General features: G+C 36.4%; 6 protein-coding genes across 10 annotated transcripts; 2 read left to right on the forward strand and 4 right to left on the reverse strand.

Moving 5' to 3' along the window:
* Positions 1-10,679: 10,679 nt before the first annotated feature.
* On the forward strand, positions 10,680-15,435 carry LOC122049655 (putative respiratory burst oxidase homolog protein H). Of its 2 annotated transcripts, none has more exons than XM_042611016.1 (15): positions 10,680-11,242; positions 11,954-12,116; positions 12,200-12,248; positions 12,332-12,445; positions 12,567-12,986; positions 13,071-13,457; positions 13,554-13,649; positions 13,749-13,864; positions 13,946-14,048; positions 14,135-14,226; positions 14,291-14,447; positions 14,533-14,679; positions 14,757-14,885; positions 14,961-15,039; positions 15,112-15,435. In XM_042611016.1, the coding sequence occupies exons 1-15, from the start codon at positions 10,861-10,863 to the stop codon at positions 15,219-15,221; spliced, it is 2,544 nt and encodes an 847-aa protein (XP_042466950.1). In that variant the 5' UTR covers positions 10,680-10,860; the 3' UTR covers positions 15,222-15,435. The 2 variants fall into 2 exon arrangements, with proteins under 2 accessions (XP_042466950.1, XP_042466959.1); XM_042611025.1 differs by having other exon boundaries at positions 14,297-14,447.
* A 322-nt stretch (positions 15,436-15,757) lies between these two features.
* On the forward strand, positions 15,758-18,855 carry LOC122049672 (actin-2-like). Its single transcript, XM_042611035.1, has 5 exons — positions 15,758-15,895; positions 17,040-17,102; positions 17,214-17,607; positions 17,681-18,294; positions 18,381-18,855. Exons 2-5 carry the CDS (start codon positions 17,043-17,045, stop codon positions 18,444-18,446), a joined length of 1,134 nt encoding a protein of 377 aa, XP_042466969.1. The 5' UTR covers positions 15,758-15,895; positions 17,040-17,042; the 3' UTR covers positions 18,447-18,855.
* Positions 18,856-26,543: 7,688 nt separating this feature from the next.
* Positions 26,544-27,198, reverse strand: LOC122026383 (zinc finger protein ZAT11-like). The gene has a single exon (XM_042585122.1). The coding sequence runs from the start codon at positions 27,018-27,020 to the stop codon at positions 26,544-26,546; it is 477 nt and encodes a 158-aa protein (XP_042441056.1). The 5' UTR covers positions 27,021-27,198.
* Positions 27,199-28,823: 1,625 nt separating this feature from the next.
* LOC122049682 (ras-related protein RABE1c-like) lies at positions 28,824-33,654 on the reverse strand. 2 transcript variants are annotated; one of them, XM_042611046.1, is made up of 10 exons: positions 33,505-33,654; positions 33,248-33,425; positions 30,648-30,720; positions 30,440-30,540; positions 30,291-30,356; positions 30,117-30,214; positions 29,978-30,040; positions 29,792-29,884; positions 29,121-29,267; positions 28,824-29,024 (listed from the first exon to the last, which is right to left on the reverse strand). In XM_042611046.1, exons 2-9 carry the CDS (start codon positions 33,318-33,320, stop codon positions 29,184-29,186), a joined length of 651 nt encoding a protein of 216 aa, XP_042466980.1. In that variant the 5' UTR covers positions 33,321-33,425; positions 33,505-33,654; the 3' UTR covers positions 28,824-29,024; positions 29,121-29,183. The 2 variants fall into 2 exon arrangements, with proteins under 2 accessions (XP_042466980.1, XP_042466985.1); XM_042611051.1 differs by lacking the exon at positions 28,824-29,024 and having other exon boundaries at positions 29,133-29,267; positions 29,792-29,882.
* Positions 33,655-34,411: 757 nt separating this feature from the next.
* On the reverse strand, positions 34,412-44,509 carry LOC122049701 (SEC14-like protein 5). 2 transcript variants are annotated; one of them, XM_042611061.1, is made up of 7 exons: positions 44,339-44,509; positions 41,757-42,219; positions 39,157-39,299; positions 38,814-38,906; positions 38,431-38,687; positions 37,800-38,020; positions 34,412-34,875 (listed from the first exon to the last, which is right to left on the reverse strand). In XM_042611061.1, the coding sequence occupies exons 2-7, from the start codon at positions 42,090-42,092 to the stop codon at positions 34,516-34,518; spliced, it is 1,410 nt and encodes a 469-aa protein (XP_042466995.1). In that variant the 5' UTR covers positions 42,093-42,219; positions 44,339-44,509; the 3' UTR covers positions 34,412-34,515. The 2 variants fall into 2 exon arrangements, with proteins under 2 accessions (XP_042466995.1, XP_042467002.1); XM_042611068.1 differs by having other exon boundaries at positions 41,757-42,227.
* A 1,088-nt stretch (positions 44,510-45,597) lies between these two features.
* Positions 45,598-53,464, reverse strand: LOC122049721 (inositol-pentakisphosphate 2-kinase IPK1-like). 2 transcript variants are annotated; one of them, XM_042611071.1, is made up of 9 exons: positions 53,306-53,464; positions 53,073-53,207; positions 52,757-52,861; positions 52,421-52,624; positions 51,799-51,943; positions 48,043-48,083; positions 47,856-47,966; positions 46,663-47,256; positions 45,598-45,958 (listed from the first exon to the last, which is right to left on the reverse strand). In XM_042611071.1, exons 2-9 carry the CDS (start codon positions 53,088-53,090, stop codon positions 45,806-45,808), a joined length of 1,371 nt encoding a protein of 456 aa, XP_042467005.1. In that variant the 5' UTR covers positions 53,091-53,207; positions 53,306-53,464; the 3' UTR covers positions 45,598-45,805. The 2 variants fall into 2 exon arrangements, with proteins under 2 accessions (XP_042467005.1, XP_042467006.1); XM_042611072.1 differs by having other exon boundaries at positions 53,073-53,429.
* Positions 53,465-70,615: the final 17,151 nt, after the last annotated feature.

A 70,615-nucleotide genomic window follows, 5' to 3' on the forward strand; every position in this document is an offset into this window, starting at 1 on the left:
TTTTCAAAATGTATTTAAAAATTCTTTCAAAAATTATTTAAAATTATTTAAAAATTCTTTTAAAAAATTATTTTAAAAAATCTTTAGAAAATCATTTTTAAAAACTTTTAAAAATTATTTAAAAACTCTTTTAAAAATCATTTTAAAAACTTCTAAAAATTATTTAAAAATTCTTTTAAAAAATATTTTTAAAATCATTTTAAAAAACTTTTAAAAATTATTTAAAAATTCTTTTAAAAATTATTTTAAAACTCTTTTCAAAATCATTTTAAAAATTATTTAAAAAATCATTTTAAAAACTTTTTAAAAAATTATTTTAAAACTCTTTTAAAAATTATTTAAAAATTCTTTTAAAAAATTATTTAAAAATTCTTTTTAAAATTATTTAAAAATTCTTTTAAAAATTATTTAAAAATTATTTTAAATATTCTTTAAAAAATTCTTTTTAAAAACTATTTTTTAAAAAAATATTTTAAAAACTCTTTTAAAAATTATTTTAAAAATTCTTTTAAATATTAGTTTTCACTTTAATAAAATTTTGTTAAATTAAAAAAATAAATTATTTTTATAGATTATTTTAACTTTAAAAATTATTATTTAGACTTCAAACTTATTTTTAACCTTAAACATTATTTGAACTTTAAAATTATTTTTAAACTTAATTTAACTTAACTGAAAATTAAAACTTAATATTGAAATTATAATTAAATTTTAAAAATTTAACTTAAATTTAAAATTAAACTTAAACTTAAATTAACCACTAATATTAATTTAAATCTAAAATCGAAACTGAATTAAACGTATGTTAATTGTCATATTCTTTAAACACTGTTTTAGAAATCCTGTTAGAAATTCCTTAAAATAAAATAATAAAAAAAATTCTTTTAAATTCATTTAAAACTTAACATCTAACTTAAAAACTTAAATCCATGAACTTAAACTTTAAACTTAATTATGTAATTAATAAGTAGAACTTAATTGTTTAAGTCTAACTTTATTTAAGAACTAAAATTGACTTGAATTAAACCATATTTAACTGTGTTTAATAACTTTAACTTCATGCTAACTTCGAACTAAATTAATCCTACTTAAAAGGAAGTAAATAAAAAATAATAATTATAACTAACATTTTCATTGACCAACTCAATCAATTAATACGAAGTTTAAATTCTTTTACTAAGTATTAAATTATTAAATCAAGTAAAAATTAATCAATAAATTATTGATAATGGTTAACTGTTATTGAATTGATAAAATCTTATTTTATTTAACTTTAAACTGAAGCTTAAGCACCTAAATCTAAAATTAATTATTGATTAATCAAACTCAAATAAACAATTATACCAAGGATATAGAGATAATTATGTAAATAATATAAGTATTACTAAATCCCCTAGAACACTTAGGTAGAAAAATGTGTTAGAGCTTTGAAATTCAACACATCCAAACCTTAGCATTATATTAAGAGGGAGAAATAAAATAAGGAGGATTAATAAATTAAGGGAGGAAAATAAATTAAAGGAGTCTCAAATTCAGGGGGAGGTTTATTTTTTTAATTATCTCCTTAAGTGTTATTTTTTTTTAATTTTCTCTTTAAAATCTCTTTAGAAAATTCTACCACAATTTATTTTAAAAAAAATTACTTTGAAAATCTTATATTAAATATTCTTAGAAAATATTTTCAAAAGCTTTATAATGTCAGGTTCAGGGGGAGCAATAATTATTTTCACATCTATTTTTTAAAAAATATTTTTGAAATTAGGTTTTGGAAAATATTCTTCTAAAAATATTTTAGAAATGTGTTTATGAAACCCAACCTTTGTAAAACTAATTTTTATGTTAATTTTTTTTTTAAAACTTGGTTTTGAAAAATATATGTTATAAACTTGGTTTGAAAACTAGTTTTGAAAATCGAATGTTACAAACTTAGTTTTGAAATTATGATTTTTCAAACTCAATGTTGAAAATTAATTTAAGAAAATAGAAACTTAGTTTTTCAAATTAGATTTCATAAACTTAACTTTGAAAAATTAGATTTTGAACATTGAATTTTACCTGATTTTTGAAAATTTTACTTTTGTAAAATTATCTTTATAGAATTTATGTTTGAAAAATGTTTCAAGTTCAAGTTTATTTTGAAAAATTTTGGAACATATAAACTTATGTTTGGAAGTTTGGATTTTTTTTTTTTTTTGTTAACTTTAAACTTATACTTGAAAAATTAGCTTTTATAAATTTATGATTGCAATAATTATCTTTTGAAAATTAATCTGCAAACTTACTACTAAGATATGTTGCTAAATTAGTTATCTTTCTAACTTAGTCATTTTTCAAAACTTAGCTATTTTGGAAAAGTTACTAAAAATTACTCTTTCTAAGTTATCTTTCTTATAACTTAGCTATTTTAAAAAGAATAAGAGATACTTTTTAAAGCAAAATTTCTCATTATTTAACTCCCATCTAATTTGTGTTTGCATTCTTTTTGCAATGTTTTTGTATTTATGATTATTTGATTCATGTTTATGTTTGATGAATGCCAAAGGGGAGGGTTAGGTGGTTAAGTTAGCTAAAACAAGTTGAAAATAAAAACTAACTTAAAAACCTGTTAATGCTTGTTTTACTTGTATTTTACACTAACTTAATCAAGTTGTCATTCCATCAAAAAGGGGGAGATTGTTGGTGCGGTTAGCACTAACGGTCTAACCCAGGTTTTGATGAATAACAAAGTAGGTTAAGTTAGTTTTGTTGTTGATCTAACACTCTGATCGAGTGTGCAGGAGAAGTCAGACAGGTCGACGGGCTGACCGGATGTCTGGTACGAAGCCCAGCTAGGTTGACAGGCCAACCGGATAGCTGGCACGAAGTCCAAATGGGTCGACGGGCTGACCGGACGTTTGGCACGAAGTCCAGCTAGGTCGATGGGCTGACCGGATAGCTGGCACGAAGTCCAGACGGGTCGAAGGGCTGACTATACGTTTGGCAGGTAAGTGGAGGTAAGTCACTGGAGGGGAGTGACTGTGAGGACGCGTTCCCGGGAAGGGAACTTAGGCGCCGATCCGACTTAGAACCATTTCGGAACTCTAAGTCGAGATCTTGACTAGATTCTGGTCTCGGAGAGATGAAATCTAATTACTATTTTTCTTATCTATAAAACTGTGCTAACAATCTGTGTTGCAGGGTATAATTGCCTCGGACTAAAGTTTTTCTTACAGGAAGGAGTCTGTTGGAAAACCTAGGTCCGGGCGCCCGGGAGGTATACTCGGGCGCCCGAAGGCAAATTCTATCATCTTCGCGTAGTCGCCACGTGGAGCCTCCTGGTTGGGTCGGCTACATCATGGTCGAGGCACCCTAAAGGTTGAAGGCGCCCCGAGCCTCCTATATAAGGTGGGTCAAAGGCGGAGCTCTTACAACAACTGACAATCAGATCTTCAGTGCTCCTGCGACGCTGCCAAAAGCTCACCGACAAGTTTCTTTTTCTTTCTGTCTTAGTTTTCATAATTGTCGCATTTTTTTTACTAATAATTCCTATACTTTCGTTGTAATTCTCATTTCGAATTATTAGTGATTGTCCACCGAAAGCACCCTTGTGTGCGAGCCTTGGAGTAGGAGTCGACACAGGCTCCGAACCAAGTAAAAAGAACTTGTGTTAGCCTTGCAATTCTTTTCCTTATTCTTTTTCCGCTGCTTAACTCGCTTCGAAATTTTTGTTATCGATATTCACCCCCCCCCTCTATCGATTGTTCACGGTCCAACAATAGACACCATCTCTATGGACCCCACTGACCAGTGTCGCTCCCGTACGACGATCAAACACCTGAAAATAGGAATCAATGAAAAGAAATGTAATAAGATTAGTAGTACAAAGTGTAGCGACAAAAATCAAATTTTTTGACATAAATGACACAAATAAAACATTGGAGAAAACTAAAGAAAAAGATGAAGTGGAGAAAGAGAAAGAATCGGTGTGTGTAATGGGTAGTCCAGAACCGTCACCAATAATGACGCTATCATTCCCAGAGTAAGACTCATGCAACGAGACAGTAATGAGATCAGTGGTGATATGATGAGAGGCACCAAAATCAACCACCCATTCTAGAGAATCGGACAGAGGTGTAAAATGAATGGCAGTATGCGCAAACGGTGCACTATACACGGGACGTGGAGCACGGGGAGGAGCAGGCAGAAGAAGAGCAAGCATTGAGGCAGTCATATGACCACACTGGCGACCAAAGTGACCTTGGACACCACAAATCTGACAGTGCCCAAGATAACAATTAGGATTAGACACAGTTGGATGTGCAGGAGGACGTGCAGGCAACCCAGGAGTAGACCACCATGATAGTTTGGATATCGATTACGAGAATTTTTTGTTGGAGCCACAAGAGCAGTCATTGGCGTCAAAGATGGAGATGGTGTCGAGACTTTTAACTGGGCTTCATAGCTGAGGAGCTGCTCAAATAGCTCATCAAAGGTAATAGAGACGTCATGAACTTGTAGAGCATGTGAGATATTGCAGTAGTCTTGGCTAGCTAAGACCATTCAGGACATGAATGGAGAGCTCATCAAAGTCAACTTTGACATTCATAAGCACAAGAGCAAATATTTCTTTTGTTGTTCTGCATATAATCAATAATAGATATGTTATATTTTTTAGGGATGGCAAGATTTTGACGATGAGTCATAACCCTGCCACGTAAGCGAGCAACGTAGGTTCTCTCCAATGTCTGCCATGTGTCTCTAGATGAAGTTGATAAAAAAAATAAACTGTATAAGAGTAGGAGACATCAAACCTATAATAGCGTTGAGGAGAAGTTGATCTTGACGGAGCTAGAGAATATGATCAGGATTCGCTTGAGGGAGCGTGACGTCTATAAGCATTATCTACGCAGGGGGGCAGGGACGTGAGCCATTAACAAAACCCAATAAGTCATATCCGAATAGAATAGACGTGAACTGCAAGTGTCAGACAGAGTAATTGGAGGTGGTGAGTTTCAACGGTGCCTAAACATTGACGTTGAGAACCACAAGAGCGGAAGGTGAATCAGGAGTATTTGTGAGAGATAGCCGGCGAGTGATGTCATCGGTGGCAACCATTGTAGAAGATGGTCGATGGGTATTGTGGAGAAAAGAAAAAGAAGGTTGCTTTTAAGCTTAACACTTTAATACCATGTTAACGATAGAATTCACACACTTTATTAATGATAACATGTAGTATATAAATACTATGACAAATGAAAAATAAGAAAACACATAAAATAGGAAAAATATTAATTATAAAAAATAAATAATTATTTTCTAATAATAATTATTTTTTAATAATTAAGAAATAAATAAGTATTTTTTTAATAATAATTATTTTCTAATAATTAGAAAATAAATAAATATGTACTAATAATAATTATTTCATAATAAGAAGCACTCGATAAAAAGCTCGTATGAGTTACGAGTAACCTTAGTATATCTCGTATATAATGGTAATAATGGAGGCTAATTTGAAAGGTTTCATTATTAAAATATTTGATAATATTTTATATATTTTATAAAAATGTAAACTAGATTATGTTTATTCTAAACGAGTGGTCAGCGTACAGCCAACCACCCTTTATGATTTATTTTTTTATTCAAGACACTCATGGTGGTAAAAAGGTGAATACGCTCGCTCCCAGTGCCCCCACCAACCCATCCCAGGGTCAACATGGAGAAGGTAAATCACGGGCGGCTATTAGCTTTTGGAATAGTGACTAGCACATAAGGGAGGTATTTACCTCAACTTTACCGAGAAAGGAGTGCGCTGACATTAAATCTACATTTCTTACTTAAATATGTCTTTGACATTGACTTGTACACTAGAGTTAGATCAGTTAATTTTCATTTTTTTAACATCAAAATCCATTTACGGAGGTCTTGTCATATAATTAATAAATATTGTCTATTTATTGATGGACTTAGAGAACTTTAATTATATTTATTTTAGTTCATATAGATTTTTGGGATTATAAGGAGTTCAAATATATTATCCATTATTTATTTCGACTTCTCGGGATGTTAAAATATAATAAATAAGAATTACCAAAATTTTCTACTGATTTCATATCATGCCCACCTAGGGAATTATATGATTCTATATCAGTTCAAATATACTATCCATGGTGAACTTGATATGAAATCATATCAGGTTTACCATAGAGAATTTTGATCATTCTTGCTTATTACATGTTAACATCCTTGAGAAGTCGAAATAAACAATAGATAGCATATTTAAACTCCTTGCAACCTCAGAAATCCACAGGAACTGAAATGGGTGAAATCAAAACTCTCTAAGTTCGTCAGTGGATTTTGGTCGAAATCCACTAATGAACCTAGAAAGCTCCAATTACACTCATTTCAGTTCTTGTAGATTTCTAGGGTTGTAAGAAGTGAAACAGTGCTATCTATTACTTATTTTGGCTTATCAGGAGTATTAAAATATCATTAGAAGAATCAACGTGCAAAAGAGAGGAAAAGAAAGAGAAGAATCCGCATGCAACTTTGTTATTTACTAAAATTCATTGATTAACCTAGAAAGTTCTGATTGCACTCATTTCAGTTCCTATGGATTTCTAGGGTTGTAAGGAGTTCAAATATGCTATCCATTGTTTATTTCAACTTTTCACGGATATTAAAATATAATAAGTAAGAATCATTAAAAATTCTCTACGGTAGGCCTGATATGAAATCATACCAGGCCAAATGTGGGTTTGATTTCATTTTATATCAAGCCCATGTTGGACCTGATATGATTCCATATCAAGCTCTAGTTCGGCATGATATGATACATATCAGGTCCACTGTAGAGGTTTTTGGTCAATCTTTTTTATTACATTTTAACACCCTTGAGAAATCGAAATAAACAATGGATAACATATTGACTAAAATCTACTAATGGACTTAGAGAGCTCCGATTATACTCATTTCAGTTCCTGTGGTATTTCTAGGATTGTAAGGAGTTCAAATATGCTATATATTGTTTATTTCGACTTCTCAGGGGTGTTAAAATGTAATAAGCAAGAATCATTAAAATTCTCTACGGTGGACCTGATAATTCCATATCAAGCCTAACATGGAGAATTTTGAAGATTCTTTCTTATTACATTTTAACACCTCTGAGAAGTCGAAATAAACAATGGATAAAATATTTGAACTCCTTGTAATTTCAAAAATCCACAAGAACTGAAATACATGCAATTGGAGCTCTCTAGGTCCATCAGTGGATTTCAACCATTTTAGTTCCTGTGGATTTTTGGTGTTGTAAGGAGTTAAATGATGTTATTATATTCATTGCTTATTTTGACTTCTCAGAAGATGTTAAAATATCTTTAGAAGAATCAACTAAAGAATCGATTTCTCAGGAGATTTTTTAAGTTTATGTTATCATGTATGTATAAATGCATGCATAGGAAGAGCACTATAAAGAGAGGAAAGAAAAAAGAGAAGAGGAAAGCGAAGAGATGTTGCATGCATAGGAGAAAAAAAAAAAGAAAAAAATGACAAAGAAATAAAAAGAAAAATAGTCAAATTTAATATTAAAAAAAGTACCATTTGGTAAATAATAAAATATCTTTTGGTAAATTTAAAATTCTAAATATTTTTTTTTTTTGGGTAAATTGCCGACCAATACTTCAAATGAAATCGCGTGGAAATCAAAACTTCACAATTTGGGTTACATTTGATTCGTGGATATCAATGAAATGATTGTCACGTGACGATCCATGGGCCAGTTTTGAAGATAATTAATTTCAGATCAATGAGTAACTGATTATTAACTCGAACTTATCTAAGTTAATAACTATTAAATTATAAATTGTCAACTCACTCTCCTATTCGAGCAAACCAAAATATATTCGAATTATGTTGTCTATGATTGACAGAGAACAATGCAAGAGAACACCACCATGCGAATAAAGAACAAAAATATTTTTTTTGTTTGTTGGATGAATTTTCTTTAATTGACGTGACTTAAGAATCATATGAGTGTTTTTTTATTTTCTTGAGACAGTGCGCTGGTTAATATATGAAGTGATATCATATAAGATTTTAGAATTAAAATTCGATAGGTAGGCGATAAATTAGAAAAAAAATTTCAATCATAATTTTAACTTTGCATGTAGTCCCTATATCTAAAAAACTTTATTTTCATTTCCTGCATATAAAGTTTCATTTGCTTCAACTCCCTCATGCAAATATCATTACCTAATTGCCCTTTAGATTTTTTTTAAGTATAAAAAGTTTAAAAATGAATATAATTCTTCTTAAATTCAGCACTTTAAACTAGAATCCAGTATATTTCTATCAAAATTCAGCACTTTAAATAAGAATCCAATATATTTCTATTAAAATTGATCTCTCATATTTTTTAGGTATAAAAAATCTAAAAATAAGTATAATTTCTTTTAAATTCGACACTTTAAACCAGATTTCAGTATATTTTCTATCAAATTGAACATGACATTTTTTCTAATTAATATAATTCCTTCTAAATTCAGCACAATGCAAAAAAAATCTAGTATATTTTCTATCTAATTGAATATCAATTAAAGAAAATTTAGTATATTTTCTATCTAATTGAGTATCATTTAAAGAAAATCTAATATATTTTTCATCTAATTAAAGTGGAAAAAAAGTCGTGCTCAATTTGATAGAAAATATACTGAATTCTAGTTTAATGTGCTGAATTTAAGAAAAATTATACTCATTTTTGGACTTTTTATATCTGAAAATATCAGGGGCAATTAGGTAAATTAATATCTATTATTTTGGACTAGGGAGTGGAAACAAAGATTTTGGTCAATGGGGACTGCATGCAAAGTTATGTTTATGATTGGGGATTGCATGCAAATTTACCCATATGTAAGAGTATATCTTTTGTCATGTTTTGATCATTTATACTAATAATCAATAATTATCCATAATTTACTTCTTTCGTATTAATTTATTGACGAGGACGTCTTTTGCCACTATGAGCCTTTTGTCAGTATTTTTCGATTTATTCATGTGATTAATAAATTTTTTGATAGGATCAAATTCATCATCTTAATGAGCATGAGATATTGAGATCGAAATTCGATGCGTCTAAGCATGATCTCCTTTATGCCTGTTGTTTCCGGTAAATTCCGGAGTATGCAAACTGATCGTCGAGGCTAGTGTTCGACACTATCTCCGTAAACGATATTGCTCCGCTACGGTGCTTAACGGATTGTTGCAATTCGTTCCCAAGATACAACGACGACAATCGTCTCGGAATCGTAGCACTCCGACTTCCGAGACCAGCGAACCTTCTCGTAGGCTTCTTGGACTCTTGAATGCACAAGATGAGTGAGTGAATACTTGAGGAAGAGAAGATTAAGTTGAGTTATTTGATTCCAATCTGGAGGGTTCTATTTATACAGAAGGAAGAGGCTTTAGGGAGGGGTGTGACCTTTGGGTGGATTAATCTGGGCCGTCCGGACTGAAGAGTTATAACCCTTCACATAGCCCATTTAATCTCATCCATCAGATCTGAGAGTTGTGACCCTCAGATCTATCAGCCATCGGATCTGGATCCATTGATCCGATGCTTCAGATCATGTCTCATCCCAAGCCGTCAGATCGTGACTCATTGTGATCCAATAACTCAACATCATTAATAAGTAAGGAATGCACATCGGAAATTTCCGATGTGGGACTATTTTCCCTTGCATTTCCTTAATGAATAACCAACGTTATTTTGGGCCGACTTTGAACATTAATTTTTCATTCACCCTTAATCGGTTTTGAGCAAATTAATAGTCTAAATCTATCTACGCGAAACGTAGATTTCAATTTTGAAGTCAATTACGACTTTCAACAATTGATGGCTTCCGATTTTTCCTCCTCAAAATCATATTGGTCCATTTAGGCCCCAATATCCAACAATGCCTTGGTTTAAGAATGAGTTGGTTTAAGAATGAGTTAGCGAAGACACTGACAAATGAATCACAATTTTTACCATCCATAAATGGTCAATGTCAATTTAAAAAATATAAAATTATATCTTTGTTTGGCGATCAACTTTAAAGACGAATGGTATCGAAGAAGTGTGCTCTCTCCCTTCTAATCTATCTTTTTTATTTAAAAAAAAACAATTAAGTTGGTGGAATTAGATTCAATCATTCAAACCTACTAAAAGAACTGAAAAAAATAATTTAAAAAAAAAGTACGACGGTTGCGAGTGTATCGTGTTGGGTAGATACACTTACCATGTCGCCAGCAGAGCCTCACCACCAGCCCGACTGGCGAAACTTTTCGTGCCGTAAACGATTTTCATCGCATAATAATAGCACATAATCTAATGATTTGTATGATAGATTACGAATAAGATATCCTTTAAGATTTTTCCAAATCTTTCTGGATTTGGCGAAAAAATTGCAGGCGAATCCAACTAACGCGACCACGTGAGGTGGTTGCGAGTAACAACAACTCACCAGCCATCCATTTAAATATTATTTTCATTAAAAATATTTTTTTTAGTTGTTTATATTTTCTAATCCAATTTAATCAAAGATACTATATGTAATTCATTTTTATATTAAAAAGTTATTTACTAATTCTAACACGATAAAAAATATATATTTTCGGAATAAATTAAAATAAAAAATTACCCATTTAAAAACACTGCTCGTTGGCTATTAATTTCAGCGGCGAGCCGGCGAACGCTCGGGCTCGGCATCCTCAAATTTAACACGATGACGGACGCAACGCCGAGAACTCCGTAGAAAAAGGACCGAGGCAATCCCACCGATTCCACAGCCACCACCACCACCACCAAAACTCTCGCCGGCGACCGTGGGCACGGTTCGCCAGTCCATGGACACCCCGCTCAGCGACCATAAGGCCCATGAGCTCGAGAGCGTCGTCATCGACCAAACAGATCCCGCCACCGAGCCGCTTCCCGACAATGCATCTCGCCGGACCGGGAGTTTCCTCTCCCGACACTCCAGCGCCAAGGTCGGATTCGGGAATTCCTTCCGTATCGGCTCCTCACGCAAGAGCCCCGGCGGCGCCGGGAGGCCGAATCCCCAATCGAAGATGGCTCGGATGACGTCCCGCGCACAGACCGGGATCAGAGGGCTCCAATTCCTCGACAAGACCTCCGGCGGCAGCGGGGGGTGGGAGGCCGTCGAGAAGAGGTTCGAGCAATTAGCCGTCGATGGGAGGCTTCCAAAGGAGAATTTCGGCCGCTGCATCGGTGAGTTCTTCGATCTTTTGTTAGGGATCAAGAATGAAGATCGACAAGCCCTACAGCTAAAGAGGGTTACATTTTTTTTTTTTTACTCGGGTAATCCATACATTTTGAGCTTGTAGATTAGGTAAAATGTCTGCCCTAGGGATTTGTCTTCGCATTCAAGTAAGTTCTCCTGAGGAAGAGGAATTTGACATTTAATTTTCACTCAGGTAAATCATGCATTTCGAGCTTAAGAATTAGACAAAATGTCTTCCTATGAATTTATCTTCGAAGTCAAACAATTCTTTTTTCTTTTTTTTTACATGAAGTACGATTTGGATACTTTAAAGACTCGCAAACAGTGAACTTGAAGATAAATTGAAGGATGAACATATTGTGACCTTTTCCTTTATAGCCTGTTTTGACACTGCAACTAGCAAATGCAAGCCTATACAAATCAAATCATAAAAGATGGCGTCTTTAAGCTAGTTAATTAAACTAGTAATGTGGAGGAATAAGACTTGTATTTTTCTTTTTCTATTTTTCTTTTATCCTGAGCGGTTTGAAGCCCTGTTCAAGAGAAGGCACTTCAATTTTTTTTGAAAACTAACGGATAGAACTTGAATACTCTTCAAAACTTACTTCCTTACATGATTGAGATTTGATGCTTGTAGGTATCAGATATTTCTGATTGTCCTAATTCTCATTATCTTTGTTTCAACTACCAAATGCAAGGCATGGCGGAGTCAAAGGAGTTTGCTGAAGAGATATTTGTTGCTTTAGCAAGGAGAAGAAACTTGGAGCCGCAAAATGGTATAGCCAAAGATGAACTAAAAGAATTTTGGGAAGAAATGACAGATCAAAACTTTGATTCTCGGTTACAAATATTTTTTGACATGTAATCACTGCTTCAGTTTTATGTTCTTACATCATTGATCACTCCAACGTAGTTATGACACGATCTTCTATGTTGATGAATAGGTGTGATAAGAATGGTGATGGAAAGTTATCTGAAGATGAAGTGAAGGAGGTAACTGATCGATATCTTAACATGTTGAAAACTTTGTTTAAATGTTATTTACACTGTGGAATAAATAATATGCCTTATTTTAGATTATTATCCTGAGTGCCTCAGCAAACAAGCTTGTGAAATTGAAACATCATGCAGCAACCTATGCAGCACTTATAATGGAGGAACTCGACCCGGATGGCCTCGGCTATATTGAGGTACAGAGGCATGTTTCCATTTTCAATGAAATATCCGAAATTGGAGAAACTTCTTAACTTATGATGAGCTAATGGCTTCCGATGCATGATTCACTTGAAATGCTTTCAATATTTATCCCAGCTTTGGCAGCTTGAGACATTACTTCAAGGAATGGTTTGCTCACAAGGAAGTGAGAACACAATCAAAAGTTCACATACCCTTGCTAGAACAATGATACCTAAGAGATATAGAAATCCAATAAATAGAGTCATCACCACCACCGTAGATTTCGTTTATGAGAATTGGAAAAGGATATGGGTTCTTTCGTTTTGGTTGCTACTTAATATAGTCCTAGCTTTATGGAAATTTGCCCAGTACAAAAGTAGAGCAGCATTTGAAGTGATGGGTTATTGCGTCTGCATAGCCAAAGCTGCCGCTGAGACACTGAAATTGAATATGGCCTTAATTCTCATCCCTGTTTGTCGCAACACCCTCACAAGGCTCAGATCAACTTGTCTTAGCTCGGTAATTCCATTTGATGACAATATCAACTTCCACAAGGTATCAAACTTTCACCATACTAATCATACCTAAAATATGGATATTTTTTTTATCTATTCATTGTTGCTTGTTTAAAAATTGCAGACCATTGCGCTGGCAATAACTATAGGAACTTCAGTGCACACCCTTGCACATGTAACATGTGATTTTCCTAGGCTAATTACATGTCCAAATTCCAAATTCATGAGCACGCTGGGACCTAATTTCAATTACAAGCAACCCACTTACCTGACTCTGGTAGAAAGTGCTCCAGGTGTCACTGGTATTCTCATGATATTCATCATGGCATTTGCTTTCACTCTAGCAACACATTCTTTCAGGAGGAGTGTGGTGAAGTTGCCATCACCTCTCCACCATTTAGCTGGGTTCAATGCATTTTGGTATGCTCATCATCTTCTGGTTATTGCATACATCCTTCTGATAATCCATTCGTACTTCATTTTCCTAACTAAGGAATGGTACAAGAAGACAGTAAGTCATTTTTTTTTTTCATTGTGCGACAGTCTCCAAGTATATGTTCTGTGTAGATATTTTGGCACTAAGTTTCCTCTATGTATGTGTGCACAGACATGGATGTATCTTGCAGTTCCAGTATCATTTTATGCTTGTGAGAGAATAATTCGTACTGTCCGTGAGAACAGCTATGCTGTCAGCATCGTTAAGGTAACATACTCTACAAGACCTCAAACAATATCCATAACCTAGTCACTAAGCAAGAAGTGCAAAGTTGATGTCTTAGTTTTGCATGTATCTTTCACACAGGCAGCAATATATCCAGGTAATGTTCTTTCAATACATATGAAAAAGCCACTAGGTTTCAAATACAAAAGTGGAATGTACCTATTTGTCAAATGTCCTGACGTCTCAACTTTTGAATGGTATGTGCTTAGCTTCAGAATGAATGAATACGAAGTGATTATCTATTATCTCTGTACTTATCTACGAATTTATCTCGACAGGCATCCATTCTCAATCACCTCTGCACCAGGAGATGATCATTTGAGTGTTCATATCCGAACCTTGGGTGACTGGACAACTGAGCTAAGAAACCTATTTGGAAAGGTTAGTTGATTTAGAAAGCAGCTGTCATTGCTGAAGAAGGCGAATAGTACTTCTGAGAATTATCAAACATATATCTCTTGATACAGGTCTGTGAGGCTCAGGTTACCTCAAAAAAGGCCAATCTAGTTAGACTCGAAACCACAGTTGTAGCAGACGCACAATCCTCCAAAGATACAAGGTGACTCACCACTTAAAAGTAACCTGATACAATGCATGGAGCTTTAATGAGTAACATAATCTAGTTTCAGATTTCCTAAGGTCTACATTGATGGTCCATATGGCGCTCCAGCTCAAAGTTACAAGAAATACGATATTCTTTTGCTCATTGGACTAGGAATTGGTGCAACGCCGTTTATAAGTATTCTGAAGGATCTCCTGAACAATATAAAGAACAACGAAGTAGATGTTAATTGTTATATGCATTTCCTTCCACCAAAGAAATCAAAATCTTATGCGACAATTAACCTGTTTATGGTTCATGCAGGATTTGCAAAGAATGCAAAACCCAGATCCCAGCAACATCAAATCAAATGGCCCAGGAAGAGCTTACTTCTACTGGGTAACAAGGGAACAAGGATCATTTGAATGGTTCAAAGGTGTCATGAATGATGTTGCTGAAAGTGACCACAATGTACTTCAAATCTTGCTTCCTTGGCCTTTTGGTGATACTTCCATTTCGCATAGGACTCTAACCGATTCAATTTACAGAATGCCATAGAAATGCACAACTACTTGACAAGCGTGTATGAAGAAGGCGACGCAAGGTCAACCCTCATTGCAATGGTCCAGTCACTCCAACATGCAAAGAGCGGTGTCGATATCGTCTCAGGAAGCCGGGTAGATGAAGCTTCTCATAATTCTGATAAAAAGAATAAAATTGCACCTTTATAATCTCTTACAAGTTCATGACAGATACGAACGCACTTCGCAAGACCAAACTGGAGGAAAGTTTTCTCTGATTTGGCTAACACTCACAAAGCCGCTAGAATTGGTGAACTATTTTTCAACTTTTATCTGAACTTTTATCTTTGTGGATTTCTATTTCCTAACAGGTGGTATGCAGGTGTTTTTTACTGCGGATCCCCTGCGCTCACAAAACAACTTAGAGATCTATCACAAGAATTCAGCCATACTACCACTACCCGTTTCCACTTCCACAAGGAGAACTTCTAAAGATGAAACAAGATGATACAGATAGGAAAAAACATGTTATTTAGGTAAAAGTCGGGAAATTTAGTGTAGAAATGTTGTACATAAATTTCAGTATTACTTTTTGAATTGTTACATCATACGTATAGAGTAGATACACAACAGATGTAATGGCGAGGAAAAATTGGAGGATCAATCAGCATTATTTTGACAATAAAGTTCTTTTTTTTCTTCTTCATATTTCACTAATATTTTCCTCCAAAGTTCAGTACGAACCGTGAGTATTTAGATGACAATCTGAATGACCTATCACGATATCATGGATTAAATTAAATTGATAAAGAGTTTTTATATAAAAGCATTATATGTATAATAATTTGGATTAAATTAAACTGATTTATTTTAATACGTTTTAAACTGATTTTTAACGGTTACTCTTACAACCTTTTAATTTTTTTTTAAAAAAAATATTTTTGATAATTTTAATAATTAGGAGGGGCATCTTTGTTTTTTCCAACCTTGCCCTCGTGTTTTGAATTTTTTTCTTCTCATTTATTGTATTCACGAGCTATCTGTCCTTATTAAAGTGACGCATCTCTCAGCATTCCACTGTCCTCGCCTCTTTCCATTTCCCCGGTTTTTGGCGTCTCCTATTGCTCCATCTCCTCCCGATTATCTAGTCGCCTTCTTCGATAAAGGTCAGATCCAGTTTCCGCTTCTTCCGATCTCGTTGGTTTATAGATTCTTCTTCTGTTGATCGCCTTTGATTCTTGCTGGATCTGGTGGTTTTGACTCCGGTCGTTTTTGGACTGATCTGACTCATTAGTAGACTAAAAATGATGTTTCACTCTCAAGAAGATGGAGTTTTAGGTTTAATTTTAAATTAGATTGGCTAAGGTATTAGATCCAAGGTTGTTTTTTTCCCTTCATGTTTTGATCTCTTGATCTTCTTTCGGACAGGATTCATAATTTTTCTTGGAAAAAATCAATATTTTTAATGATCTTCTTTATCAGTTTATTGTTGAATCTGTTTTTTTTTTAAAAATTTAGTATAAATCTATTGCTGGTTCAATCAGAAAAGAAATCTGTTTGTTTTCATATTTTACTTTTTTTTTAAAAAAAAAAAAAATCCTTTCTGTTCAATCCTGTTCTTCTTTAGTAGTCAAAGGAGCGGATTCAGTAATTAGTTGTTTGCTAGTGTCAGACTGAAACATAAATCTTGAAGCCAAGAAAGAACTCGATCAATAGTCTAAACAGAGAAAATGGATCATGTCAGCCTTACCGATTCACAATCACATATAATTTTCTTTGTGAAATAATTCTGACTATGCTAAAAAGAGATATCCGGTGAATTAGGTTTGATACTTGTGCTAGTGAAATTAACCGCCAAACGTTATAGTCTTGATTCAGGACTTGTGTTTTTGTGTTGATTGGGCCTAAGGAAAATCTAGCTTCTCTTCTCCCATAAGGTAAATGATAGTTTGGCAGGGAAATATTTATGAGCCAACCTCAAAAAACTAGGTGCTTAGGGGCCTTTTTCCAGGGCAGCGCAATCGTTCTCAATCCTTTTTAGATTGCTCTGATAATTTGACATATTTAGGATTCTTACCCGAAGGACTTATGTAGATATCTCTTACTCCTGAAATATTTAAAATTAACATTTGATAATTCCTTGACTGTGCTATCTAGATTTGAATATAAACGCAAAGGGAGGGCGTGTGCTTTTAAAAATTTGCCGACCTTATTTGACTAAATTCAGGCTTTGTAATTTAGCATTTACATAGAGTATATTGTGATGTGACTGCTGATTTGCTCGTGTGCATTTCTGGATCTGATTCACAGAAAATGGCTGATGCTGAGGATATTCAACCTTTGGTTTGTGACAATGGAACTGGAATGGTCAAGGTCATTCATTTGGCATTAACATTTAATTTTTTCTTTGATATTCAAATTTGTTATTCAGTTCTGGGCATAGCCACCTAAATTTCTTGTGTTTCTGTTGCCTATTTCAAACAGGCTGGATTTGCCGGTGATGATGCACCTCGAGCAGTATTCCCCAGTATTGTTGGGAGACCCCGCCACACTGGTGTGATGGTTGGTATGGGCCAAAAAGATGCTTATGTTGGTGATGAAGCTCAGTCAAAGAGAGGTATACTCACCTTGAAGTATCCAATTGAACATGGAATTGTCAGCAACTGGGATGACATGGAAAAAATTTGGCATCACACTTTCTACAATGAACTCCGTGTCGCTCCTGAGGAACACCCAATACTACTAACTGAAGCCCCTCTTAACCCCAAGGCAAACAGAGAGAAAATGACCCAAATCATGTTTGAGACATTTAATGTGCCTGCAATGTATGTTGCAATTCAGGCAGTTCTATCTCTCTATGCCAGTGGCCGTACTACCGGTTTGTATCGATATGGCTGATTTATTAAAGGATATTAGGTTTGTCAGTGGGCTGATTGGTGTGTTTTTGACAGGTATTGTGCTTGACTCTGGTGATGGTGTCAGCCATACTGTTCCAATTTATGAAGGATATGCACTTCCGCATGCTATTCTTCGGTTGGATCTTGCTGGCCGTGATCTCACAGATTCTCTCATGAAGATCCTTACTGAGAGAGGGTACTCGTTCACCACAACAGCAGAACGGGAAATTGTCAGGGACATAAAGGAGAAACTGGCATACGTCGCCCTTGATTATGAACAAGAATTGGAGGCTGCCAAGACTAGCTCAGCTGTGGAGAAGAGTTATGAACTCCCTGATGGCCAGGTCATAACTATTGGTGCTGAGAGATTTAGGTGCCCAGAGGTTCTATTCCAACCATCATTAATCGGCATGGAGTCTGCTGGAATTCACGAGACCACATACAACTCCATCATGAAGTGTGATGTAGATATCAGGAAAGATTTGTATGGTAATGTGGTGCTTAGCGGTGGATCAACTATGTTCCCAGGCATTGCTGATCGTATGAGCAAAGAGATCACTGCTCTTGCCCCTAGCAGCATGAAAATTAAGGTGGTTGCCCCACCTGAACGTAAGTACAGTGTCTGGATTGGAGGATCCATCCTTGCCTCCCTTAGCACCTTCCAACAGGTACACCCTACTAATATGCAATCTCAATCCTTTTAGAGATATTTTAATACATGACATCTCAATGCTGACATTTGACACTCATGCAGATGTGGATTTCGAAGGGCGAGTACGAGGAGTCTGGTCCAGCAATTGTCCACCGGAAGTGCTTCTAAGAATTCATTTGGTGTTTGCATGTTGCATGGCCACGCTGTAGGTTCTAGTTGTGGCTTGATTGTAGTAGTAGGTTCTCTGAACACTTAGATTTGCTTGTGGTATTCACGGCGGCTTTGATTTTTGGCTAATTAAAGCCTCCTCCCCATTGCTGATGATTAAGCAAAGATATCGTCAGTACCTTCAGTTAGTGTCACCCAGATTTTCGACCCCTATCGGTTCTCTAGACCCCAACATCTGGTAGTTTATGCTTATGTTAGTTTGGTCACAACTTGATGCCCCAGGGCCGGCGGCTATTGCTTCGTTTGTCGACTTTTTTCCTTAGGTCATATGATATGATTTGTTGCTTTGTGGAAATTTGTATGACTATATTTTGAAAGGTTTGCAGTTTGGTTGCCGCATTGACTCGTATTTGCTCAGCAACTTCTTTGCGTAGCTGTCTTATTTTCATATTTTGATGTTCAAGAGTTTCTTATGCAGCCAGGTTTCTCCATCAAGTGTGATTGTTGTTTGGATAACTTACATGCTTAAGTCTCTGAGATTTGTTTTTATTCCACTGACATTTTAATCATAAACTTCGGTAGGAAGTTTCTCATGGACAATAATGGTAGAGGAAATTTTGGTTGCATCCAGCGTGTTGGATTGTAGTTTGGTGAAATATTAGCCATGATTCTTAAAAAAAAAAAAAAAAAAAAAAACCTATCAAGGCACATAATATCGAACCTGGGTGACCAGTTTGATTGCACGGAAATTTTCCACTAACCGTTAGGGTAAATTGGGAAATGCTCACTACAGACGGTTCAGAAGTCCAATATCCTTTGATTGCATCATGATTCTAACCAATTATGTTCATTGCTTAGCCTTGGGCGATCGGCCAGGCTCTACGGAACTTTTCCGCCGGCCACCAAGGTGCACCATGATTCTAAATACAAAAAAATGATAAACTCAATTAGCCTCATTAACTAGCTTAGGGCGATCAACTTGACCCTATGAAAATTTTCCGCTGACCACCAAGTTAAATCAGGAATCACGCGCGGCGGACAACTCAGAAGCCTAGCATCCTTTGGTTGCGCGCGCTCATTTGGAGGAAAAATTCTTGCAAATACATTGATTCAGCGATAAAAGGGGACCCACCATGCATGGGTCAAGGGTGGAGACAACAGTCGACGTGAAAGTCAAAGTTAAGACGGTCAACGCCAAAGAACCAACGAGCCTACCAAAGTTGACCGAGCGAAAGTCGACGCAAACTATTGATCGGACTTGAAGGATGATATCGGCCGAATGGTTCATTTGAGTAAATCGCTTGTCCGGCTAGGGACACTATAGAAAGAACATTAGATGTTCACAACTGACTAAGTGAAGGTTATGCCAAATGGAGTGCCTATCCGGTCAAGCAAGAGACAATCTACTGAACCAAGGTACTACGGAGAAGAGCAGTTGAAATCGACCGGGCAGGGAATCCCAGCCGAGTGGCTTCCTTGCTCGGCCAAACAATGGGGCCTCTCCCATATCTTATAACATCCCTCTAGGAGGTAATGTCATTGAGAGCAAGACATGGTCAACAGGCAAATCGTATGATGAAAGCTTCTACTATCATGTCAGATATTTATATACCCTGTTAAGGTATGGTGTCGATACACTTTTCTGACATGTCTTTTCATAGGATGGTTAGAAAAATATGTCGCATCTTGAGGAGCGTGCACGTCGCCTACTAGAGCACTATATAAAGGGGGTTCATGCACCAGCGGAGGTATATGATATATATTATTTGTGCTCGTGCTCTCACTGTTACTACATTACTCCACCATCTTTCTACCATTCAGGTACTAACTTGAGTGTCGAAGGGTCAACGCCGGAGATCCTTTTCACTACAAAAGAACACTAATTTAGGGACAAAATTCTGGAACGAAAAAAAATTTGTCCCAAAATTGGGACAAATTTAGCGACAAAAATAAACATCGAGCCAAATTACCAACGAAATCTGCAACAAAAATATTTCGTTTCAAGTTCGCAACAGACAAAAATTTTGTTGCTAAATTAGTCTCCAATCTGAGACGAATCTAGGATTCATCCCAAATTTGGGGGTGAATCCTGGATTCGTCCCAAATTTGATAATATTTTAAAACAAAGGAAAAAATAGGAAGGCTTACATATGGACCTAGAGACATCAGAATTTCATGAAACAAGTTTCTATACGTTCATATCATTGTCCTGATCGTAAATATATCATCATCCATAATTTTGGAGTAATACTTTGAGTGATTCAATTTTTTAGTTTGCATTAGGTAAAATTCGGATTAAAAATTCCCAACAATCAATATATTTGGTAAAAAATTTATATGTGGACATAATTATAATTAGGACAACGATACGAACGCATAGAAACTTGTTTCATGAAATTTCGATGTCTCTAGGTCCATATGTAAGCCTTCCGATTTTTATTCTTTTTTTTTTAATTTTTTAAATTTTGGGACGAATCCAGTATTCGTCCCCAAATCTGGGATGAATCCAGTATTCGTCCCCAAATCTGGGATGAATCCTGGATTTGTCCTAGAATTGAAATTATTTTTTTAAAAAAAGGAAAAAAAACACGGAAGGCTTTTATCTGTACCTAAAGACATCGAAATTTCATGAAACAAATTTCTATGCGTTCGTATCATTGTCCTTATTGTAAATATGCCATCATCCATAATTTTGAATTAATATTTTGAGTGATTCAAATTTTTAAATCAAATTAGTCAAAGTAGGATAAAAAATTCCAACAATCAATATATTTGGTCAAAAATATTTATGTGGACATAATTACAATTAGGACAACGATACGAACGCATAGAAGCTTGTTTCATGAAATTCTGATGTCTTTAGGTCCATATGTAAGCCTTCCGATTTTTTTTTTTAAAATTTTGGGACGAATCTTGGATTCGTCCCAGAATTGAAATTATTTTTAAAAAAACACGGAAGGCTTATATCTGGACCTAGAGACATCGAAATTTTATGAAACAAATTTCTATGTGTTTGTATCATTATCCTAATCGTAAATATGCCATCATCTATAATTTTGAATTAATCTTTTGGGTGATTCAAATTTTTAAATCAAATTAGGATAAAAAAAATTCAACAATCAATATATTTGGTCAAAAATATTTATGTGACATAATTACGATTAGGACAACGATACGAACGCATAGAAATTTGTTTCATGAAATTCCGATGTCTCTAAGTCCAGATATAAGCCTTCCGATTATTTTCTTTTTTTTTTTAATTTTTTTAAAATCTGGGACGAATCCAGGATTCGTCTCTAAATCTGGGACGAATCATGGATTCGTCCCAGAATTGAAATTATTTTTAAAAAAAAAAGGAAAAAAAAATATAGAAGGCTTATATCTGGACCTAGAGACATCGAAATTTCATGAAATAAATTTCTATGCGTTCGTATCGTTGTCCTGATCATAAATATATCATCATCCATAATTTTGAATTAATATATTGAGTGCTTCAAATTTTTAAATCAAATTAGGATAAAAAATTTCAACAATCAATATATTTGGTCAAAAATATTTATGTGTACATAATTACGATCAGGACAATGATACGAACGCATAGACACTTGCTTTATGAAATTATGATGTCTCTAGGTAGATATTTTTTAAAACATATATAGTTTACTACTAACTAAAAAGTTATTATGCAACGCATGTTCGTAGATAAGTGATCAAAACCTTAAATATGGACCTAGAGACATCGAAATTTCATGAAACAAGTTTCTATGAGTTCGTATCGTTATCCTGATCTTAAATATGCCATCATCCATAATTTTGAATTAATATTTTGAGTGATTCAAATTTTTAAATCAAATTAGGTCAAATTAGGATAAAAAAATTTCCAACAATCAGTATATTTGGTAAAAAATATTTATGTGACATAATTATGATTAGGGCAACGATACGAATGCATAGAAATTTGTTTCATAAAATTCTGATGTCTCTAGGTCTAGATATAAGCATTCTGATTCATCCCAGAATTGAAATTATTTTTAAAAAAAAGGAAAAAAACATGGAAGGCTTATATCTGGACCTAGAGACATCGGAATTTCATGAAACAAATTTTGTGTTCGTATCGTTGTCCTGATCATACATATACCATCATCCATAATTTTGAATTAATATTTTGAGTGGTTTAAATTTTTAAATCAAATTAAGATAAAAAAATTCCAACAATCAATATATTTGGTCAAAAATATTTATGTGGACATAATTACGATTAGGACAATGATACGAACGCATAGAAACTTATTTTATGAAATTACGATGTCTCTAGGTCCATATGTAAGCCTTCCGATTTTTAATCTTTTTTTTTTAAATTTTGGGGTGAATCCATCTATTCGCCCCAAACTTTGGGACGAATCCTGGATTCGTCCCTAAATCTAGGACGAATCTTGTATTCGTCCCAGAATTGAAATTATCTAAAAAAAGGGAAAAAAAAAAACACGGAAGACTTATATCCAGACCTAGAGACATCGGAATTTTATGAAACAAATTTTTACGTGTTTGTATCATTTTCCTAATCATAAATATGCCATTATCTATATTTTTGAAATAACATTTTGAGTGATTCAAATTTTTAAATCAAATTAGGTCAAATTAGGATAAAAAAATTCCAAAAATCAATATATTTGGTCAAAAATATTTATGTAACATAATTACGATTAGGACAACGATACGAACACATAGAAATTTGTTTAATGAAATTCTGATGTCTCTAGGTCCAAATATAAACCTTCTGATTATTTTTTTTTTTTATTTTTTAAATTTGGGATGAATCCATCTATTCGTCCCAAATTTGGGATGAATCTTGGATTCGTCCCATAATTGAAAGTATTTTTAAAAAAGGAGAAAAAACACCGAAGGCTTATATCTAGACTTAAAGACATCGGAATTTTATGAAATAAATTTCTATGCGTTCGTATGATCATAAATATACCAGCATCCATAATTTTGAATTAATATTTTGAGTGATTAAATTTTTTAAATCAAATTAGGTCAAATTAGGATAAAAAAATTCCAACAATTAATATATTTGGTCAAAAATATTTATGTGGACATAATTACGATCAGGACAATGATACGAATACATAGAAACTTATTTCATGAAATTCTGATGTCTCTAGGTAGATAGTTTTTAAAACATATATAGTTTACTACTAACAAAAAAGTTATTATGCAACGCATGTTCGTAGATAAGTGACCAAAACCTTAAATATGGACCTAGAGACATCGAAATATGACCTGAGACAATTTTTGAATTTTGCATCTAGTCAAGTTAAGTATCATGCGACACCTTCAGTTGACCTCCGCTCAAAGTCAGGTTCCTTCCAATGACGATGATGATGATGGCTATAATGATAACGATGATGGTGGTGATGGTTGTTCATGATTTTAATTATGTACGATGATTATTTGTCTCCTAATTAGTGTTTTCAATATTAATCAATGACTTGTTAACTTCTCTAATTTTTATTTTAATTAATATTATTGATTTGTTTTTAACAGGGTTTGTGAGGCGAAATATATGTCGAAGAAAAAAGTAAGTATTATGTAATCTAATTTTATTGATTTATTTTTTTTTCCAGTTGCATTTGAACAGTTAAATAAGGGTATTATTCTTTTTATAAATTTGTTGAAATTTGCTACTACTACATTATTACTTCACATTCTAAATTATGATTAGAGTTTGCCTAGCAACCAAATAACCTTGAGTACTAAAAATACTAGTATTAACTAATTGATCTTAACTAGTTTGTGTTTTATTCATTTGAGATATTTTCATATGTTAGGAATTTTAATAATACATCCCATGTTATTCATGCCAGGTGGAAATAGGATATTTGTAGCTTTTATTTGATATGGTAAAATAGGTTGTATTATATTTAAGATACTTTTAGTTAGTTTTAAGGTACTTCTTATATTTTAATTTACCGTTGCTATGAAATGGATAGTTGATACCGTTGGTAAATAGGGCCTTTATTTAAATGTTCAAGGAATTTCAGAGTTATGTGTTGTTTCCTGTACCAATCTAAGCACATTGAAGCGATAGTTCGATTAATTACCTTTTGTTTCACTACTCAATATAATTCCGATTAATACTCTTGCCCTCCGCATCTTCTACGTGTGTTTGACATCTTCAAACACAAGAGCTACTGGTTGGATCTGTTTTATGCCTACAATACAAGTTATACAACATCCTCAAGCACCAAGCCTCAAACCAAGTTTGTGATGCCACACTCCTATGCAAGCAAACTAATTATGAGACTATTACATTTTAAGTAATTATCTTCCTGGTTACATATGATCTAGTTTATTTATTTGTTTTTATGTAGAAAAAGAAGGTTTGATGGGGATGAAAGCTTTTGTGGAATAAGAAGATGACTTGATGTATCTTAGTTTGTTTAACTTCTTGGATTGATGGACTTGTATGGAAACTTGTTGGAGTGTTGAACTTGTGAAATATTTTTGAGTATCTTAAAGAACAAAGATCTTGTATGACTTGTTGAGTTTGAGACATTTGAATTTGTTGTGAATAGATGTATGTGAATTAATTAAGATGTAATAATGTTAATTAGGATGTGTTAAATGTATATGAATGTGTTATTTGAATTTGTTGTATATGTATGTATGGATTGAATTGTAGAAATAAGTTGTATCTAGAATTTAGTTTTGTTATTAGGAACGAATTTGGCAACAAAAATGATTTGTTGCCATTCTATCGTCACTGCGCAACAAAATATTTTTCGTTGCAAATTTCGTTCATTAGGGACAAACTTGGCAACAAAAATAATTCGTCACTAAATTCATCCCCAAATTTTGCAAAGTCTACAACAAAAAATTTTTCGTCCCAAAATTGTATGTTTTGTTGCAAATTTGGCGACGGATTTAGCAACGAAAATATAATTCGTTGCTAAATATTGTTGCCAAATTCGTTGCCAATTTTGCAACAAAATTATTATTAGTTGGAAATTATATGCAAAATTAGGGGCAAACTTGGCAACAAAACAAAATTCGACAAAAAATTTCGACCCCAAATTCATTGCTAAGTTTGCAACAAAAAATTATTCGTTCCAAAATTGTATAAAATTTTGCAACGAAATAATTTTTTGTTACAAATTTGGCGATGAATTTGGGGACGAAATTTTTTTTCGTCGCGAATTTCATCTCCAATTTCATTGCCAATTTTGCAACATAAATTCATTCCAAAAGTTGGCATCAACCTGTTTGGGACGAAAATATTTTCGTCCCAAATTTTGTCCCCAAAACTTCTGCAACGATTTTTTTTTTTTGTAAATTCGTCCCAAAATTCATCCCAAAATGCAGTAATTTTTGTAGTGTTTCCTAACCCGACAGTGACATTCTTTGTGTTGCAGATTGAAACAGAGCCTTCACGCCGTCAACCAAGGAGCCCAATCCTCAACTAGCCTTCTTCATCATTTTCAGACAGGATCATACATTATAATGGGGTATCGAACCACGAGTATTTATGTGACAATCTAAATATTTTACTACGACACTATAGCCCGGGGACAGCTATATTCTAAATAAGTAGATTGAAGAGGAGCCTTTAGTGTAAAATTATTGCCGTGATTTTGTGGTCATAGATTGCAGCCATGGAAATAATTCCAAAAAGAAAAATTAATTAAATCTATAATGAACTGAAAAATCAAAGATAACTTGAGGAAAAAGTTAAGTTAGGGTGTGATTTGGTAAACAACCACGATGGTAAACTCTCATAGATATTGAATAGAAATATATTAAGAGATAAATCTATATCTCGTCAAATAAAATGCAAACGCTGAATCTTTTATATCTATATTAACATTAGAATATTATAGACGACCATATTTAGCCGAAATGTAAAATAGGATATTTTTCACATGTTTTAAATCAAAATTTTGAAAGGATCGAATATAGTCTAGAGCATGCAATAAAATGCAAACGTTGTTGGATGGCAGCTACCACAACTATTATTACCGAATTGAAATTGTTGTTAGATACATAGAGATTTTAAAATAGATATTGTGAATCTAATTCATGGAATCTTGTAACTAATTAAACGAACAATTTCAGGAGCTGGCAAGAACTTGGGCTCCTCCGCACCACATCGAACATGTTGACCTCCAAAGGAGCCACCCCAAACTCCTCCACCTCCCTCCTCCTCTCCTCCTTCCTCCACCCACCGGCGACCTTGTGACGGCGCATGTGGCCGCCCAAGGCTTGCCCCATTGTGAACCTCGCCCCGCACACCGTGCATTGGTGGAGCACAACGCCACCCTTCACCGGCCTGGCTGCCTTCCGGCTGACGCCACGCATGTGGCTGGTCCGGTGGCCACCCAACGCTTGGAATGTCGCAAAGCGGAGGTGGCACGTCTTGCACTCGAACATACCGTCGTCGTCATGGGCTGCCTTCTTCCGCTTCCTCTTCAGCTTCGCCTGGTGCACTTGAATACCGTCGTCACCGGAGATCGATAGCTCTAGGTCGAGATTACACTCCGGAATCGTTTCATGATCTCCTGAACTAGGCTTCATCCTTGTAATTTGATTGCAACTGAATTAATAGCCGGAATGGACGACTACATATATTCCGATGCATACGCGGAGTCAATCATCTAAGTCGACGTTGGCGCGTGAGGACAGACACAAGAATAAATTCTTAGGAAGTTTCACGAGATACTTACTGGTTGTAGATAAAGACTACACGTAACGAATCCTGAGTCATGCTATGAAATTTCGACACTAGTTAAATGTCTGAAGAACATAGCGTTGACTGAACGATACTCACGGCTTAGTCGGTTCAAAAAATTCAAATTATTAAAAAACAATAGTGTAATATATTTAAACTCGAGCTTGAGGCATTAGACTTCGTCCAGTCTCCGCGTGTAATCCTGGCGTCATCTTCACCATCGACGATGAGGTCAGCAGCCAAATGGATAAGAGAGTCATCCTTCAAATAATCTAATAAATCAGATTATTGGAAGACAGTTTTGGACTGGGAAACCATTGGGGATAGAACTAGTCATAGTCTACCAACCACAAAAAACTGTTTTGATAGCCACACCGCACATGCTCATGCTTAAAAGGTTGCAGACGTCACAGATATGACATCATTTGTAATCTTATTTTAGTTTTCATAATTGACCCCAAAATAATCTATGGACTCCTATTGTCCGGCAAGCTCTCTGAACCATCCTTCAATCTTCAATCAAGTTTAAACAAAAGGAATTACTCCAGTAAAGATGGAAATAAAAAAAGCAGCTGATCTTACAATTTTCAATCTAATAATCTCCTTGATTCACTTTATTGCATGATCTTACAATCTTATGTTATTAGTTATCATACATACTAACATTATAAATTACTTGATAAATATTTAATTTAAATTAATAAATCTTAATAAATGATCTTTTACCTTGGATTTCAGAGTGAACTAGTGATTTCAACAACAATCACTAAGCTTAAGGATGTGAACTTCCCCAAAAAGTCCACAAAAGACTTTGACCTATCTTCTACTCTCCTCAATGTATATCTCATATTAGATTCTCAATCCTTGGGCTCAATTGCATTCCATAAGGAAAAGTAGCAAGAAAAATCTACTCGTCAACACCTCTACCAATCAAGTTAGAAAATTCATACCGACCTTACTCAGGAAACTAGATTATTTTTTCCTGTAACTTTAGGTTGAAATGAGTTTCAGATCATTTTATCAAGTATTCAATAACTTTAATCTGGTTTTCTATATGATTCGACTAGTACATATTTCCATGTGAAATATTTTTTGTGAGTCCCAATCGAAGCCAACAAAAGGCATCCAATCTCTCACCATTTGCTTGCCTAATCTTCAACCTCTTTAATCAATGCATCACCCTTATTGAGGAAGATTGCAGGTTACAGCACGACCGCAGCTTGAGTTGTTTGAGCGCAAGACTTTCAACTAGCCGTCGCTTCCTTCCAAGCTCTCGGCGGCCACCGGGCAAGCCACAAGAGACCCAAGCTGATCGCAAAGATGATCACAGCAGAGACAAGTCGAGTCTGCCAATGGGCAGACATGGGGAGGCCACATGAGGTGGCACAGTTCAAATGAAATCTCTTTATTATTTTTTCACATTTTTTGTATTTAAAATATATAAAAATTAAAATATAAAAACATATTTGTTGCACACTATTGTATAACATAACATTCTTTGCATAAGGATATCGATTCTTCATTCCTTCTTTTATATATATATAAAAGCAACACCTTTCAAAATCAAGATGCATATGCGTTAGAATATCTATTCTGTTATCTTTCAGAAGCCTAAGCAAAAACAATAATATGACGGCACAACAAACAGCTGCAGAAAGGCAAACAATTTGATATTTCATTTCAAACGTAAATACAGCAGAAGACAATGGACTGAATTAGTAAAATAATATGCTCTTATCCTGTAAAATCTGTGGCAAAGGACAACTTACCTGACAGCCTGGGAAATCATACATACTAAGAACACTGGTTTCAGAAACACAATAGAGCAGGAACTGGAGGTTTGCCATCCCCTAGCACAGATAAACGTGGCATCAGTTCTCCGAGCTAAAATTACAAGCACCTAGACCTCATGTTCCATTATGTTCAGACCATACAAGTCATATTACCTATAACAAGCAAATTAGATCCCAATTTAATCCAATCCATCATCGGTGGCACTTTGATTGATCTCAAGACCCGCAGCATGCTGACTTCTGAGCTGCATTAGCCTCGGTTGCAGACTGGTCTGATTTGTTGACCTTGATTGTCCGATCCTGCAGTCAAACAACTTATCAGGGCAAGGAATAAGAAAACCAAATTCATCCAAGTTGTATCCTTTGGAGGTCAACAAATACATCGAAGTAGAGCTGAATTTTCGTTCTTCTTTTTGGGTTCCAGGATCAGAATGATTGTAAAAGAATTCAATCAAACTCTAATTACTATTAATTTTAAATAAAGAAAAAAATCTGTCTGATCCATCACGCACCAGATTAAGATCTCATCAACTTAAGTTGCGTAAAAAACTAAAAATATCAAAGGAAACCATCAATAGCATTGGCTGTTTAACGTAATCAACATTTATGATCTAAAAATCATTAACCAATCAATGGAAATTAACAATAAATAAATATCATAAAAGAACTCCCGGGCTAATAAAAATAGTTGTTAGACAACTTGGAATTAAATTGTAATTCCTGCAGAAATTAGTCCATTCAAACATCATAATGGAATTGATTGTCTTAATCAAAGCCACCAAGCACCCAATATGAGTAACCTTTTCCTTTAAAAAGAAGCCTACCTCAGATTTGTTATCACTCTCTGCAATTCTCTGTTTGATATCTCTAGCTATTGAAAGGAACACCTCTTCTACATTTAGATTTGTCTTTGCACTCTTGTGATGTAAAAAAAAAACAAGCAATCAAGTTTAGTGCAGATGAATAACAAATAGATAAAAAGCAAAATGATGTGACATATTACTACTTACAGTTTCAAAAAACTTAATCCCATATTCATCAGCAAGTGCTTGTCCCTTTGCAGTCGGTACAGCCTGTGAATTACAGTTAAAAATCATCATTGGTGAAAGCCCTAGATTTGACCAGATCAAGCAGACTAGAAGGGCATACTCGTTTGCTCTCATCCATGTCAGCTTTATTACCAACAAGAATCTTGTTAACGTTATCAGAAGCATGTTGTTCAATGTTCTGGATCCAATTCCTAATGTCTGCATGTTTGGGAAGCATGTATTATGGGAATAACGATGATTAAATTATAAGAACTAAAAAGATGAAAGTGATTACTGTTAAAGGATGACTCATCAGTAACATCATAAACAAGCAGAATGCCCATGGCGCCTCGATAGTATGCTACGATAAAAGTATTGTCACTCCGCCAACGCTTTTTCAAAATTTGCATCTGTAAATCATAGTTCAGAAAACAACTACCATACCAGTTGTTATGGTTCGAAAGCGCTCCTGACCAGCGGTGTCCCAAATTTGTAGTTTAATTCGCTTGCCATCAAGCTCAATAGTTCTGATTTTAAAATCAATACTGTGGAGAAAACATAAAACTTTACTCCAATAACTATTTTCAGAATCTAAAGAAGAAAACAAACAAGAAAAATAAAATAAAATTATATGTTTAGAAATATAACCCACCCAATAGTGGTGATGAAACTTGTTGTGAAGGAACCATCAGAGAAACGCAAAAGGAGGCAACTCTTTCCGACACCTGCACCACATCATTCATCTTCTATCAAAATGAGTTAATACTTGCTTCTAAGTGATTTCTGCTATTGGTATCATTTTCCCATCAACATGTCAGCTGAAAAAAAAAACAAGTGAAAGCAATCCGCATTCAAGGAATTCTTGAAACAACCATTTGAAAGTCGAACAATATGCTGATAGCCCAACAAAATCAACCTAAGGACAAAATTCAGCACCTATGGTTGCATGATCTCCAACCACAAGAGTATTTAGCCATTCATCTTTCTATGCAAGTTCTTTTGAACTTAAGCTGCATATGTTAGTTTTTCTGGTTTGGTATTAGAGTGATAGGGGGATGTTAAATGAAAACAGTTATTTATGACAAACAGATATCTTCATCCAGGGAGAGATACACCAAATAGGAAAGAGAACATTAAGTGGGTCATACAGTAACAAAGATACTTAATTCCAAATACTCAAGCTATTCTTAGAGAGTAACCTTTCCCACACTTGAAACTTTTATTCAGCTCATAATTTTTTATATTGAGAATCATCAAATTCTCACATGGTGCCAAAAGGATACAACTTCACTTAACCAGAGTGTATGCTCACTCCTTTGGATGCACGGACCTACTTAAATGGTTTCAGTTTAATTCAATCTGAGTTTATTTCACTTGCAAAGTATTCAATAGTGTGTTGTTAATTGCTTATTCCACAATTTCTAGCAGCAGCTATTCATATTCTATCTATAGCATCCTCACTCTATGATGTTAATATTTCTAATATGTGATTTCATTCTACTTTGAATTAAAGCAAATTAAGTCATCGCAATGTTTTGGAGTCTAATCGGTGGTTAATTTCAACTAGCCTAATTTCAATAAATAATTTTCTAGACTCATCCAAAAGTGTCGAAATCATGTACTTCTGGGCCTTCTTGATCATTTCTTACAACTATATGTTCAATTATCCTGTTGATGTTTTGAACTTCTCATGCTAAAGTGCCATGTGCAGAAAAAGAGTGTTAAGAAGATATACATACTTTTAAAAAATTAAAAAATAAATAAAAAAAAAGATATACATACTTTTGCTCCTACGTATAAAGGTATTTAATGCAATTATTATTGGGGAACTTCTAATTCATCCCCTTCAATTATATCTCTTCTATTTCTTTTGAAGAAGTATATAGAATGTTGCACTGATCTTCTTGAAAAATGACGTCTTCGATGAATAGCAGTCGGTTTCAATGTGTTTGGTGCTTCATGACTCATTGGATCTCTAGTGAAGAATTAGATCACTTTATTGTCATATTGCACATCCATGGTTCCGATGAAACATGGGCACAATATATAATCTCTTGCTTTATGTTATACTTTAGCAGTAGAGTTAGCTACAATATGTTCTTTGATGCTACTAAACTGCCTCCAATATGATTATAAACTAGCAAATATACCTCCTCTTAACAACAAACAAAGCATACAACATAATGCATCATGATTCAAATGTCCATATCTTAAAAGAGCAAGCTATCTCCTAAACACAGTTAAATGTATTGCAAAGTCCATTCTTAGGTTTCTGCATGAGTTGACTTAGGGCATTGATCGCAAGTTACAATCTTATCTAATAATTGAAAGAATGATGAATTTTCCTACAAATATCTACATGTGTGCACTTAAATGAACTTTATTTCTTGGAAAAGATCAGGAACCTACTCCCTGTGAGATAAAGATATACCTTCAAAATCTCAGGCAAAAAAAAATATATATATTAAAAAGCATAGCATGAAGTATATGGTTGAGGGACAACATGCATATGCAGAATGGAGATACAGATGAGGGTGAATTATGGGGTCCATAATTTTTAAAAGATGACATCAATTGTATCCTGATAATATATACCACCATGTGCCAAATATATGAATTTAGCAGTACTTTAAAAATATATCTAACCAATCGATCTAAGAAATTGATGTAAAAAAATGTATATACCAGGTAGTTATTCCATAAAAGGAATTTTACATATGAATCTAAGCAATATGTGTAACACAAAAACATACCATTTAACAATGCATGTTAGAAGGAAGGTATAAATCACATAAAAGATAATTTACATGTTGACCTAAGCAATAACTAAACTATACTATTTTTTATCTATCTGGCAAAATTGGTCTTAACAAACCACTATTAACTTGGACATGACCTGTAAACTAGGGTCTGATTTAGCTTGCATAATCCTAGTGCAACCATATTCGGGTGCTACATAATCCCTCACTTTGGATTCTAGGTCACAAGTAAATCCAACTCAATCTAGTTTCCACTGGCATGAAGGAACTCATGAAACTCATACATTCCAAGTAACTATCAGCCTAAGAAACCCCGCCAACAGATCCAACCATGCCGGAATCAACAAACCAAAAGTCTATCAAACCGATTTGGGAAAACCTGCCAGTTAACACGGGGAAAAGAGGGGGAAAAAAACAGCCTTGCGGGAAATGACCATCTGAAAGAATACAGGAAATTGAAATCGACTCCACAGGTATCAATGAGAACCCTTACCGCTGTCCCCGATCAGAAGAAGCTTGATGAGGTAATCGTAGTCCGCCCGAGCCCTAGCAGGTGGAGCAGTCATTGTGGCACACAGGTTTAATGCCTCACAGACGATAAGAAAACGATCACGAGCAACGACTATGAATCAATAGAACTGCGATACAGGAACAAGATCCAGCCAAGCAATCTGCTGGAAACAGAGGAAAAATCCCAACCGATCAAGACGAACCCAAATAGCAGAAAAGGAAAATGAAGGAAAAACTTACATGACTCCTCGATTTGTAACAGACGGCCAAGTAGAAGGTTTCAAGATCTCGGCGTTCTCTCTTTCGCTCTCTGGCCATAAGAGGTCTTGCGAGAAAGAGTCAGAAAACCACTGAATCGAACTACATACATACGTCCGATTTCAATTCAGACTCGAATTGTCACCCTCTTTCTCTTTTGTTATGTCCTTACCGTTAATCTACCCGAGTTTTTATTGGAAGGATCAGCGGGACCCGTTCGGATGTGTTCGTGATGCTGCAGTTTCTAAATACCGACGGGTGACTCTAAATTCATCCGCGGTACCACAATGTGCATACGCATGACTTGAAATAGAATGATTCCGCCGTAATCGCCAACGCGTTCTCCCATTTCGATTCTATTGATTTGTCAATTAGCTGTCTGATCGACTCTATACGAATAATTATGTCTGAAGTTTATATCCTCAAACAAGATAATTGAGGGAGTTTATCTACCGATCCAAACACAAATAGTTTTATTGCAATTTGCGACGCATTGCTTTTGGCATAAACGAAAAATGGAATTTGACCCAGATTATGGAAGATTCAGACTTGTACAACTACGTTTCAATCCAAAATGATCAACCACTTGGAATAGTCTTAAAATTGGAGCAAACTTCTCATTTTCAACACAGCACTGATTCCACTTTAACACGTATATCTCACTCCAATTGAAAATTCAAATTGATTAACCACTTAGAGAAGATAAAATATTTATAGGTTAACAACTGTCTTAAAATTTCTAGTTTGAAGTTTGCTCTTTCTCAACAACAGGCAGCATAGATCAAGATTTCACAGCTAAACAAATTCCCATATCCAATATACGGGAATGCTCGCACCGATTTCTTGCAAACAAACAAAAATTCCAGCGGGCAACATAACCGGAGACTGGTGGTTCTTAAACCTCCATCTTCCTCTTAGAAAATTTAACAATAAAAAATATTACATCAGCAGTTTGATTCTAGTATAGATGTGCAAGTACAAAGCTGCAACAGTTCATAGTAGCAGTGATGCACTAGATTCAGGATCATGCATACCAGCCAGAAATGCAACTAAAACACACAGCATGAGCAAGGCTACGATTGCAGCTCTCAGAACAGAGTGGCAAGTATCACTAAAAGCAAATTCAGACAATGGGTAATCATCATCAGCTAGCTCAACTTCTAAAGTATTTGCACTACGTTGACTACTTTCAGCCATTAGCTGAGGAAACCAGCCAGAACGAACTCTCTCGCACTTTGAACAAGTGCAATCACCTCCTAGGAAAGCGGGAATGCTTTGTACGTACTCAGATAAAACCTTCTGGTATGAATCTCCCTCAATGCGTAATTTTTTTCGAGTTGCAGGCTTCAATAACTATAAAACCGAAGCAATGGAAAATAATAAATTATACGAGCATACTGTTAAAAAAATCAGAAATGAAAATTTCAAGTCAAGGAAATTGTCAAATTATTTGAAGCTGAATTACTAGTTCCTGTAATCTATCACGAGGGAACTTGCGAGCTCTTTTTTGTTGGTTGGCAGAGGATGGTTGTATTTTATTATCGTCCCGTATAATCAAAAACCGAAGTCATACAAATGTAAGTACATTATCCATAAAACATCATCAGAATCCAAGCCACCTTGGTAGTAACCAATCCGTAATTCCTTTCAGGCAAACTTGTTTGCTGCTCATCCTTCAGGATAACCTGTTTCCTTCAAGTAACAGGTTAAGAGATTTTTTTCATTGAAACAATGAATTGACCATTCAATATTTTAATGGCGACCAATCATTGATCGGTATGATTTAACATATCTCTTAGTAACACAATAGTTACTTGTTGATTACTCTGTTGATGAGTTTAACTGACTCAACTGCTCATCCAGGATTTAGGGTTTGTTCCAGGAGAATAAATTAGCTGGATAGGAGAGATAAGACCATAGTTTTTGTCCAGAGAGTAAATTGGTTTGTTCCATTATTGATCCAAATGCTTCCATTTTTCCTGTCAAAGAGAATAAAATTGCTTGAGATGAGCCCATTGCTTATATTAATGATACCACATTTTTTTTTTGTTGATCCAATTTGCTTTGAGTCTTAACATATAGTCATACCTACCAAGTTAAACCCAGATAACCTCAACCCTCACCCACCTCCTTGTGAATGGTCGCTGCACTCTCCCACCAAATATCCTTCAAATTGTGAACCTGCAAAACAACTGGCCAGTCTGGCCCTTCCCCTCTGCTCTGTCCCCTCATCCACCTTTTCGAGCCTCTGCACTTATTTCAATCAAGCAGCAGTGTGACAGGAAGCCACCATCACCAAGCAGCGAATCTTTCTCCTTACAGCAACCAGTCCAACAAGTAAAAAGAGCCAAAATCTCATTCTTCTTCCTATGAATTAGGGAGCAGCAGTCCCTTGTGCAACTTTTCCCGAGCCTCAGCTCTTGAGCCATCAAGAGAGAGAGAAACAGTGGTCTTCCTCAGTAGGGATCCTCCCTATTTGTCCAGTGTTGTAACCAACACCTGCCTCCTTCCTATGAGGGCAGTAGGCAAAGACCCCCTGTTTCCCTTCACGAGCAGTGAGTGCTCCATTAACTCTGGTCCATGGAAAAGAACATCAGAGAGCCTTGTGTACCCTTTGCCTTCGTCTAGCAGTTAAACATTCAGCGTCTACCTCACGAGATCTTGGTAACTCAGTTTTTAAGATTTCGTTTTTGATGCATTTCAATTTTCTTATTGTGTTACCCCCGTTTATCTGTTGCTTTAACTTGTCTGGGTATCATTAGTAACTAACATCAGACTATATGACCTTAGAGATGTGGATCCGTGATAGTTAGATGCTGTTTAATTGATCTTTGATTGAAGATCACAAGCTTATAGAGTTTTAGAATGATAACGGAAGCAACCTTTTTGGTTAATAAGAGTGATGCATACCCTTTTATGATATAGCATGAGGTCCCCAATAGTTGACATAGAGGTTTAAGATAGAGCTTAGCAAATCTTACAATAGGCAAACATGAGATATTATGATATATCTGGAGTTACCCTTCTTATTTGTATACTTGTCTATCTTTTGTGTTTGATTACTTTTGGAGGATCTCCTACTCATTTTACTTTACTGACACTCCTATGTTTATATTTGCCTTCAGATCAGCCACAGGCTGATAGGGATGTTGAGTTCGGTTATTAAGCATATTATACAGGAGCAAATATACAAACGCCTAAGTACTGACAAAAAGGAAATGAGAATGCTGGTATATAGGGTTCACTCAAACATAAGCAAATGCACCTAGGGCACCAGACCATAAGTATAATTGGGATTCTAGGTACTACCACTAAACATATATTTATTTATTTATTTCTATTTTTGAGTTTCAGTAAGATCAAAGATAGTGGATATGGAATTGGTTTAAAAGAAAATCAACACTGATAGAGAAGCAAGCATCCGTCAAACCTAGTGATATTGCATCTCATAGTCTACATCAAATTGATTATACTTTTATCAAATGCACCTAGGGCATCAGACCATAAGTATAATTGGGATTCTGTGTGCTACCGCTAAACATATATTTATTTATATATTTTTTTTTCTAATTTTGAGTTTCAGTAAGATCAAAGATAGTGGATATGGAATTGGTTTAAAAGAAAATCAACACCGATAGAGGAAGCAAGCATACGTCAAACCTAGTGATATTGCATCTATAGTCTACGTCAAATTGATTATTTTATGAAATGCACCTAGGGCACCAGACCATAAGTATAATTGGGATTCTGGGTACTACCACTAAACATATACTTAATTATTTTTTCTATTTTTGAGTTTCAGTAAGATCAAAGATAGTGGATATGGAATTGGTTTAAAAGAAAATCAACACAGATAGAGAAGCAAGCAAATGTCAAACCTAATGATATTGCATCTAATCGTCTACATCAAATTGATTAACTTTTATCATGCCATGTTAAATATTTGACTATTAAAAGAAAAAAAGACAGCCTGGTGCATGAAGCTCCTGCCAATATGGGGTCATAGGGAAAGGTCTATTGTACGCAAACTTATCCTGCTTTACAAGAGGCTATTTTTGAGACTTGAACCCGTGACATCTAAGTCACACGGCAACAATTTTACCGTTGCGCCAAAGCTCCCTTTCCTGAAATATTTGACTATTAGAGTCAAGAAATTAGTTATATCTACTAAAAATGACAATTAATTATTTTTTCATTGAGATTCAGGAAACCTAATAAGAAATATTGATCTGCAGAGATACAGACAAGAAGATCTGAAAAGAAGGCCAAAAACTTACTTGAATAATTGTCTGAGCAAGAACTCGAACAACTGGAGGAAGACGTATCACAAATAAAGATCCAAGTCTATTGGGATAGTGATCTTGTACCAGATTTGAGCAGTATCTCATCAATTGCATAGGGAATTTGAATGGAGAGATTCCTTCACAGTCCATTATGACAGTAATAGAACCATCTCCATCCTTGATCAAACGCAGGACCCCATGTTCTATTTGAGAAACTGCAGAATACCCAAATGAAACCACAAGATAACATAGAGCGAGCCAAAAACCTTTACTGCTAAAGATATAACGATTACAAAAATAAACAGCAAATTTTATAGGAGAACATCAAACTTAAGGAAGAGGATTTTTGACATAACTAAGTTTTTCTAATAACAATTAACTTAAAATTTCAAATAATTGAGTCTTTCCTAACCAGGTTTGTTGCACTTGTGATATGAATTTTATGCATTATTCCACATCCATGCGGATTACAGACACAAAAATTGTTTGTTCAATCTGTCCTATTACATAACAGAAAACCTAGATAACAATAAATATATAATTAACAAAATCAGACAATGCAACAAAGAAAGAAATGCAGGATACTTATTACTAGAAAAATAAAAAGAGAGAAATAGATCCATACCCACAGCTTGAGCAAATTGTGGCCTTTCATGAGGCCTTAAACTAGAACATGCAAGTCCAAGACGAATGATAAGGCAAGGACGAAGCATCACATCAAGTTCATGCCAAAAGACCAAATGTGACCACATTTCCAGTTCTTGACAAGAAAGAATATGATAAGTTTCCCTCCAACGAATTGTTTTCTTGAGTGAAGAAAGCAAGCAACACATGTCACCATTTGCTGCATCATAAAACCTTTGAAGCTCATCCATGTTCATCCTATACAATTTATCCATTTACAATAATTAGTGCTTTCATAAAATTGCTGCATGTATGAAAATATACACTTCTGTGAAATAGGTTTAACATAAAATAAGGGAAAAAACTGATGATAAAAAAAATCACCTTTCAGGTAAAGTAATCTGCTTCTTTTCTAGTTCTTCAATGACTTGATGAACCCAATTTCTTGGGTCTTCCTTGATGGATTCACTGCTAATACTATGGAGAATTGTTTTGGCATGTCAAGAGTCTAAATACTCATAGATCAAGCAAAAATAAAATGTTGATCTTTATGATTATATTAGATTAATTGCAAATTTCCATATTGCATTCTTATCTTAATGGGGAAAAATGTTCCAGCACGTCAGAAAAGGCTTCCAAATTAATCACAGTAGAGAATTCTTATAGTAATGATCTTAAGGACTATGAAGTAGTAAGTTAAATAAATATGCATCTTCAGAATGCTCACCTGGCATCAGACTCTAATGATATTCTAGGTAAGTCAGGATTTGGTGGAGGATCATCCCCAGTATGAAGTGCATTCAAATAACCTTCATAATGATCAGAAAAGGTTGTCGCAATTGACAGAACTAATAGTGGTTTTGATATTTTCTGCCAATTTGAATATGCAAAAGCAATAAGCATATCAACGATCAGTGTGTTTTACAAACAAATACAAGCATAGTGCAAACAATAAGACCAAAAATTGAATGTTAAAAAACACCGGGAAAATTACCGTACTACAGAATAAACCTGACCCAAGTTCATATTAAACTTCCAATGTTTCATAGATATCCACTTCAAAATAGTGTTGTATTTGTTTTACAAACAAATACAAGCATAGTGCAAACAACAAGCAACACCAAAAATTGAATGTTAAAAAACACCTGGAAAATTACCTGACTACAGAAGAAACCTGACCCAAAGTTCATACTAAGCTTCCAATGTTTCATAGATATCCACTTCAAAATAGTGTTGTTTTGAGGAAAATGACTTCTCCATTTGAATGTAGAAAACCAATTATCCAGCCGAAAGGCATCATTCTTACTCAAAATATATTATTTTAAATTAAGGCATCTTCATAAACATCTTTTAAATTAAAAATGTGAAGAAGTCGTAAAAATGCCCCTCAATTTTCAGAAATTGAAATAGGGTACATCTAAACCTTTCTAGAAAGGTTCCATGAAAAAAAAACATATATCAACTTTTCCCTTACAACCATGTTTAGTTAAAATACGACATTCACAATGATGTTTTGATAAGTCATTGTTCATGTACCCATATTTTGAACAAAACAGTGTAGATGAAATATGTTTAGCACATTATACCATTGTGTGGATGAAATCCAAACATTTTTTGATTTTCATATAGCCGTAACAGTGAGTTTGCTTAAAAGAGGGTCTTATTGGTGTTTCCAATAAAGATAGGGATCAACTAAAGCATTTCCAATATAGAGTCACATCATGGATTAGCTATAAGTCCTTATCTTTTTATACTAATCGACAAACTCACTCGACACATTCAAAACACAGTACCGTAGGTCATATTGTTTGCAAATAATATTATTTTGGTAGATGAGATACGTGAATGAGTAAATGTTAAACTAAAAGTTTGGTAGGAAACGTGAAAGGTTTTAGGTTTAGTAGAGTAAATACAGAATATATGAAATTTAAGTTTAGAAATATTAGATGTCATGAGATAATTGTTAAGATCTGAGATGATGAATTGTCTGGAATGGAAAGCTATAAGTATTTGGAATTATTTTTACAAAATGATGGAGGGATTGAGAGAGATTTCTTATATAGAATACAACATGATGATTGAAATGGAGGAAGGTATCGGGTGTTTTATGTGATTGTAAAGCACCTTTAAAACTTAAAGGGAAATTCTACAAAATGACAGTTAGACCTACTATGTTATATGATGCTAAATGTTGGGCTATGACTCGAGTACATGAGCAGAAGATGAGGATGTTAAGATGGATGTGTGGACATACGAGGATGAACAAAATAAGAAATGAGAGTATTAGAGAAAGTCGAAGTTACATCTAGTGAGGGAAAACTCCGAGAGATATGTTTAAGATGGTACGGACATGTATGGCCAATAAATGCTCCGTTTAGGAGATGTGAAACTATAGCACATGCGCACATCAAACAAGGAAGATAAAAAAATTTGATTACCAACAATAAAATAAGATAAAATTTATTTAAGTATAGATGATGATATAGTAAGAGATAAAGTCATGTAGCAGAATCCATATAGCAGACCCCACCTAGTGGGATAACGCTTCTTGTTGTTGTTGTAGTAGGGTCTTATCAGTGTGTTTAATAATAGGGAACTTTATAGGGCTTTTGCCCATTAAGATTTAAATAATTTATGTTATCAGTTTCATATGCCAATGATCACAACATATGATATAATAAATAATAATAATTAAATTATCTTATGTGAAAACTAATAATATTTATGAGAAGGATTTAAACAATTTTATTGATAATAATTATAAAAAACAAATATTTTATACTAAAAATAATAGTTAATAATAAGTATAAAGCAATCATAATAAAAGAGAAATAATTATAATATAATAAATTGGTAACAAAGATATCAACAATAATACATTTAAATAATAAATAATAGTTGTTTTATCAAGGATAATAACAAGGTAAGGTTCACTGAGCTAACCGACAATAATCAAATGATAATATATATTTCATAAACTATAATAAAGAAATATTATATTATTAAAATAATTTATACAATAAAAGATTACAATGAAAACAATGAGTGACAAGAGACAAACTAAAAATATAATTTGACCTGTGCGTTTAGTTCATTCCTTTTAATATTACCAATATATAATTTAATTTATGCCAAAGAATACAGAAAAAATAAGTACTTTCTTGAAAATATTTTCCTAGTATTTTATGTGAAACAAACAAAGCCTAGACTACAGAATCTGTAAAATGTTCTTCTCTGTGCCAGTGTAGCTAAGGAGCAGTATCCTTTTCAGATTAAAAAAAAAACAGAGAATCCAGCTTAATGCTCTATGCTAAAATATTAACCAACCTGGACACCTTCAACCATCATCCCAAATGGCTTCCATCGACTGATCCATTTGATTGGAGGAAAGCAAAGTATTTGCAGTGATTGAATAGTCTTCCATATAAACGAACACCTTGCTTTAGCGAATCTACGTACTGCCTCTAATGCAGCAACTTTCAATATGAAAATTGCTACCTTAGCTGTTGGTCCGCTTCGCTGACTAAACGAGTTGTAAGGCACCATATGCTTGAAAGCCTTTGGTAAAATGCTGCCTGGAGTAGACGGAAGTGGAGTTTTTCTATGCATACTTTTGGAAGAAAGGCCGTTTGCTGATTGGGAATTCTTACTTGAATCAGACATGGTAGCCTAAAAGTATAATATATAATGAGAATCAGTAGACAGATGATTCTCCCATTTGGGCTTCAGCGGGTTGCTACCCGGAGTTGATTAATAGGAATACCATATTATCACATCTCCCCCTGTCCCCCTGTTAAACTAAACAAACAATTCATTTCTCCATACCAAATAGTTCAAGGTTAAAAAAATAAATATGAAAGTCAACCTGCAGGAACCAAAATCTAAAAAACACTAAGTGTATACTTACATATGCTAGATCAATGAATTTGAATATAAGCATACAATCATCAGAAATTAAAGAAAAATTATAACTATATATGGTATGTCTATGCATTTTTTAATTCAACTAAAGAAATAGATACAAATACAAAAACTTATATATCCTCACTATCATAAATGACAATTGAAGTAATAAGTATTCTAATTTCCATAAAAGTGGCATTTGTCATATCTCTCTATAGCTTTCTTAGTTTACATCTACCTTGTAATGTCAATCTAATTTGTATAACTATCAGTCAATAAAAATATAGGAAATGTAATAGATTCAGTCAACCACGCCAATAAAATCTTATGGAACCACAACACGATCCAATTGTTGCATGTGAGCTTGCATTGTGGTTAGTGATATTTGATCCATGCAATTACATGGTCGATTACATGGTGGTGGGAGAGGAAGGCGCGAGAGTTGCTAGGATAGACACATATCTCTATCACTTGATTCATTGGCATATTGGCACAGACGCTATATCCCAACATGGAGGAGAGACTCTTCTCTCAATCACTTGATTCATTGGCATATTGACATAGACCCCGTATCCCAACATGAGAGATCAAAGAAGTTATTTTTATTCTTGCATGATTGCATCACTACCATATCTGTCATATTTACCACATGCCATCCCAACTTTTTTTGTCATTTCTCCACTCACACCACAGCCCTCTCTATTTGTTGCAGCTGATTTATCGACAACCCTATTCATTTTTGTCCTTTCATAGCTAGGCTGGGCAAAAAAATCAACATGCCAAACTTAATGCACAATTGAATAGCCAATTTAGAAATCACATCCAAGTCTGGACTTGAGTGAAGCCTGAATGTGTACATGTGTCCTTTCAACCTCTCTCTGCCCTATGTCTCTTCACTATGGCAAGGCAGCATGCTTCTAACCTCACACTTCCATATTTCCAATCTACATCAAGTTGTATCAGAGCACTAAATCATGTTTGGTTAGGGTCAGGTAGAATGGTTTCATTAGCCCATGACTGAGTCTAAATTTTGATTGTCAAGTGCCAGCATTGGGTATTATTGAGTGGAAGGGATGAAATTAAATGGTGGGCAAAGCCTATTAATAGAATGGCTAGCCACTTGGATGTGAATAATCACCACACATAGACAGTGTCTAGCAATGGAACACAAACATGCTGAAGGATGTGCAGGGTCAAAACCAACAATAGAGCCACTGCTGAACGTTTGACAAGCTGCGATATTATTTACTGGATTTAAAGAACCACTATCCAAAAACATTACTCATCTAGACGAGCAAGACCCCAAAATATAGTCACCCCCGAACTCCCAAACTTTTGCATAGTGGGAACAAATGCAACATAGAAGAAAACCAAGTGCCACGTAATAAACTGCTGGAGAAACAAAGAAAAACTAAATCCATTACTTTTCTTCTGAAACAGAGGAGAAAAATGAACGCGTGAGAATGTAGGAGGAACAATTGAACGGGTGGACTTTGGAATCTAGGCCACAAGTAAATCCAACGAAATCTAACTTCCACTGGCGCAAAGTTACTCATGAAACTCATACATTATTAAGAAACCCCGCCAACAGATCCAACCAAACCGGAATCACCAAGCCAGAAGTCTATCAAATCGATTTAGGGAAAGCCTTCCGCAAGGCCTTCCGGGAAATGACCATATCAAAGAATACAGCAAATCGATATCGACTCCACATGAAACGATGAGAACCTTTACCGCTGTCCCTGATCAGAAGAAGCTTGATGACGTAATCGTGGTCAACCAGAGCCCTAACAGGTGGAGCAGTCACCGCGGCAATCACGTTTAATGCCTCACAGATGATAAGAAAAGAAGACCGATCAATCACGGGCAACAACTAAGAAAGTAAGAATCCATTGAACTGCGATACAGGCCAGATCCAACCAAGCTACCGATGGAAACAGAGGAAAAATCCCCACCGATCAAGACGAACCCAAATAGCAGAAAAGGAAAATGAAGAAAAAGCTTACATGATTCCTCGATTTGTAACAGACGGCCAAGCAGAAGGCTTCAAGATCTCGACGAGAACAGGCGCTCTCTCTTTCGCACCCTGGCCGTGAAGGGGACTTGCGATTGGAAGACGACGATTTCGGGGAGAAGCATAAAGCCACCAACTCGAACTATATATATATGTTCGATTCCAATCCATTAGCCGACGATGTACCCGAGTTTTTATTAGAAGGATCAGCGGGACCGTCCGGATGTGTCCGCGATGTCTTAGTTTGTGTATACTAATGGGTGACTCGAAATACATCTGCAATACAGCAAGTTATGTACACGCGTGAGCGACTCGTAATGCATCAGTCAGACAGCAGTTTGTGTACACGCACGAGATATAGCACAATTCCACCGCAATTATTCCAAGTAATTAACTAAGTCTTTGAATTTGATTAATTTAAATATTATTGAACTTTTTAAAATTTTTATATTTTTAAATGTATTTAATTAGTTGATGAGTGTACTGTTATAAATATTCGTCTATTTAAAAAAATATTCATAATTTTAATATTTATTTATTAATAAATATGATTCACAGATCTAAATGCATATCTATTTAAATTTAAATTTAATTAATTAAATAATTTTCTTCCCTAGCCTCATTGATTAGTTAACTGCTGAAAAATAAAACTATTCTCCTTGTTTGTTTACCATTTATTAGTGGAAACAAGAATAAGAATAGTGGATCAAAATAGATTTTTAATATTAGTAGATTTTAAGAAAAAAAAATTTTAACATATATTATTTAATTAGATATTCAGATTGGATATCGATACCTTTATCATCCCTAGCTAAGAACATAAATATGTTTTCTAGAAAATTTATGCCTACAAATTCAACTATTAATAATGTTAACTTATCATGACAGGTAATAGAGAAATACAGGGGAAATAAAAATTCAGTCTTAATTGGCTCTTGAAAAACTCGTGAAAAAATTCGTCCACAACATTATGATTGCCACACTCAAAAAGGAAAAAGGTTTTTCCAAGTATATTTTTTAAAAAGGTAATTATATCAAAATAATAGAATTTGTATCCTGATAAGGTTACCATAACAACTTGGAAGTCTAACAAACAGCCCAATCTATATCATACTAAAAATGCTTACTCGGAAGATTTAAACGAAAAAATGTTCCAGCTTTAACAAAACAATAATGAAAAAGGAATATTGATTGACCCAGAAACATATTATGAAGGATTTAAGACAACTAAAACCGTCTTCAATTAGACCAGGAAGAAAAATCTACATCATACTCTTTATTTGATACGGTAGTAAAGATCCTGCAAATATTTGTCGACTAGATACGACAATTTTCAGTGTCAGAAGTTTTTTTTTTAATAAGAGCCAACGGCAGTGTGCTCAGTTTATGTACAAAAGATTTTCCATTATTAGCATTTTATTCAAGATCTGGAACTCCAAATTTCAGGCTGTCGAAAGATTCAATGCTTTGCAGTTGGAGCTCCATTTCCGGAGCAGCAAACGTTACCTTGAATCTCCTGATTCATTTTGTAAAAGTTCACTATCTTCTGGTCTAATTGGTAGTAATGAATCATCTTCTTTAGAGGTTTCAAATCCAAGTCAATATAGTAAGCCTGCAGCCACGCATAACACGTTAGATACAAAAGCAACCAATTGACTGTGGGATTGAAGGCTACATTATTAGTGTCAATTATAAAAGTAATTCTGCCACAGGATTGAGAAAAAATTTAGCCACAGGATGATTGAGAAAAAATCTATCATGCAATTACAGCACAATTAGTTGTAGTATCACCCATCCAATTCCATTGCAGCTAATATGATATTAAAAACAAAAAAAAAACATAAAACATAAACCACCAAAAAAAAATGGATCAGGGAAACAGAACAATTTAGTAAACAAGAATCGATTGACTGTGTGATGTTCAGCGATGTCAGGCTATATTTAGAAAAGTGATATTGCTCTTCCTAATAAATCTCCTCTTCCTCAATCTTCTTCCTCTCTGTTCCTCTAGGTGCGTAACCATGGGATACAGGGCTTCTAAGCCGCCCGCCACGAGTACTTCGCAATTTACCCCGACGACTAGTGGAAAACTTCCATGAGGCTAGATCGGTCACCCCTGGTTTAGTGTTATCTGGTTCAACATTTTTTTTCCTCTCTGTTACTCAATTTGTAATTCTCCTAATCCTCTCTATAACTATGCCTCTTGTTCTCCACCGCTATCTAAAACTTAAGATGATGATCTAGTAATCTAGGACACAGGAGAATATATAATTAGCCATGCATTTCTTAACAGCGCTAATAAATAATGTTAAGTACCTTGTAATCATAGCTTTGATTTGATGATTTGGAAAAAACAGTATCATGATTAGAGGCACTGTGTCCATCTTCTGAAGGCCTAAAGCTGATCATCAGGCTACAATCTTTAGCAGTAGCAGCTATAAGATAGTCCCCAACAATTTTTAGGCTTTCCTCCCATGGTAGAGAATGCAAGGATGAATATTTATGCAAAACCTCTGCCTTGCTCAAATTTTTGCAGACTGAACAAGGCTGAGAAATAATATTGTAATATAGATGAATTGCCCCTTCTATGTCAAGAATATCCATCTTTTGAGTTGCAAGAAGTCTATGTAAAATCTCAGACCTTAGTAGTATCTCTGCTGTTAACTCTAGCAAGCTAACTAACTGTAAGCCACTGGCAGCAATCAGATCTGCAATTGCATTTTCTGTTTTAGGAGACAGTACAGAATTATTATCTGCGCCACCTCCTAATCCTCCATAGATGAGAGCGCCATTCATAAATATACGGAAATTGTTCTGAGGAGATGTAAACAAAGCAGTAATGGCGAGTAGCATTCTATCCCTTGATCCAGAGAACAGATCAAGTGGATCATATCCACTTACTTGAGAGACCTGCAAAGCAAAGAATTATGAACAGAAATGTACCACCCAAAAATCCAGGCAAATTTGGATGTGGAAAGAAACAATCAATAGCTACCAATCTGAATAACAATATCATCCATGTATATGTTATCGATGAGAGATATTGTGAAATTAAATGGGGAAATCTCTACAAGCGAGAGATAGTTATTGATATCCACTTACAATTTTCTTTGAATTTATTGAAAGTCAAAATTGCTTAGTTGTAAAAAAAAATGGCAACAAAGTGATTCGCTCGCCCCCCGTGCCCTCCACCAGCCCGCCCCAGGATCAACATGAAGGAGGTAAATCACGATAACTGAGAAGGTAGGTGGATGGGGGGTGAGTTATACAGGGTGCAAGGAATTACACCCTCCAACCCTGCGGTTCGACCCCTCAATCTCAAGTGGCAAACCATCACACAGCTACCACCTTAGCTGAGCCAGTGGGGGGCCTTAGCTGTAAAAAACAAGATATTGTTGAGTCTGGTTTTGATTGGTCTTCTACAGTTCTACCAACATATTTGCCAAAACGATGAGTAACTGTCATAAATAGCATCACAGGATGAATGATAAGCCTTCACAGATATGTACCTCTCCTTGATGAAGTTTTAGGAACTGATGCATTTTAAATCTTGTTACATGCTTCTTAATAGAATTGGCTTCTGCAATGTATTCAGAAGATGGTAGGAAACCGCATTTTGGCTGAGCATCCAGAAATCATGTTGTGAAAGAAGGTTAAGAAATTAAATAAAAAGGAGATCTGATAAAAGTTAAGCACCTTTATTTCTACTGCAAAGCAGAAGTCAGATTTAGGAGCACCTGAAATTGTGCTGACAATGTCAAGATCAACAATGCAATTCAGTATAAAGCATATGTATCAAAGAATTACCATGTTTTCATATATATAAGGATGCAAGAAACGAAGCTTCTATATATAAACATGCATTGAGTAGGAATATATAAAAAAGAAATACAATAGAACAAAAGCAAATTAAAGAATGATGAACAAGAAAAAAGTACCAAAATTTTGAAAAAATGAAGATATATATTCAAGGCTAAATGTGATGTTATTGAACAGCCATTCAAGTATGCATTTTCTAAGAAACCTCTTTCAAAGAAAGAGTTAACATATTATTGCCTGAAATCTAAAAATATTTTAAAAAATTCTTCAAGCCGGCTAATCTAAAGGGCAGCCCGTGCACGAAGCTCCCCCAATGCAGGGTCTCAGGGAAGTATCATACCACATTAGGTCTATTGTATAGAGTCTTATCCTGCATTGCAAGAGGGTGTTTCCATGACTCGAATCCGTGACCTCTGGGTTGTTAGGATGTATACTAAAAGCCTAGCTTTTGGTATAAACATTTATCTAGAAATAAGAATCACATTGGTTAAATGTCTACATTTATGATAAATGTAGTTGTTCAATTAATTTATATAACAAACCATTGGAAGGTCGTAGTGTAATTAGGTATTAGTTTATCTTAACTATATAATTACACTAGTAGACTTAGAGTGTATTGAGTAGGACCATTAGAGGTCGTTTCTTTTATATTGACTTTATAAAGGAACAAAGACCTCAGTTATTATGAAAGTGTGTGCTCTTAATCCTAATATAATAACAAGCACATATATTTGATATTTATTTCTTTAATTTATCAATGGGTGAGATTTAGTTCGATAAATCAATAAGCCCGATAAGTTGGGAAATGATATCACTTATAGTGTGTGTTGTTGATTATAGAAGGAAACTGTGTCCTAGTAATCTAGGTTGAGAATGTCCCCAAGAGGAGCTCATAAGGATTATCATGTTAAACCCTACAGGTGGACTTAGTCCGATATGACGATAAGGTTGAGTGGTACTACTCTTGGACTAAGATATTAACTAAATGAGTTGTCAGTAACTCACTTAATTAGTGAACATTCGACATCTTAAACATAGGGAGACTAACACACTCATAATAAGAAGGAGCTCAAAATGTAATTCGGGATTGGTGCGGTAGTTCAATAATAGTTCTTTAGTGGAATGAATTATTATTGATGAAATTAAGTTGTGTGTTCGGGGCGAACACGGGAAGCTTAATTTCATCGGGAGACCAAAACCAATTCCTCCTCTCGGTCCCTATCGTAGCCTCTTGTATATAGAGATTTATACTCACCACATACCCACCTTCTTACCCATCCAATGGGGCCGGCCAAGCTAGCTTGGAACCCAAGCTAGGGCCGGCCAAGACCAAGTGGATGAGCCAAGTTGGTGGTCGGCCAAAGCTTGGGTCCCAAGCTTAGGTGGCCGACCACTAAAATATTAAAAAGAATTTTTATTAAAATTATTTCTTATGTGGATATCATTGTTTTAAAAGAGAGTTTAAAAATTAAAAATTTCCTTTTATAGCTTTCTACAAAAGATTAAGAGAAGAGATTAATCTCTTTCCTTATTTGTAGATTAAAAGGATGGTTTTAATTTTTGTCAAAAACTTTCCTTATTTGTAAATCATCTACATGTTTAAAAGAGAGTTTAAAATTTGAAATCTTTCCTTATTTGTTGATTAAAAGGTGGATTTTAAATTGTAAGAAAACTTTCCTTTTTAACCATGTTCATGATTTAAAAGAGAGTTTAAAAATTAAATATTCTCTTTTATAAGTTTCTACAAGAGATTAAGAAAAGATTTGATATCTTTCCTTATTTGTAGATTAAAAGAGATTTTAATTTTTAGAGATAACTTTCTTTTTATCCACATGTTTAAAAGAAAGATTTTAATTTATAAAATTTCCTTTTTATTAACCAATCATAAAGGGATTAAAATTATTGGAGAAATTTTTATAAATTTCCGGAAACAAATTAGGAAGTTTTAATTCCTGTTTTAATTAAAACTTTCCTTGATTTGGGGCTTGGGGTGGCCGGCCATTGTTATTAAGAAAAGAAAATTATTTTTAATTAAATATTTTTTCTTTTTCATGGCAAAAGAATTAAGGAAGTTTTTTATTAAATTCCCTTATTTGCCAAGACCAAGGATTATAAAAGAGGAGATAGAGGAGGCTTCATGGCTAACGACTCTATTCTATTTTCTCCCTCTTTTCTTCCTTGGTGTGGTTGGCCCTTCTCCTTTTCTCTCTTCCTCTTGTGTGGCCGAAATCCTTTATCTCTTGGAGCTTGGAGGAGGTGGCCGGATCTAGCTTGAGGAAGAAGGAGAGAAAGCTTGCATCCCTTGGAGCTTGGTTGGTGAAAAAAGTTCTTCATCCTTTAGAAGATATGCTTGGCCGAAACTTGAAGGAAGGAAGAAGAAGGTGCCTTAGTGGCTCTCATCTCGGAAGATCATTGCCCACACAATGTTCGAGGTTAGAAGAGGAATACGGTAGAAGATCAAGAGGTCATTAAAAGTTCACAAAGAAAGGTATAACTAGTAATTATTTTCCGCATCATACTAGTTTTATTTCTTTGTAAAAATACCAAATACAAGAGGCATGTGATTCTAGGTTTCGAATTAGTTTTCGATGTTGTGTTCTTTTGTTTTCTATTCGAACTTGTGTTTCGATTGTTCTTTTTGGTTAACCTAGAGTTATTTAAGGAAATTAAATATTAACTTTCCTTAAAAGGCTTTGTCTAGGCGGTGGTGGTTGCTCCCATATCCAAGAAGGTCATGTGTCTCGCCATGCAGTCCTGGAAGCCAATTTTGGAAATTAATATTTAATGGAATTAATAACCTAGGTGATTTGGATCAAACGTGTTAAGTTCCGCAGGAGATCCAAGTCTAAACCTAAAAGAACAAATAAGTTAAACTTAGGATCAAACGTGTAAAACTTAGGATCAAACGTGTAAAGTTCCGCAGGCGATCCAAGTTTAATTTAAAAGAACACATGGTAGCTAGGAAAAGGTTCAGACCTTTGTACAAAATTTTTGTACAGTGGAACCGTTAGGCTTTCCGAGTAGCAACCAACATGGGTCACACGGTAGGCTCCCCTTAAAGCCGACTAATTTAAAGAATTAAAGAAAATCCTAAAATAAGTTTGGAAGTTAGATCGTAGAAAAAAATAAGAAAAAAATCTAATTAGTAGTGACATCCCCAACCAGGATCTAATGAAACCAATCTGATTTTTTTCTTTTTAAAATATAAAAAGTTCCAAAAGAAACCTTGCTGAAGTTTCAACCACCATGACTGGTTAGTCTCAGATTATCTAGGTGTCAACATAAACTTAGCAAAACATAAAATTTGGTTCTTTCATTGACCATTGTTTTCCAACAATAGCATGTCCTAGTTCATTTTCTAGAACAAGTTGATGAAACAAACAAGAAACAAAACATAACAAACTGACCGTGTAGGAGAAAAATAGTTCTAATTTCAGTATGGCATTTGAACGATATGCTTAAAATGTACTTTTCTCCAATTGTCCACACATTTCCATTTACTTACAATGGATTACCTTTAACACAATCTTGAAAAAGCTGTTGTTGTCACTATATCATGGTTTTAAGTGGATATTTTTCAGTGAAAATTTGCATTAAACTTCCTTTTATAGAGACATAGGAATTAGCACTCACCACTGATAATTGAATGATCAGAAATTAGAAGTGCAGATCCACACAGGTTATCAATATTAGAGGCAGCAACACGCCATGTAGGACGCTGACTGTTAATATTCATCTCCACGGCCTCCAAGAATTCCTTAAAAACAGGGATTGGAATCTATGTATAGGAAGAAAACCGAATAGTAAAAGAATGTGAGATAACTATAGTTTACCAATTTGCAATTGAAAAAAAAATAATGAGTAAACTCAGAAAGACTGTTTAACTACAACTTGCAGAAAGCATTAACTGAACTGGCTCCTATAGTTGGTGCACATATGTACAAGACAATATGTTTGAGGTCCCTTGATAACCTCAATGACCAAATCATAGTTTTCAGTAAACAGTATGAGAATAAGGTAAATACCAGAGCCGAATTCACCATTTCATATATTCTATGCCACTATGGGATTTCACCAAAATGAATTGCATTGCTATGCAAGACACAATAATTAAATGACATGGAACTGGAAAAGGAAAGCCTGTAACGTTTAGGGTTTAACTTTAATAGACAACAGGCAACGCCGAAAACTTCATCAACCAGAGATAACCACTGGTTACAAAAAGATAATGAAATGGCTTTTTAAAGTAGTGTACCCCTGGATCTATATGCTTGGAATCCAAATAATTAGTCATGACACATTGGACAAAGGCTCTGGCAGCAGCTTCTTTCGAAGTGGACTTGACAAGTTCACCAACACCTCTCCATATTAGTCTCTCCTCATCAGATAGGACTAAGCATCCATTTTCAGAAAGGTTAATCTGCTTTGCACTTTTCTGGATACGCAATACCTTTCCTACCTGTTTAACAAAGATATGAAATTCATAACCTAACAAGCAGGCCCGTGAAATTAATTAAGCATGAATAAATACTACAAAACCAGCAATATGAAAGAAAGTTAATTATCAAGAACGGATTAGTATAAGTATTACCAAAGAAGGAGAAGAACCAGAATAGCCCAGGACCAGATTGGCAGCTCCTTCTCCTTTGTAGAACCAATCCTTCGCATCACTTTCTCTTAAGATAGCATGTTCTTCCTGCATCGGAAAAATCAGTGAAGAAGGTACCCCAAACGCCCAACATTAAGCTTTATGATCATAAACAGTAAGCAAAATAAATGGAAGGTAACGAATTTCAAGCTTGACGACAATTTGACCAAGAAAAGAAGAAGAAGATGAAAACCAAAATGGCATATTTAACACTTCAGACTTTCTGGGGCATGGATCTGCTAACTTTGTTCATTTTTACCTGCCGGTGATGGCTCATGGCGCAACCAATCGACCTATCAGCGTTTGAGCTCGAGCTGAGAACAAGCGAAGGAACCAGGCAGAGGAGCAAATAGATGCTTTGGGCGGGCGAGACGCATTCCCTGTAGCACAACAGCTAACGCGCGGCGGAGGCAGCCGCGGCGGAGCAAGAGGAGAAGATGATAAGGATCGAAAGAGAAGAGAATGAAAGAATAAAGAGAACCGAATAGATACCCCAATTTGAAGGATTAGGGTACGAGAGAGAAGAGGAATAGATGCACTTCGCCGATCGAATCTTCCATTCGCCGAAACACAAATTAAAAAGCAGAAACACTTGTAAGAAAGGGAGGACGGTGGAGTCGGCCGGTAGTTTAAAAGACTCCTCGGTCGATTTAATCCACTCCACCACATAATTTACTCAAATCAAATTAAGAGAATTTGATTTCTAAAAACAATCAACTCGACTTAGCATAAATTTTGATCTCGAATATCAACATATTTAATTTATAATAGAAGTATAAAGAAATTCTGAAAAAGTATATATGGATAGGTAGATGACGTAGAAATAGGGGTATAATCGAATAGAATCGAATCAAATTAAATTGAATCTAATCGAACAGAGTCAAATAGGAAGAGACTCAAACTCGAGCTTGGTTCATTTTACCTAAGCTTAAGTTTGGCTCGAGTTTAATTCGAACTTTAATTCTTAAACTCGAGCTTGACTCATAAAGAAATAAAATAGTTCGTAACAGCTAAAGCTCATATCGAAAATGGCTCGTTTAAAAGTCAAACGAGGTTAGTTTGAACTCGTCTTGTTTATATATATCTATATATCTCTAAATTGAGTCAGATGGGGTATCGGTGGTGATGGCGAGCACGTTGATGAAGAGAGGGATCCGGGGCCCGAGGGAGAGGATCGCTGGTAGTATCCACGACCCTGCAAGCACCATAAACCAAGCACCCGGAAGCATTAGAGCAAGAACTAAGTAAGAGGTCTCTGGCACTGGCTCTCCGACGCTCAAGTCGGAAGAGAAACCGAGCAGAAAAATGGAGAGATAAACAGTAAACGCTTGCGCGTAAATAAGACTGCTGTAACAACGTGTACCTGGCCAACGGAAAAGACCTCCCTTTTTATACTACCTTTTGTAACCTCTGCAATCATAAGGCATCAAAGAATGTCGCATGTCAGGAGGTATCAGGTGAAAGAAGATGTGTGACGGACTTCCATTGGGTAGACAAAGGTTCCGTAGTTTGTATGTGGCAGAGTATTGGAATATTCCCTAACAAATATCTATTATTCTCTGGCAAGTTGTTGCGATTCACTAACAGCATTGTCCCCTTGGGGGTTCGACCAGCGAAGAGGTTGACCAAGAGTAAGACTGGGATGGTGCCCAAGAAAAATCAGGGGACTGAGCTCTGAAGGTTCGATCGGCTAAGAGGTCGGCTGAGAGTAAGACTGGGATGGTTCCTAGGAGATGTGAGGGAACTGAGCCATGGGGGGCTAACCGACTAAGAGGTCGGTCGGGAGTAAGACTGGATGGTTTGTCTGGACACGAAGTCTTTAACCATGACTGTCATCTCCTCCTGACCTTTGGCTGCCACGTTATCTTGACCATCATCTCTGTCCTAGCAATGGGGTCATCCACTATTTCCCGTATCACAAACCTCCACTTCAAGTATAGTTGAAGAAGGTTCATGTTCAACTGACTAGACTATAGTCTATTCACTGTCTTGTTATTTAGCGGGGTTGGAGATGCTTGTATGTTGTCGATCGGACTGGATAGACTGAAGATGTCTTGAAAGCAAGAAAAGAACCTCGTGATGATGTGCCTCTTCACCTTCTGCTATTGCCATAACTATTGCTCCTTTCTAATAATGGCATACGTTTGTCTGCTTTATGTTCCCTAGATAATATCGTCAACATGCAACTTTCTATGGCAATCCACCTACCCTTTGATCTAATGATTCTAGGAGGAGACTCTTCTCCCGACGAGATCGTATGGTTTGTCTTATGATCACTCTTTTAAAATAGCCCACTTCCCTTGGCTCCTAACATCTACCTCTCCTCCCTGTTGTGCTTCTTCCTTGTCTTTCGATGACCTTGTTATACCTTTGTCTTTCGACGAATCCCTTAAAGTAATGGAGTCAGAATCTCATCCCGAAACCTTGATCAAAGAGATCTAACAGCTACAGCTAGAAGCGCAACATCAAACTCAACTACTCGATGAGAAGGAAGAATCCTTAGTGGAGGTGTTGCAAGCCCTGAATCTCCAGCACTCGAATAGAAGGAACTCGAGGCGCATCTGTTTATTGGCCAGTCCAAAGTCCGAGCCGAACTGGCTATGAAGAAAAAAGTATCTATGGACTTAGCGCAAAGGACTACAAAACTATACGACCTGAAAATAACACATGCTTTCGCGATCTCCCGCATACTAAATAGGCAAAGGCTACGGATCTAACAATACTGTAGCAACAGTAGGACCTGGACCTGTGAGCGATTAAGCTGAGCTCCCTACAAGCCGAATTAGACCAAACTAAATATGAGATGGTGTCTTCCTTGCAGGTCTACAAGGGTGAGTCGAACAAACGTTTAAGGACAGAGCAAGCGACCTATTTCTACTCGAGCTGTAGTTCGGCTACTCGTTTATATCTGGAGTTGGAGGAGCAGTCTAGCATGTTAGGACCCATGTGGCCGACAAAAGGGATGAATTGCCCTGAAGAATAGAAAATAAACCTTTCTCAATCTTTTGAAATAATAAAACACTTGCATAAAAAAATGATAAACTAATTAATAAATGAAAAGAGGCACAACAATTTACTTAGTTTGTAATCAGAAGATTGCTAATCCTAGATTATAAAAAGCTCACTATGAAGATCTCTTTCAGGCGGAGTAGCCTCTTATAACGATGACAGCTCACAAATAAAGTAGTAGAACAATAAATGGATTCGTATACAAGTGACTGTCTGAACTACTGAGGCCAAGGCTCTATTTATAGTATGCTGGTCTAATATATCCATTTGCTGACGTGGCAACTCTAGGTGCCTAGAATGGGTCCGGGCACCTGAGCGTGGATAAAACTTTATCCATAACTTAATGATACGCAACAGATAAAACTTAAGTGGTCCGGGCGCCTAGAACAGCTTCGGGCGCCTGGACCGTATTGACCAGTCACCAAACAGGGTCCATCGAGGAGGCGCCCTGGGCTGTGCCCAGGGGATCCGAGCACTCGAACCAGTCTGTGCAAGTCCAGGCACTCAAACAGTCAACATTTAGTTGACTGTCCGGTTCTCCTCCATTCTGGCTCCGTTTCCTTGGATAATTCGGTCATCTGAAATAGGGCTCACTCGAACTCATTTTCCTGCCTTCTTCTCGAGCAAGCTTCTGCCCTGACTTTTCATCCCTCGAAAATACCGTGCTCTTCCTTCTCGTCCACTAGCGTATTCTTCCGCACCACCTCGTCCCTTAGTGCACCGAGCTCGTGACTCTCTCTCGTGTCGTCCTTCTTGCTAGTTGCGTCTTTCGCTTGACTTCTTGTACTCCTAAGTTCCTGCACACTTAGACACAAGGTATAAAATAATAGGACCTAACTTAACTCGGTTGACCACATCAAAACTACCTCAGGGTACTAACACGGCACCCCCACGTGGAATGACACCTAACGACTGATCCGTTAGGTGTCATCTAAGGGACAGGCACAGGAGAGAGTCGACGGACTCGGTGCATCTGAGGGATGAGATGCTATGGAAGAGTACGCGGGCGGACGAGAAGGAGGTGTGTGACGTTTTCGAGAGACGAGAAACCGGAGCTGAAGGTTGCTCGAAAAGGTCGGAAGACCCGGACTGGAAAAAGTCAACATGGTTGACTTTCTTGGTCCGAGCGCCCGGAATGGACTTTTATCAAGATCATGTTTGACCGCGATCCATTGCGAAAGGGATAAAGTTTTATCCCCTTCCAGGTGCCTGGAGCTCTTCCAGGCGCTTGGACCAAAGCAATAAATATAGCTTTGGTCCAAGAAGCTACATAGAATAAGCATCTTGAGTAACAACACTTGTACGCTTTTAGTTTTCATTTAGCTTCTTCTTTTCTGAGCTTTCACTGCTGTAGAGAGGCTTCTCCGCCTGAAGAAGATATTAGTGTACTCCATTTTCTTGGATAAACAATCTCCCCGGTTATAACCAAGTAAAACTTCAGTGCCTCTGTCTTTCAGTTCATTTCTTATTTTGTTTATGCAAGTGTATTTTAAGTCCGAGAAAGGTTTGTTTTTTTTATATTTGTGCAGGGGCTATTCAACCCCCCTTCTAGACAGCCAACGGTCATAACAAGTGCTATCAGAGCCAGGACGCTTCAGGAGGACTAATCGCCGATCGAAGCACCGAATCAATGGTCGGACCGAGCATATACCCATCGAAATTCGAGGGGGAGTTCGCTAGCTGGAAAAAGAAAATGCAAGTATTTCTTTAAAACAGACTTTGAATTACTTTTAATAATGAAGTTCGGTTTTGTAGCACCCAAAGGTAAGAAAGAATACCAGTGGACGAAGAAGAAGCAGGTCGACTACGTGACAAACGACAAAGAAGAGTTCCATCTGCTGAGCGTCTTTCCGCCACAAGAAGTCAATCGCATCAGCACCTACAATTCAGCAAAGGAGCTTTAGGAGAAGTTCCTTGAGCTACACGAAGGGACGTCCGAAGCCAAGCTCGTAAGACGGGACTTACTTCACAACCAGCTCACCAACCTATGATTTGAAGAAGACAAAACGATTGTGCATCTTCACTCGAGGATTAAGGAGCTCATCACCGGACTTTCGAATCTAGGAGAAAAGGTAAGCAACTGAGATTCGCTAACGTACGATCTTAATGTATTCCCTAGAAATACAAAATGAGCATCACTAGTAGATGCCTTCTATATCTCTAAGGACTTAGAATCTATTACCATCGAAGAATTGTTTTCAACTTTTAAAATACATGAATCGAGATGTGCAGGTACGAAGGAGCCGAAACACAACATCGTTTTCAAGGCAACAAGAGATGAACATGAGTCAAAATCCTCTCTTGACGACGATAAAATGGTAATGATGGTAAGACGTTTTAAAAAGTTATTTAAATCAAGAAAAACTAACCATCCGCAGGGTAGAAAGAAAACGATAATCAGATGCTACCACTGCAATGAAGAATGGCACGTTAAGGACAACTGCCCTAAGTTAAGGAACAAGGATAAGGGCAAAGGAAAGAAGCCTGTCCAAACGAACAAGTACAAGATTTTAAAGGCGATGTGGGACGAAACGCCGTCCAAATCGGAAGTTGAGCCTTTCTCTGGGCTTACGTTGATGGCAAGTCATCAAGATGAACACGAAGAAAGCTCTTCCTAAATTAGCATCGAGAGCATCGATGAAGGGGGAGCGACATAGAAAAAAAAAAGTAGTTCAGGGGGAGCCACGAACAACAAGATCGACAAGGTAAGTTAGGAACGATCTCTTCCTCCCAATAAAATGTTTAAATTCGTTAAATTATTATCTAAAGATTGTTGTAAATTAGAAAAAGAAATTAAAAATTAAAATTAATTCTAGCAAAATCTTGTCCATTAGAAGAATTTGATAAAATAAAATTGGAGAATGGTAATTTACAAAAAAAAATAACATACTTGAAAAATCATGCATGTTCGTTTAATCAAAACAATAAAAGATATAATGTGAACTGGTGTTTTAAATATCACAAAGGACAATTAGGAAAATTCCTCAAAAATACATTCCAAAGAAATTCCTAATTAACCCATTTGGAAGGAATCTATTTTGGGTTCCAAAGTCTTGTCTAACTTGAGCCTGAATTAGACTTAGCGCTTTCAGCGAGAAAATTAAACGTTTAATTTTCTTATGAGGCTTTGTCTAGAAAGTGGTTGTTGCTGCAATAACCAAGAAGGCATAGTGTCTCGCCATAGCCTGGAAGCCAAGTATTGAAATAAAATGTTTAATTGACTAACTGATAAAGCATTTAATTGCAAAATAATGCTTTAATAGTTACTTAAATATTTTACAGTATCCTTAATTTAGAAAAAAATTTCTTTTTAGATTTTTTTTTAAAAGACTTAAAGTTTTTTTTAAGTATCAATTTTAGTTTACATAGATTTCTACAAAATTAGTTTTTGAAAATTTATTTAACTAAGGAAATTATTGATTGTTTTCAAATTTTTTACTTAGAAAATTTTTCTAAAATTATTGTATTATTAGTACTGTCATAATTATTTTCAATATTAATAAAAATTTCAAAATTATTTGAAAATCAGATTTTTATAAAAATTACCCTTAGATTTTATGGTACCCCATTTTTTATGTGATCAAAGGGGAGAAGAGAATAGAATATTAAATCTAGGGGGAGGTAGTTTTAAGATTTTTTTATTTTTTGCACATTATTGTAAAATTTATTATTTTTACTTTATAGTACTTTATGTTGGTTTATCCTAACTTAACTTGAGTTGCTCACATAAAAAAGGGGGAGATTGTTAGTACCCCAAGTTATTTTGATGTGATCAAACAAGTTACGTATCTGTTGTGTCTAACTCTGTGTCTAAGTGTGCAGGAGCTTAGGAGCACAGGAAGTTGAGCAAAAGACACAGCTAGCGAGAAGGACGACACGGGAGAGAGCCGACGGGCTGGGTGCGTCTGAGGGACGAGGTGCTGCGGAAGAGTATGTCGGCGGACGAGAAGGAGGCACGCGGCGTTTCCGAGGGATGAGAAGCCAGAGTGGAAGGTTGCTCGAGAAGGCCGGAAGTTGGGTTCGGGTGAGCCCTATTTCGAATGGACGAATCACCCAAGCATGCGGATCCGAAGTGGAGTCGGAGCGGAAGACCCGGACTGGAAAAAGTCAACATGGTTGACTTTCCTGGTCCGAGCGCCCGGAATGGACTTTTATTCGAATTGTGTTTGACCGCGATTCATTGCGAAGGGGATAAAATTTTATCCCCTTCCAGGCGCATGAAATTCTTCCAGGCGCCCCGACCAAGGCTATAAATATAGCCTTGGTCCAAGAAGCTACATAGAACAAGCATCTTGAGTAACTACACTTGTACACTTTCAGTTTTTGTTTAGCTTCTTCTTTTCTGAGCTTTCACTGCTGTAAAGAGGCTTCTCCGCCTGAAGGAGATATTAGTGTATTCTACTTCCTTAGATTAACAACCTCCCCGGTTGTAACCAAGTAAAACTTCGATGCCTCTGTCTTTCAGTTCATTTCTTATTTTGTTTATGCAAGTGTTCTTTTAAGTCCAAGAAAGGTTTGTTTTTTTTTATTTGTACAGGGGCTATTCAACCCCCTTCTAGCCGGCCAACGATTCTAACACTTGTAAGTGAAGCTAGGTAGTGGAAATTTAGGTAGATCAAAGTTGATCGGGCACCTAATGTTTGGAAGTTCAAGTGGATCACAGAGGATCGGACACTTGGCACGGGGAGAAAAGTCTAAGTGGGTCAAAGGATTGACCGAACACTTGGTAATGAAGTCCCGTAGGTCAAGGTTGACCAGATGCTAGGCATAAGAAAGTCCCAACTGGCCATGATTGATCGGATGTTGGGCAAGAAAACCCTATACTTAAGTCAGGGTTAAACCCAATCTATCAGTTGATCGATTGGGAGTGTTATCGCGAAGAGGGAAGGTGAATCGATCAACTAATCGATTCAATCACAAGAGCACAGTGTGCTCCCCAATCGAATTAGGATACTCCAATCGATCAACCTATCGATTGAGGGTTGGTTTTTTTGTGATGAGACGAGGCAACCAGAATTGATTAGTCAATCGATTCCAGGGTCTTCTGTGAGAGCACATAAGACATCTAGATCGATCAGTTGATCACTCTAACTGCCTCAATCGATCGGATAATCGATTGGGATATGATCGTTGCACAGGTTGCGAGCTTTGGAAGGTTAGGATATGTTGGATCTAGTGTGGCAATCGATTGGGCAGTAAACTTAATCGATTGGAAGCCCTAAATCACTAAGTATAAAGGCGACGGTGAGGTTCAAATGCAACAATGCTTACACAATTCTTCTCCATTACTGTTCGTTAGATTTGGAGCTTGGAAGACAAGTGTTGCTGCACTATCCAAGTGGTCCAGAGGCATCTTTAGGTTACAAGAGATAAAACAAGAAAGGTTCTTCATTGTATTTTTGTACATTTACTTCTTGTTTCAAGTTGTATTCTTATGTAAGCTTATACGAGGTTTTTCCACCTTCGGATTGTTCTGACAAGAAGTGTTTTTTATAGTGGAGAATGTGATCGTGTGTGGATCCTTGGATTAATCACCTCATCTTGAGGTGGATACCAAGTAAATTCTTTGTACTTGCATTGAAGGAGTTCGTTTCGAGTTTTCCGCTACAAATCATCTTCAACGAAATGAGTAACCTATTCACCCCCTCTAACTTTCGGAGTGTCCCAACATATAAAAGCCGGACAAAGCGGTTGTAGAGATAAGGGTCGGATAGGATGACTGTAGAGATAAAAGTGGGCATGGCAGCTATAGAGATAAGAGACATATAGGGCGATTGTAGAGATAAGAGTCAGATAGAGCAACTATAGAGATAAGAGTCAGATAGGGCGACTGTAGAGATGAGAGCCTAACAGAGCGGCTGTAGAGATAACAGTCGGACAGAGCGATTGTAAAGATAAGAGTCAAATAGAGCGACTACAAAGATAAGAGTCGAATAGAGTGGTTGTAAAGATAAGAGTCGGGTAAGGTGGCTGTAAAGATACAAGCCGAGCAGGCGACTGTAGAGATAAGAGATAGATAGAACGACTATAGATATAAGAGCCGGGCGGTTTTTTATCCTGGCCAGGAAGTTATAGGCGCAAGAGTTTTGCTCGCTTATAACTCACACTGGCATGAGAGTTTGGAATCTGATCAGATGATCGTTGAAACGCTAGAATCTTGCTCGCTTATAACTTGCATAGGGGTGAGAGTCTGGAGTCAGACTAGATGGTCGTCGAGATGCGAGAGCCTTACTCTCTTATAACTTGCACAGGGGTAAGAGTCTGGAGTCCGACTAGATGATCATTGAGATGCAAGAGCCTTGCTCACTTATAACTCGCACAGGGACGAGAGTTTGGAGTTCAATCGGATGGTCGTTGGGACACGAGAGTCTTGTTTGCTTATAACTCATACAAGGGTGAGAGTTTGGAGTCCGACCGGATGGTCGTTGGGACACGAGAGCTCTACTCGTTTATAACTAGTACAAGGGCAAGAATTTGGGGTTCAACCAGATGATCGTTGGGACGTGAGAGTCTTGCTCGCTTATAACTTGCACAAGGGCGAGAGACTGGAATATGTTCATTAGATAAAAGTTAATACAGATAGAGAATGTTCCTCAATTACAGTAAGACCGGAGTTAATTTGCGTTCCCTAGGCGATCCAACTTCTAACCTCTAACATTTATACTCAAGCCCCTTTAGGATTTTCTACAGCCTATCCTTATAGGGTATTAGCTTAGTTACATCTCCGACTGGCACTACATGAATTTCTGACCGAGTAGACTATGCGTTTACAGAATATCCCAAACGGTGGCATTTCCCCTATTCTCCTCCTCCTAGATTTTCCTCATTTCCTTTCCTTTATCGCTTGACGGGCTACCCGAATCTTCTTTCCCTTGAGGTGGATTAGCCTATTGGATTAAGATGCTAGGATTGCTGGCCTGCTGTCTCAGAAGTTCAGGAGCGATTTCGAGTGGAGGCAAGCTTAGTTCAGTTGCTCGAGGAGAATCTCGAGCGAACTGGAGACAATTTCCTATGTCATGCATGTGAGACCGGTGATAAGTACAATATCGAGCCTCCTATAGGCCAGATGGTTGACAGGAGCTTGAACGACCCCGACCGATTGCGGCACCCCTACTTCTTGAACCAGCGAAAAATTTAGCCGAGGATCCTTAGGACAAATAAGAGACGATGGTAACCTCCTATTCGCCCAACCAATTAGAGCGGGGGTCATTATCTCGTTCTCCTGAGCAGTTTAAGCTTCCTCCACATTAATGTATTTAATCGCTTTTCTGAACAAAATATCGAAGTCCTTTGTAGTTTTTCAGATAAGGGTTCAAAAGAAGTCTCCCCTAACAGTCCTTAAGAGAAGGCGTTTATTAATATCTTCGAGGTGTCAGACAGAATATCCAGTGCCACTTGGTTGAAGCGCTTAATGTACGCTCTTAAGGGCTCTGTAGCCCCTTTTTGAGTGCAAATAGACTATGATTAATCTTCTGATATCTCCTACTACTGGCGAAATGGTACAGGAAAGTTTTCCTAAATTCCTTAAAACAGGTAATGGATCTAACTAGCAACCTATCGAACCATCTTTGCGTTGAGCTGGAGAGAGTATTCAGAAACATTCAGCATTGTATTACGTCGTTGTATTGATGCAAAAGAGTAGCGTTCTGAAATTTTTGGATGTGATCCTTGTTGGAGTGTATACTGAAAGCCTAAGCTTTTGTAAACATTTGTTTTGAATAAAGAATCACATTTTGTCAAATTATCTACATTTGTTTGTAGTTGTTCAATTAATTTATATTGTAGATAACATAGTATGTGGTGTCACATACAGAAGATGATGTTATCAGTACCTTATAAATTATAAACAGTGGCTCACGACCAAAATGGAAAGGAACAAACCAATAGAAGGTCGTAGTGTAATTAAGTATCAGTTTATCTTGATTGTATAATTACACTAGTACACTCAGAGTGTATTGAGTAGGACCATTTGAGATCGTTTCTTTTATACTGACTTTATAAAGAAACAAAGACCTCAGTTATTATGGAAGTGTGTGCTCTTAATCCTAATGTAATAACAAGCACATATATTTGATATTTATTTATTTAATTTATCAATGGGTGAGATTTAGTTCGTTGAATCAATAAACCCGATAAGTTGGGAAATAGTATCACTTATAGTGTGTGTTGTTGATTATAGAAGGAAACTGTGTCCTAGAGATACTAGGTTGATAATGTCCTCAATGTTGGTGCAATCTTAGGTCAAGGTTGACCTGGTTGACCTGACTCGAGTTGTGTTTTGATGTTTGACGATGTTTGACGAGAAGAGAGTTGTATTCTTGATGTTTGACAAGAATAGGTGTTTGGGAGATTATTGGTGCAACCGTAGGTCAAGGTTGACCTGGTTGACCTGATTCGGGAAAAAGTCCAAGTATGGAGACTTGGCAACGGAAAAGTCCAAGCAGGGAGCTTGGCACTGGAAAAGTCCAAGTATGGAGACTTGGCACTGGAAAAGTCCAAGCAGGGAGCTTGGCGAAAAGTCCAAGTATGGAGACTTGCATCGAAAAGTCCAAGTATGGAGACTTGGCACGGAGAAGTCCAAGCAGGAGCTTAGCAGGGAAAGTCCTAACTGGAATGTTAGGCGGTTGGAAAGTCCCGTGAGTGAAGCCGAGGAAAGTCCTAAGTGGGATGTTAGGCGGTGTGGAAAGTCCTGGTGAGTGAAGCCAGGCGGTGGAAAAGTCCTAACTGGGATGTTAGGCAATGGGAAAGTCCTAATCGGGATGTTAGGCGGTTGGAAAGTCCTGGTGAGAAACGCGGTGAGAAAGTCCTAACGGATGTTAGGCAGTGTGGAAAGTCCTAGTGAGTGAAGCCGGGCAGGAAAAATCCGGATGGATCAAGGGTGATCGGACATCCGTGTGGAGAAGTCTAAGTGGGTCAAAAGGATTGACCGGACAATTAGCGGGAAGTGCTAGCGGTCAAGGGAGTGACCGGATGCTAGAATGATGTACCAACAGTCAAGGTTGACCGAATGTTGGTGTGGAAGCCTTAGGTCTAGGGTCGAAGTTTGGATCGATCCGGTGACCGATCGGTGATCTGCGTTGCCGATCGGCGGTGACCGATCGTAATCGATCGATGGCTCATCGATCGATCGGAGACCGATCGAGGCAACGCAACCTCGCGAGAAGAAAGCCGTGGATCGGTCTGCCGCCCATGGCCTGATCGGTCGGCAAGACCGATCAGATAAGCTCGATCGTGGACCGATCGGGCTCGATCGCGACACCGATCGGTGCGGGGACCGATCGGTGACAAATGTAAGCTTTATGCATTTAGGCCGACGGCCCGATCGATCGGTTCTAGCTGCTACGCAACGGCCAGTTTCTTCACCGCCTTCTTCGCAGTATAAAGGGGTCGAGGGCTGCCGCACGAAGACTTCTTCTTCTTCCTTCCTGTTGTGCTTGAGCTTTGTTGAGCTCCTCCTTGTCGAAGCTTCGCGTGAGCTTCATTCCACGACTGGATCAGCTGCTGCTGAGTTGCTTGTTGCATCTGTCCGTGAAGTTGCTACTTCATCCGGGACCCCAGTCGACGAGAAGGCAAGCTACTGTGTTTACATTCCTGTTGTATTTTGTTCTTGCTATTCTCTTGTACTCTTAGCTTGCTGTTGCAAGTGATTGTGGCGAGGTTTCTCCACCCACAAGGAGTTGATATTAGCCGGTTCTCCGGGGACTCATCCACCGACGGATTGATAGGCTTCGTCCACCTTACGGACACGCCGAGGAGTAGGAGTTTCATCTCCGAACCTCGTTACATCCTTGCGTTGAGGTTTGATTTCTTCTCCTGTTTTCTTTCTACATTTAGTTTCCGCTGCGCTAACCCTAGTTTGTAGAAAGAAACGCGAGCAATTGGGGTCGGCTATTCACACTCCCCTCTCTAGCCGTACGAAGAGATCCTAACAAGTGGTATCAGAGCAAAGGTTTGCTCTTCATCGGATTAACACCCGGGGAGCACGAGCTAGAGGATGGATCTACTCGGAGAAGATGTCACCATTCCACCATTCTACGAATGTCGCGTATTGGAAGGTAAGGATGAAGTACTTTCTTATGACTAACATAATGAATTGGTTTTGTGTACAAGAAGGTTTTACTCCTCCGGTGGATAAGGAAGGAAAACCTCTTGAGAAGAAGGAGTGGACCAGAGAACAAATTCACAAATCCGAAATCAACGAAGAGGTAACGAGAATAATTGAATTTTCATTGCCTACTAACATCTTGTGTAAGATAGGTTACAACAATGCCAAGGAATTATGGGATAACTTGGCCAAGTACCATGAGGAGAGCTCCACTTCAAATCATGAAGAGGAGACAAGTGAGTCATCAAGTAGCTCACATCATGGAGGAGAGGAATTAGAAGTTGAGGGTTACTCAACATCTAAGGACGAAGAGGATGAGAGTTCTTCTTCAAGTTTGGAGCAAGAAGAAGAAGCTTCTACCTCCGAAAGGGATGAAGAAGAGAGCTCGCATCCACCCTCAACCCTAGGTAACTCAATCAATTTAAGTTCAATTAAATTACACATTATGTGCTTTGAGTGTAGGGAACATGGACATTACAAGAGTAAGTGTCCGAAGAGGGTAAGAAAGACTCCACCGGCGCCAAAGGTCAAGGAAGCCGGAGTCCCGAAACGCAAGGGCAAGGAGCACATCGTGTGCTTCCAATGCAAGCAAAGGGGACACTATAGGAGCCATTGTCCGAGGGGGAGGCAACCTCACAAGGGCAAGAGACCGGGCACATCGATAGGGGGAGCTAAGGCAAACCCTAAGGTAACCTCTAAGGCTCATTTTTGCAATTCTAATAAAATGCATGCTAGGAATTTTATTGCACTTGTCGATAATAACAAGCATGATAACCTTAGGAATCAATACATGTGCTTAGGAGCTAAACATGTGAGTCTAGATAAGGATAATTCTAGAAAGGCTAACCCTAGGATCAACCCATCTAAGGCTAAGGATAACCTAGGTAGGAATCCTAAATCAACTAGACATATGCCTAAGAATACCTCAAGGAAGAGTGATAAATCAAAAATTAAGGTATTAGAGAAGGAGAATCAAGTCTTGAAGTCAAGACTTGATACTTTGGAAAAGACTCTTAAGAACATGGAGAAGTCATCCCTAGGGTTTAAGGGTCAAAAACCAATGTCCAAGGACAAGAAAGGTATGGGTCACAAACCTAAGTCCCAAGTGGTCAAGCCCACCTATCATGATGTTCCATTCGATTATGGAACAAAACCTAGGGCTAGGAAGACCACCAAGGTCACAAGGGGAGTCACCCCTAGAGTTGATCTTGATGAGTCCCAAATGACCAAGGCTTCAAAGCCTAGGAGGATCATTAGGAGGGTTGCTAGGGAAGTCATCCCTAGTGAATATTTAGTGAACCCAATGAGCTCACATAGATATTGGGTTCCTAGGAGCATCTTCTCTATCCCATAGATGAGTTAGAGAGTGTCAACTCCAATTAGAAGGGTAGTTAACCCAACTTTGAGGAAATTGACACTCAAGGAGCATTTTCAAGGTTTTGATAACCTTTGAAAATGAAAAAGAATTATTATTTACTCCTTGAAGAGTAAATTGTGCCATATTTGAAAAATATCGATTTTAATCTTATTTGACACAATTTAAGAAAACCTAGAGAAGTACCATAATTGGGATTTTGGTTTTCTCTTAGGGATATATGGGCAATCTAGGGTTAGATTTTAGGTTAGCAAAGTGGTTAAGGATACTTAGATAGGTAATCTAGGTATATTTATTTATGCTAAATCTTGCCATGATTGATTGCCCTCACATGTCATGACATCATGTTTAGTTTTATTATCATTTGAAATGTCATGATAATGCTTAGGCTAGTTTATATGTCATGCTTTATTTAAGTTTTCAAACTTTATGCCATGACATCATGACATTGGCACATGTTTTTACTTATGATATCATTATATGCCATGTCATCATCTCTTGCATTAATAATCAATTGAATTGATTTAAGGATGAAAAACACATTTTGATATTGAGATCAAATTTGTGTTTAGAAAATGCATGAGACCTTAGTCTAAGATACCTAAACCCATATCTCACATCAAAATTGCCATGGATGTGTTTGATACACTTTAGATGTGTGTGAGATATTAGGATCATGAATTAGGATCAAGGTGCATAGTTCTTGTACCTAGATGAGCCTAATTCAAGAAATGGAGGATCATAGGGAAAGCTTGTGTACAAGTCATGTACATTTAGCCCTAAGATTATGGTCCTAAATTAAAAGGTTTAAAATCATTTTGAAATTGATTTGGAAAACCTTGATGAAGTCATCTTAGTGATTGCATTCATCATTGAACATTGTGATACAAAGTTGAGTTAAACTTGAACTATTTTAAAGTTTTTGAACTTTGTATCAAGATTGAAAAATGGAAGTTATTTTCATAGAAAACTATTTTTTCATGATAGTATATGTTATGAGGAATATATCCTCAAAATTTTATAATTTTTCGAATTTTTCTGGAATTTTCTAGGAGTTTCTGAATTTCTCCCGGGGAGGAAAATCAGAAATCTCTGATTTCAGAGTCTGGATCGGTCACCGGACCGATCCAGGGAAGGCCTGATCGGTCTGGTGACCGATCAGTGATGATCCAGAAAGAGGATCGATTTGGGAATCGATCCAAGGGGTTCCTGATCGGTCTGGGGACCGATCAGTGCGTGCTGAATTGCTGAAATTCGACTGGATGTCTGAAATTTCAGTTTTTGGGAGTTGAGTTTCGGATCTCTAAATGATTGAAACTCTCCAAGACATTGTTGGCGCAATGGTCAAGGGGGAGTGTTGGTTGCTACTCGGAAAGCCTATAGGTTCCACTGTACAAAAATTTTGTACAAAGGTCTGAACCTTTTCCTAGCTACCATGTGTTCTTTTAAATTAAATTTTGGATCTCCTGCGGAACTTAACACGTTTGATCCAAAACTTAATCTATTTATTCTTTTAGGTTTTGACTTGGATCTCCTGCGGAACTTAACACGTTCGACCCAAGTCTCCTTAAGTTATTAATTCCATTAAATATCAATTTCCATAAAAGGTTCCCAGTACTGACGTGGCGAGGCACATGGCCTTCTTGGATATGGGAGCAACCACCACCGACTAGACAAAACCTTTAATAGAAAGCTAATATTTAATTTCCTAAAATAACTTTAGGTTAACCAAAGAGAACAATCAAATCACAAGGAAAAGAAAGAAACAAAAGAACACAACTTCGAAAACCATATTCAAATACTAGAACGTAAGCCTCTTGTATTTGGTATTATTTCCATAAATAACTAGCATGATGCGGAAATAGAAATTACTAGTTATACCTTGTAGAAAACCTCTTGATCTTCTACCGTATTCCTCTTCTAACCTCGGACGCTGTGTGGGCAACGATCTTCCAAGATGAGAAACCACCAACCACCTTCTTCTCCTCCAAGCAAGGTTCGCCACAAAGGAAACTTCACCAAGGAGGAAAACAAAATACTAACCAAGCTCCAAGAGATGCTAGCTTTCTCTCCTTCTTCTTCTTCTTCTCCGAGTAGTATCCGGCCACCACAAGAACTCCAAGGGAGAGGGAGAGGTTCGGCCACCACAAGAGGAAGAGAAGGAGATGATGGCCGGCCACACCAAGGAGCAAAAGAGGGAGAGGAATAATAGATCTTATGTCTCTTGAAGGCACCCTCACCCCTTCTTTTATATTCCTTGGCCTAGGTAAATTAGGAAATTTAATTACAACAAATTTTCCTTAATTTCCTTGACATGATTTAATTGAGAGAAATAAAATAAAATTTCCCCAATTAATTTGTGATGGCCGGCCACATCATTGGAAGGCAAATAGGACAAGTTTCAATCAACAATTAAAACTTCCTAATTTGTTTCCGGAAATTTTAAAAAATAAAATTTCTCTTTAAAATCTCTTCATGGTTAATAAAAGGAAATATCTATAATTTTAATTTTATTAACATGTAAATAATTTTAAAGAGAAAATAAAACATCTCTCCAATCTACAAATAAGGAAAGAGATCTAATCTCTTTCTTTAATCTTTTGTAGATTTTTTATAAGAGAGATATTTTAATTTTAATTCTCTTTAAAATATATCTTCCACATAATAATAAATATTAAAATTAAATTTCTTTTTAATTTTATTTGGCCGGCCCTACTAGCTTGGGTTCAGCTAGGGGCCACCCATACCTAGGCCGGCCCTAGCTTGATTCCCAAGCTAGCTTGGCCGGCCCCCTTTGGGTGGGTGTAGAAGGTGGGTATAGGTGGGTATAGTACTCTATAAATAAGAGGCTACGATAGGGACCGAGAGGAGGAATTGGTTTTGGTCTCCGATAAAATTAAGCATCCTGTTCGCCCAACACACAACTTAATTTTATCAATGATAATTCATTCCACTAGAGAACTATCATTGAACTACCGCACCAATCCCAAATTACATTTTGGGCTCCTTCTTATTATGAGTGTGTTAGTCTCCCGTGTTTAAGATATCGAATGTCCACTAATTAAGTGAGTTATCGACAACTCATTTAATTAATATCTAAGTCCAAGAGTAGTACCACTCAACCTTATTATCATGTCGGACTAAGTCCACCTGCAGGGTTTAACATGACAATCTTTATGAGCTCCTCTTGAGGACATTATCAACCTAGTATCACTAGGACACAGTTTCCTTCTATAATCAACAACACACACTATGAGTGATACCATTTCCCAATTTATCGGGTTTATTGATTCATCGAACTAAATCTCACCCA

The sequence above is a fragment of the Zingiber officinale genome, chromosome 1B (assembly GCF_018446385.1).
Source record: "Zingiber officinale cultivar Zhangliang chromosome 1B, Zo_v1.1, whole genome shotgun sequence".
Lineage (NCBI taxonomy): Eukaryota > Viridiplantae > Streptophyta > Magnoliopsida > Zingiberales > Zingiberaceae > Zingiber > Zingiber officinale.

What these genes read in the sequence shown, in the direction of transcription:
- LOC122049655 (XM_042611016.1), top strand. Translation starts at nt 10,861, where the DNA reads ATGGACACCCCGCTCAGCGACCATAAGGCCCATGAGCTCGAGAGCGTC. An exon ending in TTACAAATATTTTTTGACAT is followed by an intron (nt 12,117 to 12,199) that starts GTAATCACTGCT and finishes GTTGATGAATAG; the next exon opens with GTGTGATAAGAATGGTGATG. An exon ending in AGGAATGGTACAAGAAGACA is followed by an intron (nt 13,458 to 13,553) that starts GTAAGTCATTTT and finishes ATGTGTGCACAG; the next exon opens with ACATGGATGTATCTTGCAGT.
- LOC122049672 (XM_042611035.1), top strand. Translation starts at nt 17,043, where the DNA reads ATGGCTGATGCTGAGGATATTCAACCTTTGGTTTGTGACAATGGAACT. An exon ending in ATGGAACTGGAATGGTCAAG is followed by an intron (nt 17,103 to 17,213) that starts GTCATTCATTTG and finishes TATTTCAAACAG; the next exon opens with GCTGGATTTGCCGGTGATGA. An exon ending in CCCTTAGCACCTTCCAACAG is followed by an intron (nt 18,295 to 18,380) that starts GTACACCCTACT and finishes ACACTCATGCAG; the next exon opens with ATGTGGATTTCGAAGGGCGA.
- LOC122026383 (XM_042585122.1), bottom strand. Translation starts at nt 27,020, where the DNA reads ATGAAGCCTAGTTCAGGAGATCATGAAACGATTCCGGAGTGTAATCTC.
- LOC122049682 (XM_042611046.1), bottom strand. Translation starts at nt 33,320, where the DNA reads ATGACTGCTCCACCTGCTAGGGCTCGGGCGGACTACGATTACCTCATC. An exon ending in CTTTCGAACCATAACAACTG is followed by an intron (nt 30,357 to 30,439) that starts GTATGGTAGTTG and finishes CTTTTATCGTAG; the next exon opens with CATACTATCGAGGCGCCATG. An exon ending in AGAGTGATAACAAATCTGAG is followed by an intron (nt 29,268 to 29,791) that starts GTAGGCTTCTTT and finishes GTTTGACTGCAG; the next exon opens with GATCGGACAATCAAGGTCAA.
- LOC122049701 (XM_042611061.1), bottom strand. Translation starts at nt 42,092, where the DNA reads ATGTCTGATTCAAGTAAGAATTCCCAATCAGCAAACGGCCTTTCTTCC. An exon ending in TGATGGTTGAAGGTGTCCAG is followed by an intron (nt 39,300 to 41,756) that starts GTTGGTTAATAT and finishes TCAAATTGGCAG; the next exon opens with AAAATATCAAAACCACTATT. An exon ending in TCATTAGAGTCTGATGCCAG is followed by an intron (nt 38,907 to 39,156) that starts GTGAGCATTCTG and finishes AATTCTCCATAG; the next exon opens with TATTAGCAGTGAATCCATCA.
- LOC122049721 (XM_042611071.1), bottom strand. An exon ending in CTGGTTCTTCTCCTTCTTTG is followed by an intron (nt 52,625 to 52,756) that starts GTAATACTTATA and finishes TTTGTTAAACAG; the next exon opens with GTAGGAAAGGTATTGCGTAT. An exon ending in GCTTTGCAGTAGAAATAAAG is followed by an intron (nt 47,967 to 48,042) that starts GTGCTTAACTTT and finishes CTGGATGCTCAG; the next exon opens with CCAAAATGCGGTTTCCTACC.